At 40.5% G+C, this 60,948-nt stretch overlaps 1 protein-coding gene, 1 long non-coding RNA gene and 3 pseudogenes across 4 annotated transcripts; 2 read left to right on the top strand and 3 right to left on the bottom strand.

The window, feature by feature from the left end:
- Positions 1-994: 994 nt before the first annotated feature.
- LOC120608870 (metallothionein-2-like) lies at positions 995-5,828 on the bottom strand (annotated as a pseudogene).
- A 52-nt stretch (positions 5,829-5,880) lies between these two features.
- On the top strand, positions 5,881-40,144 carry SEC23IP (SEC23 interacting protein). Of its 3 annotated transcripts, none has more exons than XM_039870850.1 (19): positions 5,881-6,130; positions 10,414-10,946; positions 11,746-11,965; positions 12,802-12,995; positions 15,365-15,454; positions 17,024-17,144; positions 18,269-18,358; positions 19,198-19,339; positions 21,188-21,396; positions 21,766-21,884; positions 22,172-22,324; positions 23,644-23,739; positions 27,909-28,106; positions 29,662-29,817; positions 30,207-30,309; positions 31,221-31,406; positions 32,078-32,237; positions 32,747-32,846; positions 39,013-40,144. In XM_039870850.1, the coding sequence occupies exons 1-18, from the start codon at positions 5,968-5,970 to the stop codon at positions 32,826-32,828; spliced, it is 3,015 nt and encodes a 1,004-aa protein (XP_039726784.1). In that variant the 5' UTR covers positions 5,881-5,967; the 3' UTR covers positions 32,829-32,846; positions 39,013-40,144. The 3 variants fall into 3 exon arrangements, with proteins under 3 accessions (XP_039726784.1, XP_039726782.1, XP_039726783.1); XM_039870848.1 differs by having other exon boundaries at positions 5,882-6,130; positions 32,075-32,237; XM_039870849.1 differs by having other exon boundaries at positions 5,882-6,130; positions 32,075-32,237; positions 38,995-40,144.
- Positions 25,034-25,149, bottom strand: LOC120608920 (uncharacterized; annotated as a pseudogene).
- Positions 40,145-51,922: 11,778 nt separating the features above from the next.
- LOC120608903 (uncharacterized) lies at positions 51,923-52,041 on the bottom strand (annotated as a pseudogene).
- Positions 52,042-56,374: 4,333 nt separating this feature from the next.
- LOC120608871 (uncharacterized) lies at positions 56,375-60,369 on the top strand. Its single transcript, XR_005654558.1, has 2 exons — positions 56,375-58,851; positions 59,248-60,369. It is a non-coding gene; the product is annotated as an uncharacterized LOC120608871 (long non-coding RNA).
- Positions 60,370-60,948: the final 579 nt, after the last annotated feature.

Below are 60,948 nucleotides of genomic sequence, written 5' to 3'. Positions count from 1 at the left end.
CTTTGAGTTTCTCCTGTAGAATATATGGTGATTAATAAACGAGTAATTGCTGAAGTTTTACTTAAAGAGACTCTGTGGTCCTTATGAAATGTAATTATTTTATAATGTGAACAATTTCGCCCTCTAATTTTTCTGGGGCAAGACATTTTGATACTACTAATAAATAGTTATGAAAATTTAAAAGGCCAGGGGAGGGTCCATGAAGGTAGATCTCCATGGCAAGATTTTTTTTCCTATCCACCAGTAATCACAATTCTGCCTTCATTGCAAGTCCATATTTTTAAGGAGGGCATTAAGTAACTCTGTCTACAAGTTAGTTACTACTGAGGGCATTGGAAATACTGGGGTGAAAAAAAGAGACCATCGTTGCCCTCATGGAATGTACAGTCCAGTGAGACTTATTACTAAGTAATTATTCATTTACAACCATGATATGTACAAGGCAAGAAAAAGTGAAGTTCTGTAAGAGGAATGAACAGCACCATCTACTACTGCGAGGGGAGGTTGGGGGGTAAGGGGGAAGGGTGCTTCAGAGCTTTTCTGAAAATGTGACATTTACATTAGGACTTAAAAGATAAATGAGAATTAGCTAGGTGAAAAGTGAGGGAAAAGTGTTCTAAGCCTTAAGATGAGGAAAACAAACTTGCATAGACTGTGCACTGGAACTGAAGAAATGGATTCCAAACAACTGGGGAATTGGGGACTAAACCAAAGGCTAGGGACTTTGTGTTGTGGACGGAATGGTCTGCCAGCTCAAGCTGACCTGCTAAGCCCTCTACTGAAAAGCAGGTTAGATTGGGAGCTGGATGGAAAGAAAGTAAAGCTCAGAACTTTGAGGAACTTACCCCTGTGCTCAAAGATGGTGAGAAAGACATTGAACTCAAGGGGTTTGGGGGTACTATGGCTGTGTTTCTTGTCCCTGAATGCCTTCAGAAGTTTGTTTCGGATCCCACTGCTGCCACCAAATATGTTAAAGAACAAAAATTCAACCGAGTATATTTGAAGATCTAATTAACTTTATTGAATGATTCACAAATTGGGCAACATCCTATTTAGTAAACAGAGAGGTGCTCTGAGGAGCTGTACAAAATGGAAGGCTTTTATAGACAGGAAGGTGGGACAAGGACGTTATTAGCAAAAAAAAAAACCAAAACAAAACCCCCTGAAAAACTGTTTCAGGCAAGGTCACCTACCTTTGGGGAAAGGAAGGTAGGGGTCTTATCAGGCAGATTACCTCACTAGTGTTGATCAGGAAATTCCAGGCTGTTTGGGTTAAAGTCCATTCCTGGGAGGGGCTGAAACTGCAATTAAGCCTTGGTTTCCTGTTCTGAGGGGGAGTGACCCCTAACCTGGGCCTGCTTCTTTTTCTTTAACCATATCTTTCCTATATTTCACATAGGAAGACTCTTAGCATATTCCTTTATTTTGGTGGAGCATCTCTTCCATATGCTTCCTCAGAAAGGGTACTTGAGAGGTAAATATATTGGGAGCTGAGTTCCTTTACATTTGATCTGTTTATATCCTTCTGGAATCTTGATGGATCTTTGTCTCCATGCTTTGGAGTGTGTATGGTTTTAACTACTGTGCTGAGTACTCAACTCTTTCAATCTAGAAATATGTATCCTTCATTTCTGGGAATAAAACTTTTTTTTGGTTGATGATCTTCTCTCCTGCATTTTCTGTCTCTATTCTTAGCAGAACTCTTAATATTCAGATATGTGATTTCCTTGCCTAGCACTCTTAATTTTCTTAGGTTTCTCTCCTAGCTTCCATGTTTGTCTTTTTTACTTTGGGGGTACTTTTCCTCATATTTATCTGTCTTCCATTGACTTTTTATGTTTCTTGAATATTTTTCTTTTTAAATAGATTTCTTTGTTGCCAATCCTTTTATCACTCTGAAGATATTATTGGTAGAAATTTTAATGTTTTTTACCTTCCTGTGTAGGTTGTTTTTTCTAAGTTGCCACTTCCTGTTCCTTTTGTGTGTGTTTTGATCTTTCATGTTAAAGGATCTTCTCAACTATATGGTGGTTGTATTTAAAGTGTGGGGATTAAAAAGGTGATTGGGAGCTCAGAACATATAAATGAGCTTTGGTGTTTGTTTGTTTTGCTTTGTTTATATGAGTTTATTGTTGAAACAGAGTGAAATGCTTGGCCTCTCTGACTCCATCTTGTTCCAGCCTGCTTGTTCCCATGGCCTTCAGGCTAATAGCTTCTGCTTAATGTTGCATATAGACATGCTAATTATTAGAGGAATTCTGCTAATAGCCTGAGTTTTACAAAAACAGTCTCTTATCAGAATGTGCCTCTCCTGAGGTGATAAGGGCAGTATATAAAAAAATAATGATTGTTTATCAAAGATATGCAGGAATCTTGTGACTGGACTTACATCAACTAGTACATTCTTCTTCAGACCTCTGCTGGTGCTCGGATGTCTGCAGTGGTCAGTCACTTCTTGCCCTTCCCATCTCCCCTTCCCTTGACTGAAAAAAAAAGCCTGATCTCTGTACTTTAACATGGATGTGAGATACCACAAGGGCTCCCATCTTCTTGGTTGGTGCCTTCTCGATTAATAAATCTTCCTTTACTCAAAACTCTGACATTTTGAGTTTTGGTCTTTTGCAGCGTGGGGCACACGGACTTTGGACCAGTTACACTGCCATGCTAATATTTCATAGAAACGGGAATGTATCGAGAGAGTCGGGGTAGTAGGAAAAAAGAAAAAATATGATAAAGGTCTGTACACATTGCTCTGTTTCCGTCTGGAGCTGGCTTTCCTAACATCAGGCTCCGCAGCTGCACTTGTCCAATGCCCCTGTGCACATGCGGCCCTGGGCACACCCGGCACAACACACGGGGCACCAGGAGCAGCAGCTTTTCTTGCAGAAGGTGCATTTGTACTCTGCATTTGCAGGAGCCATTGCAGATGCAAGAGCCACCAGAGCGGCAGAAGCAGTTGGGGTTCATTTTGAGTTGAGGTGAGGCCCGTAGTCTAAAACAAGTGGTGAAGAAATACGTGGGCTAGTGGAAGGTGTATTCTGGGGCTTGTTGACTGTGAGCTTAATTACGGGGTGATCTGGCTGGTGTGTCTTATTGGGAAACCCTGATTCACTATCTCTAGATCTTTTGTTCTCACGACCCAAAAAAGGTTCTTCTACTCTCCTCCTAGACACTGAAGACCTGGCAGCTAGTGTTCTTGAAGCTGAGTAGAGAAATTGGGCTGGGGTGGTGGAATAAATTGTTTTATTATTCAGTATGTACATATTTGCTTAATCATCCTTTTGTTTTATTCTCTCCAGAAGGAAAAGTTTAGTTTTTATTTTCCTAAAGGGAGGACGTCAAAAGTCCAGTTACTCAAGTGGGGGAGGGGACCTAATAGCTTCTTAACTAGTTTTAACCAATCCTCCTAATTACAGGACCTCTTTCCCTTCACTGCCACTTCTTGAGGTGCCTGAGGTTCTTAGCAGGTCACATAACTTTTGGTGATTCTATGGTGCCAATAAAGTTGTCTTTGAGCTTTCCCCATTACTGATTTTCTAAATCATCTAGTACTTGTCCATTTTTTTTTTTCTTTGGTGCCTTCCCAAATGCTGTTGCTGTAGCATCCTCTCTCATTCTTCCCATCCGTATGGACTTAAGCTTAAAAAAAACAAACAAACCCATTTGTGTTTTCAACAGTTTCAGGAGGAAGAAAATGAAGATACATCTGTTCAGTCTGACATCTTTCCCCAGAAATTATTCCTATTTCTGTTCATTCCTACTGCAGTCACTTAATCTGAGCCACCATCCTTGCTCGGCTGGTCTACTTCAGCAGCCTGCCAACGGCTTGTCCTACTTCCAGGATTGCTCTTTCCTTATCTGTTTTATTACACTGCAGTCAGAGTGGACTTTCTACAGACCAAATGTTATTGTTTCTCCACCCTCCTTTACACCCTTCTTTGACTCCCTTTTGCTCTTGTAAGACTCTGCATCACCTGGCCTTCATCCAGTTTTCATCTCATCTTCCAACTTTCTCCCAGTTGCTCATTGGGCTCCATCCATGCTCTAACCTATGTTTCTCTTAACACCCAATGGTGGGATCTCAGGGGAGCCCTATGTACTCTATCTGGAACTTGTCTCTTACCAATTCCTCCAACTCCTCCTCCCCAAGCTTTTCCAGATAATTTCTACTAACTCTTTCAGGTATTAACTTTAATTTTTCTTCTTCAGGGAAGCCTTTCATGTTACTAGGTAGGTCTTTTGTTGATGGCTTGATTGTTCGAAATTTGCTATCACTCCTCACAGAAGGGTTATACTGCTCTCTCCTGACGGTATCACTACTCCACATAACACAACACACGTTGAGAAATGCTACACTGTAACAGCCATCACACTTTAGTTTATTATTATGTGTTTAGGTGTCTTTTTGACAGACATGACAATCTCCAAGAAGGAAGGGTCCTGTGTCTACCTTATATACCACAGTACCCCCATTGTTTAGTACACTACCTTGTCCGCTCGTATTCATGACAAAGACTCTCCCCTTGGCCAAAGCCTTCAGCATGGCTTCCAGCAGCTTAAGATCATGTGTCTAGGAGGACCTCTATCCCTGTGTGAGAAAGCTCAATACTGCCAGGAGAATTTACTGTTTGTTCTAGCCAAAACCTGGCGATAGGCATACAGTCTCCTGAACCCTTTCTTAAGGCAGTTCCTTTAGAAAGCTTGCAATTGTAAATCCTTTCTCCGCCCCTTTAAGATACACATCTTCTGTCATCCAGAAATATCTTCTCAGGAACCTGAGAGCTATCTCCTCCCAGCCTGGTGGGTACCTTGGTCTAACTTGTACCACTGCCTATCATAAAGATAAGAAAAGTTTGTTGCTCCTCCAGATAAGTGCCAATTAATAAACCCAGGTGGCCTAGTCACATGGACCAACACCCTTTGCCACCCTTCAGTGCCTTTGCCTTAGCACAGTCTTTAAAAATTCTAGAGCCTTTTGTTTTGGGAAAGTTTAGTTCACGATGTACCTTCTTTATTGCAAGAGTTAATACTGAATAAAATCTATTCTTACTGCTTTAATTAGTGTCTGGTGTTGTTTATCTGTCACTAAGCACACTAAATAGTTATTGAATTAATAGAAAGGTTCTACATAGATGTGAAAGCTTCTTCAGAGGCCTCTTCTATCTCCTCCCACTCTCCAAGAAGCTGCTTATCTTTTTTTTTTTTCATAATCTCTAACTATATGAAAAAGGACAATTAGACCCACATTATCCGCAGTGATTTTGGGACTAGTCAGATCATTGTAGACATATATAGAAAGCTATTTAAAAAGTCACACCCCTAAATTTCAATCATGTGGTCTCTCTTTTAAACTTTTTTTTTTAACCTTTATGGTTTAAAACCTTCAAAAGTTTTACCATTTCTATTTCTGGGCCCACGACAAGAGTTCCATTCTGTCCAGAAAGACATGTGGGCGGGTTAGATGTGGGTGCTAGAATGGGTGAGTTTGCCTAGGCCTTGGCTGCTGATGGCTCACATACCTCCGTCTGCGGACAGCACTCTGCTACCTGCTCCTGCAGGTTTCCGCTGTTCCTCCAAATCTTTCCCAGTTAAACGCTCCCGTCAGTACTTTTAGAAAGCCCAACGCGCCCCACAATCCGTGACTTCCAGCGTCAACTCGTTCCTTGTTTCCGAACCGGCAGGGCTTCCTTTCCCACGATCCTGACCCAGCCTCCAACTCCGCCTCCAGCTGCGCCCGGGCGGCGGCTGAGGGTGTCACGTGCCAGCACTCGGGCGTGAAGCCGGCGCCGCCATCTTAACTTTTGGCGGCGCCAGCCAGGGGCAGGGAGAGGGCCGCTGTCCAGCCGCCCGGAGTTCCGGCCCTTGTGCGCAAGTGCGGAAGTGTGCGGGTCCCGAGTGTGACTGGTTTCCGGCCGGTGGTGCCGCACCGGCTGCCCGGAGACGTGTAACGGACGGTGGGCCGCAGCCATGGCTGATAGAAAACCTAACGGTGGCGGCGGTGCCGCTTCCATGTCCTCGTCGGGCACCAATCTGCTCTTCTCATCCTCGGCCACGGAGTTCAGCTTCAACGTGCCCTTCATCCCCGTCACCCAAGCCGCCGCTGCCTCGGCCTCCTTGCTCCTGCCCGGAGGTAGTGAGGAGAGGGGGGGAGGGGGGAGTCCGCTCGGGCGAGTGTGTGCTGGGAGGCGGGCGAGGGCATGGGGTGACGAGGGGCGGACTGGAGGTTTTCCTCCTGCCTGCATCTGACCCTCTGGGTTACGGGCCAGGGTTATCAGTGGCCAAGTTTGACTGGCTTGGGTGCTTTGGGATCTTGAAGGCGAGGGGCCGGGTCATAAGGCTTGTTCTTCGCTGAAGGAGCCCTCTGTTTCGAGTGCCGGGCACTCCTGCGCTGGCATTCCACAAGTTTTTGTTGAACACCTACCGGTGAGCCAGGTACTTGCAGGGAATGCAAATAAATCAGATAGTGTTCCCTCTCCTAGGTTACAGTAGGATATAATGGGATGTCTCCCTAGGATTGGCATATAATTTTTGCAAAGTAGAGGTGCAGAATGCAATCCTCATCTTTCAAAAACGGTGCATCATTTCCTCTCTTAGGTCCCCACTCCTATGCGCACCTTAGCTCCTCGTTCACATCTTTATTATTGTAGGGAGATTGCTTTATAACGATTATGTGGCATAACCCAGAGGGAACATGGTGTTTAGGAGCACAGACTGTGTTCCAGCTCTGACCCTGCCAGCAACTTGCTGTGTGACTTCAAGCATGTTACTTTACCTCTCTGCTTCAATTTCTGTTGTATGCTGCCTCATTGGGTTGTAACGATATGTGAATTAATTTTTGTAAAGCATTGAATATGGGCCCTCGCACATAGTATTATGTAAATGTTTGCGAAATAAACATGCCTCTCTTTGGATTGTGGGCTTCTTGAGGTTTGCAGCAATGACTTATTTACCTTTTTATTTCTAGGATCTTTAGTGCCTAGCACATAGATCTTCATTAAATGCTGAACACTTTTCCATTGAATAATTTATCTTGCTTGGAGGTCTAAGGACAGTTTCATAGAGAAGCGAAGAAGGGCAAACTGGAGGCAGTTGTCCATGCAGATTCCCTTTTCTTTGTGTTTTGTTTCTTCTTGGTGCTTATCACCACCTGACACGTACACATATTCATTCATCTTATCCCACTAGAATGTAAGCTCCATGAGAGCAGGAACTTATACCTGGAACGGTGCTTGGGATGCTGTAGAACAAATTTTCAATGGCTATCTATTGAATGAATGAAAAGATGGGAGTCAGGAATATGTATGTCTCATTTTGACAGTGTGGCTGGAAGATTAGGCATTGCCATTTTTGGTGAAGAACTAGCATGGCTGGAGCAGAATGCTGTGGGAGGTTGCAGGAATAATATGGGGCTTTTATATCATCTTCTGCTTCACACATGTTTGGTTCATGCCCATCTTCTTTGCTATACAGTATTTGGTTTGTGTGTGTCAGTGCTAAACATTTCCATTGTCAAGTACAGGATAACTGTACCTATCTTGGAGACTCGTATTTCTTAGAGATAGCTTATTTTTTAATGAGAAAATTAATAGCTTTTAGAACTAAAATTTTATAACAATTATTTTTCCGTCTCTGAAAGAGATTTGATCATTAGAAACTCAGAGAATTTCCAAGGACAAAAGAGCCTGTCTCATTGGAAGCAACAGTCAACTCAGTGAAAGAGACACATAGGAAACAATTTCATTCATTCAAAAAACATGGGTTGAGCAGCTTCCGTTTGCCAGGCCCTGTTCCAGATGTCCGGGAGACACGAAGAGCAGATAGCGTTGCCCTCAATGACTGCTCAGTATACATAAACACACTACCTGACTGCAAATAGTTGTCATGCTGGTTTGTAATGGCTAGAGAGAGGGATTGATAGGCCGCTGTCAGAGCTGTGGGTTTCAGGCTGGCTGACCTGGGAGAGGAAATCCTTTAGGTCTTCAGGGCCTCACAGAGGAAGTGATTCTTCCTCTCAGTGTTGACAGATACACAGAAATTAGAGTCTGGAGAGATAGGCACATGTAAAGTCTGAAGTGTAAGAAACTTGCAGATTGGGTGGGATTTGGTGGTAGGTGCTCACATTCTCTTTCCTCTCCTTCTCCCTCCATCCCTCCTCCCTTTTCCCTCTCTTTCCTTGTCCCCTCTCCTCTCTCCCAGTAGATCAGTGTGACTACAGTGTGTGCAGGGGAGGGGCGTCATTTAACATATTGAGAAGTTTGAAGGCATCTTATGGGGAGTAGGGGGAGTCTTTGAAGGATTTTATACAAGGCAGCAAAATTAAAGGTGTGTTTCGGAAAGATTGGTGTTTTCTGAGATTGTGCTGGAGTAAAGCTGATGTAGCAAGAGCGGTCAGCCTGGAGTCAGGCAGGAGTGGATGGTGCTCTAGTCAGCCACATTGGGTATGAAGAGCAGGGAACAGATGTGAAAGATTTTTCAACTATAAAATCGTTGGGACTTAGTGACACACTGGAGGCCAGACAGTCTGCTCTGTCAGCGCAGAGGGGCCCCTTTATCTCATTCAGTTTTAGCCCCAAGACCTAGCTCTGTGCTTGGCATGTAATGGATACTGTGTATATATTTTTTGAATGAGGATTTGAGTGATTAAATGAAGGGTATGAGAAAGAGGAGGAGGTCTGATAGATGAGGATTCTGGTTTGAGTGAATGGGATGGATATCGCAAATATCTCTTGAGATATTGAGATGTGGTAAAAGGAGCACATGGAGGGGAGCAGTGAAGATGTTAAATTCCATTTTAGGCTTATTAAGTTTGGGGTATATGTGGCTGAGCCTGCCAAAAGTATTGAGGAAGCAGTTGGAAAATAGCTCCTGGAACTAAAGATAACACCCTTGGTTTGAGACAGAGTTGGGAGTGTCACAAGCATACAGGTAGGTGTTCATTAAAGTAGTGGGTCTTAATGTCAAATGTATCCACATTAATTAGAAAAGGCCCCTGAGGTGGGACCATCATCAGAGTGAGATCAGCATTTCATTTGTAATTGATGATAATCAGAAAAAGATCCCCAAGTTGTCTTAAAGGATAAAAGATAGTACAGAGGTTTTTCCATGCTTTCAGTTGTTGACAGATGAACTGAGAAACACAGGTGAGTCCAAATGAGGTTTACATGACTGGAAAGAGATGGTGGGAACTGGACATGTGTAAGAAAAGTGGAATAGTACAAGACCAAGGGCCTTGAGCAGGTGATATTTTTAGTTACAAAGAAACAACCTAGAGGAATATTTTTTTAATTTTTTTTTTCTTTTCAAAAAGAGGAGTATTTTGAATAGTAGATTATTTTAATTAAATCGATGAAACATAATGGCAGCAACCTAGAAGCTCACGCCAGAATCTCTGCAAGACCAGTGGCTCTTTCAGCAGGTCAGGGAGGAGCCCGGAGCTTGAAAGAAGGCCCTTTGGCAGGTCTCAAGGTTAGGGACCACAGTGTGCCTGTGTGCTGGGAGTGGGTCCACCCCTCTGATCTGATTAGGGAGAGGAAAATGAAAGTTACAATGAGCTGAGGGCTCATGAAAGTTTAGTAAGGAAGAGTGGGCTGGACTTTTGAGGCCAGGCAGAGGGAAAATGCTTTTATCGTAGGACTCCGTAGCGGAAGTGAAGATAGTTTGGTGCTGTTAACACCTGCAGTGAAGATCAAGTTGGACAAAGGGAAGTGAAGAGAGCTTCCCTTGGTTAGAAATGACTTTTTTAGTGATTTGGTATTCTATAATGATGAATTACTTGGTTGTGATACTCTGCGATTTTAGGGATGGCAATTCATGGTTGACCTACTTTGCCTTGTGAATACAAATACCACGTGTGCATTTGTACAGTGAGTGCTTTGTAGGTAAGAGCCCTGACACACCTCTTCTTGTCAACAGAGGTAATGTTTGTACTTTGGTTTCTTGTCGTTACTGTAGAAGTAAAATTACGTGTATTTGGGTAATGGAATAATATTTGATTTCTTACCAGGGAAAAAGAACATTCAAAAGAACATGTAAAAATAGCAGGTATAGATTTTTATTTTAAAAAACTTTACATAAAAGTATGTATAATTTATATATATTTACAAAATAGATTATATGTATTTATGTTTACTTAAAAAGGTTGGGAAGGTATGTACTAAAATATTAACAGTGATTGTCCCTGGGTGGTGGGCTTAGAAATGAATTATAACTTTTACTTCTTTTCTTGTTTCTTACTCATATTTTCTAGTTTTTCGTTTTAAAGAAAAGTTTTCAAAGAAAAAGTTGTTCGTTTTTTTCTGTAATGCAGAAATTTACATTTGAATGACAAAATAAGAGGTACAGGGGTTAGATCTGCTGTGTAGAATCATATCTGCAGAATGAGAGCATAAACCGTTGCTCTCCTGTCCCTTTCAGAGGATTCCACAGATGTTGGTGAGGAGGACAGCTTCCTTGGTCAGACTTCTGCTCACACATCCACCCCACAGACATTTAGCTATTTCTCTCAGGTATCAAGCAGTAGTGACCCTTTTGGAACTATTGGACAGTCACCGTTAACAACCGCAGCCATATCAGCTGGACAGTCAGCATTCTCTAAGCCCCCAGCTGCTCTCCCTTTTACCACTGGATCCCAAGACGTGTCGAATGCTTTTCCACCATCGGTTTCGAAGGCTCAGTACGGTGCTCCACCTTCTTCACAGATGGGAATAAATACTTACCTGCCTTCTCAGCCAAGTAGCCTCCCTCCTTCAAATTTTGGGAGCCCACCCCAAGGAATACCCCAACAAGGATATAATCCTTATCGCCATACTCCTGTAAGCAGCAGAGCTAATCCTTACATTACACCACCACAGCTGCAACAGTGCCAAACACCAGGCCATCCCACCCATCCTCCACCCTCTGGATCCCCTGTTCAGGTGTACCAGATGCCTCCAGGATCTTTGCCACCGGTATGGAAACGTTTTTATATCCTGATTATTCACTTCAATTTTTAATCTCTCATTTAGCCTGTGTTTTGAAAAGGACTATACTTTCTATAATCAGTATGACAGATTATTTTCAGAGGATATTCTGTTTAAGGTATATGCTTTGAAGTTAACATTCTTTTAAAGGTAGCTCACTGAATGGTTCACATTTTAGTTTGTTATTTATTTACTGAAGTAGGAATTGATTTTAATGAGTTAACCTATGCCAGTACTTCCAGATTTTAGTGTAAGATGCCAATAATAAATGTGATCTAAGGACATGTGAGAGTTGAAGCAATTATTATCTTTAAAGATTGCAGCTTCTCATTTTTTAATTACACTATTCAATCGAAACACTCACTTACGAGGACTAAAATTGATTACCCTAGTAGTTTCTTTTATTTACATTCATGGAGTTTGGATCCAGACAATTAAACTGTCTTAGGAGAGTAGTGGAATAACATTTGTCTTGGGTAAATTTTATGAAATTCCCTTATGCTTTTTCTCCAACTAATTATTCAACTGACTTTCACAGAGAAATCAACTAAATCAAAAAAAGAGAACCAATTAAAAGAAAGAATTAAGAACCCAACCCAAAGTGGCAGAGATAGCAGTATTAAAATCAAGAATGTAACCTAACTTTACTCTTGGGGATAAAGAATGGGCTTCATTTTATTTAATTTAAAACATAACAATACACAAACTCTTGGTAATGGGCCCAAAGCATAGATCAAACTTTTCCTTCGAACAAACATCATGGTCTTAATTTTTTTGTCCCTTCCAGGTTCCTCCTTCAGTGCAGTCAGGGTTGTCCCCTCCACAACAGCAGGCACTTGCTAGACCTGTGGGTTCCTCTGTGCAAGTGCCACCTCCTTTTATACTTCAAAACCAATATGAACCTGTTCAGCCCCACTGGTTTTACTGCAAGGAGGTAGAATACAAACAACTGTGGATGCCTTTCAGCATGTTTGACTCTCTGAATCTTGAAGAAGTCTATAATTCAGGTAAGCACTGAGCGTGTATCATATCTGACTGTAGGAAGAGAAGAAACAAAGAGTATTTATCTATGGCTTTTTGTGAACGTCAAATTCCTTAATCTTTGGAGACCCCACCAAACTCTGTACCTTAAGATGATGATACTGATATAAGTCTCGAGTTATTCGAGCAAGGTATTTGAAGAAATATTTTAGTAACATTCTTCCTTGTTTGAAGGCGTTTTAAATCAGAGAAATGGAGTAGTTCATATAATTCAGGTGTCAGTTTTCTTTCTTGTTTTCCTTTTTTTGGGGGTGTCAATTTTCTTATTTCCTTTACTCATTTGTAGTGACAGGGCACTTACAAAGTGTTTTTCTGTGGAACTTTTCTTTCTGAAGATGCTGTGAAAAAAGTGTTCCATGGTTAGGTGAATTTTGGAAGTGCCGTAACTCCATCTACTTTTGAGATAGTGCACAGGAGTGTGTTAAGGCTCTGAGGAGTCTTGCAGTATAGAAATATGTTTCTTTGTTTGTCCTGATCATATTTCATCATGGTACTTTAAAATTACCTATTAATATTCTTTAGAAATATACTTCATGGAGCATTGTTGATTTGATTTTTAAAAATCCACCAGTTATTTGAATTATTTTATGGTCATGTTTTAAAATTTCACCCTGGCTATTTCTTCTTAAGAAGGATCATAATTTAGATCAGCACAGATTAATCTTGAACTTCTATTTTTAGACAAAAGTGAGCTTAGTTCTTTGTCTTTAAGGGTCAGCTAGTCACTGTATTCACTGTATTCATTTGTTAATTTGAAATATACCTTGTAACTGTTGGGTTAAAATGTGGACTTGTGCTCCAGTCCAGCCAGACCCCGAGAGTGTGGTTCTGGGGACGGACGGAGGGCGCTACGACGTTTACCTCTATGACCGAGTGAGGAAGGCTGTGTACTGGGAAGAGGAGCCAGCCGAAGTGAGACGCTGTACCTGGTTTTACAAAGGGGACACAGATAGCAGGTTTATTCCCTATACAGAGGAGTTCAGTGAGAAACTAGAGGTACGTGGGCTTTATTCCTTGATGCTTCTCTTTAAAAAATGTGGGCCCTGTATACATTGGAGCCCATTTAACACCATTCACAATGGCGCAGGCTTTATTTACAAGAGAGCCTATCTTGATTCTGTGCACAAAAGTTGCTTTTTCAGTGGTGTCATCAGTCACGAAGTGCTAACGGTGGCCTTAGTACCCAAAGATAGAATGTTTTTCAGGGGCACGTCACAAATCTATTAAGGCACTTTTATCAAACCTTCGAAAGAACTTAGACTGCTGGGATCTGTTGTTGACAATACATGCCGAGCATATAGATGCTTTTCAAATTAATATTCAGTAAAAGGCTTGAAATTATCCTCTGACTTACGAAAGTGAATATAGAGCAGAGAAAGAACAACCGTCCTGAGACTTATTCGCTGTCTTGAAACTGATGGTTAATGTTGTTTTAGATAATTGTGTTTATTTCTTACGATAATTCTACTTAACGTTAAAGTATTAAATATTGAAAGTATTTTAATTAATTTAACATTTACGTATTAAATATTTGAAATAAATGAATTCCACAGCTTACCTAGGAAATGAAATCTAGAACATTTTAGTTACTATTTTTTAATGTGGGAATTATCAAAACTGGTATAACCAACACTAACATTAAACTTTAAAACAACACTAATATTAACATGCAAAAGGGCCTTTAAATGTTAATTTTCCCTAGTTCATATTTGAATAGCTTCAAGCAAGGATCAGGCCTTATGTTCTGTTTAGAGCTGACAGTCAAGTAACAGTTTCCCAGACCTCATTGACAGCGTTAAGTGAGGACTTACTGCACAAATCAATAACGTTTCTATACAATAGGAATAACCAGTTAGAAACCATAATAAAAAAGAAGATACTATTTATAACACTATCAAAACTAAAGTTAAGTAGGAAAAAAGTCCAACAAAAGATATGTATGGGCTTTATGGAGAAAAACTATGAAGTTGTAGTGAAGTACGTAAAAGATGACCTCAAAGAAATGGAGCTAAGTATTATATTCGTAGATGCAACAGTCTTGATATAAGATGTCAGTCCTTCCCAAATTATTTTGTAAATTTTATGTAATCCCAATCAAAATCACATCGGGGTTTTTTTTTTGTTTTTTTTTTTTAAGTAAAATTTGTAAACTGCTCCTAAATTTTATGTGGAAGGTCAAAGTGTCAAGAGTAACCAAGACCATTTTGAAGAATATGATATGTCTACCAGACAAGATTTATTACAGAGCTATATAGATTGAAAGGGAATATGAAGAAGTGAAAATAATTCTTGAGATAGTGAAACTTATCTTTAAACATTTCATTTTTGTGATCTTTCTTTTAAAAATTATAAATAAATATATTTAAAAATTAAAGTGAGGAAGAGTGTCAGATGGATGGGCGCTGATTTAGAGCAATTGTTACTATTGTCCGGGAGACAAAAACTCTTCTATTTTGACATGATTGCCAGATAATAACTGTTACTAATTAAAAAAAAAGATTTTGGACCTTGGGTGTACCAGAGGTTTCCCTTACCTTGTCTTGAATCTTTCTTCAAGAGATCCTCAGACTCTTGCCTTATAGAAAGCAGGGTAGTATATCTGGAGGAAGAGCAAGGGAATGGTTGAACAGTCAGGTCCTTGGTGTCAGAAAGCTGTGGTGGGAGTGAACCACAGTTTAGTCTTTGCTACTTACCCATGTGTAATCTCATGCAACTGTGAATTGTGTCCTCCCCTCTTCCCCCAAATAAAAAGATATGTTGTAGTCCCAACATCCAGTAGTCAGAATGTGACTTTGTTTGGAAATAGGGTCGATGCAGATATGATTATTTAAGGCAAGATCATAGTGGAATAGGGCGAGCGCCTGATCCAGTGCAACTTGTGTCCTTATAAGTCAGTCATAGAGAGAATGGCAGGTGAATTGGAGTGATGCAGTTGTAAGCCAGTCAGCCCTGAAGATTGCCGGCACACCTCCAGGAGCTAGGAAGAGGTGAGGAAGGAGATTCCAAGAGGTTTCAGAAGGAACATGGCCCTGCTGCCACCCCGATTTCAGACTCTGAGCCTCTAGACCTGTGAGACAATAAATTTCTGTCGGTTTAAGCCACTCAGTTTGTGGCACTTTGTTATGGTAGCTCTAGGAAACACTGTCTAAATCTTGATTTTTGCCTCTGTGTAATGGGGATGATATTTTTTTAGGAATGATCGAGAGTAATTAGTTAAATGAGATAATATATGTAAAGTGATAAGTATAGTAGAGCTCTATTACTGTTATTTTTATTACCATGATAGTTATAATTTTTTTCCACAATTTTCCTTAATATGATATAGATCTGTCATAATGGATTATATACTGTTTCCATTATTGTAGGCTGAATATAAAAAAGCTGTAACCACGAATCAGTGGCACCGCAGATTGGAGTTTCCAAGTGGAGAGACAATTGTCATACACAATCCCAAGGTAATCATTTAAGATAGGAAAGTGTTGAGGGTCATTTAAATAATTATTTTGCCAAATATATTTGATGAATGTTTATTAATTTCTGCAGTTAGGTTATACATGTATATAACAAGTGCATTGCTTTTAAGTTCACATTGATCATAGAAACAAAAATGAAATTTAAATTTAAAATTGTCTCATGAAGTTCCTGTGTATGGCAACATGTTAGCTGAAGCTTGGTATGTACCATAGAAGCTGCTTGATAAACTTTTTTTTTTTGCAATTGATCAGGGGTCATCTGACTTTCTCTGTAAAAGGCTAAAGAATAAGTATTTATTTAAGTCTTTATACGCCATGTGGTCTTTGTCGCAGCTATTAACTCTATCCTCTATCCTGAAAGCAGCTACAGACATTGTATAAACCAATGGGTTTGGCTATTTTTAATAAAACTTTATTTGTCAAATCAAGCGACGATCCAGTTTTGGCCTATGGGCTGGGCCGTAGTTTGCCCACCCCCTGCCCTTGATGAGGGTTTGTTTCAATCTTCGAGAAGTAAAATATGTTCTTCCTCTTTGTATTGTCTTCAGAAGCTTTTCTTTGTCTTTTTTTTTTTTTTAAGATATTGATTAGTGGTGTTCACATTCTTTCATTTACCATCCTTAATCTCTCTGAGCTCCAAGTTCCTCACCTGGAAGATTTACCTTCCAGGGCCATATTTTGGATGGAGTGAGGTAATTTGTGCAAAAGCATTTAGCATAGTGCTTGGTACACAGTAGTTTCTCAGAACATAGGCTATTTATTTATTATAGAAAAGTATAAAAACGAAAATAACCTATATTCTAACTTACCTCTATAGCTTTTGTTGATACTGAAGTAAAAAAATAAAACATTTATATGTCAAGAAAATGTAAACAGTATAAAAAGGTATCAAAGGAAAAATAAAGGCTTCTTACCTCTGCATTTCCCCAGTGTCTCCTGTTGATGGTAACTCTTATCCTTCTGATTTTTTAACCTTTTGTGTACAAATATTTTGCATACCATTCATTTTTTTTGAAAGAAAAATTTTCATAGGACATCAGGTTTGATTTAATTATTTAATACAGTTGATTTAACAATATACGTCTTCCTAAAAAGTGGTGGGAAAATTAGTTTTTGGCACTGAAAATGAATTTGTGAATAGACTCCTCTATTGTAGGTAACTTTACTTGATTTCTTATGTGTAAACTTAAGTGTTTATGTTACATTTCTTTTTTTTTTTTAGGTTAAGTGATTTTTAATTTTATTATTTTAAGAATACAGTACATTGGTTATATGTTACGTTTCTAAATCAAGGTATACAACTTCTGATTTAGTCGTTTTATTTTTCAACTTAAGTATTGGAAATACTGGTTTTGATTTGCTTAGTTTCAATGGTTAATGAACACTAGCAGGACTGTTACAGAATTGGTTTTGGGGGAAACAGTACTCGTACTGGATTTGTAAATTATCCGTACTCTGAAGTCGTTTATTATGTACTGAAATACATTGTTTCACCTGCAGTTGAATGAACTTGCTAGTGAGCTTTCATTATCCCTCTGTTGCGTCTTGAAGGTTATTGTTCAGTTCCAGCCTTCATCAGTGCCGGATGAATGGGGGACCACACAAGATGGACAGACAAGGCCCAGGGTTGTGAAGCGTGGAATCGATGATAACCTTGATGAGATTCCTGATGGTGTGTATTATTTGTTAGGACCAAGATAATTTCTAGACTTCTCTATTTTAGCATCATTCTTTAGACTGATGAGAAAAAGAAAGTTATATGGATGACCTGCCATAACATTCAGAAATCAGCCAGACTGGCACATATCTTTTTAAAAATTTATTTTTTGTCTGTTTATTTTTTACTTTAGAATTCTGTGAAGGTATACACACCATGTAATATAGATTCTAAAATACGTAGTCTAAAGAAACACGGTGCTGGTCAAAATTAGGCTTTTGGGCTTGTTTTGTCATATCTCAACTAGTATGTATTACTTTAGTACAGGAGTGGCAAACTTTTTCTGAAAAGGCCAATTAATAAATATTTTAGGCTTTGCAGGCCATGTGGGCCTTATTGCATCTACACAGCTCTGCCACTGTAGTGTGAGAGCATCTGCAGACAGTAGATAAACAAATGGGCATAGCTGTGTTTCAATAAAACTGTTTATAAAAACAGGCAGTGTGCAGGGATTGGTGCATGAGCTGTGGTTTGCTAACCCTTGCTCCAGTGTTTGTGCTTTGGTTTCTCCTATTACACCATTTAAAATAGGATTTTACTTGGACAATTACATACTTCATATTTGTTTTATTGTCTTACAAAATTACAAAATGAATGTACTCATGAATCCGAATGAAATAATCAGAGTAAAATAGTAGATTTAACTTGGAGATGTTCCTATATGTGGTATGTATGAATCCAACAAATCAAGGAGAAGAATTTGGAGGAAAGGTTTTAAAGTTTTATATTGACAAATTACTTCTCCACGTGGGGTTTAGTGCCCTGGCGAGTTCTGAAGATATCACAAGGTTTTGGAGCCTCAGTAGATACAAAACTGCTGGACATCAGATATTCATAGCCTCTGAGATCAGAGACGGCCTGCTTCCCCCAGTCCTTGGTCTGGCTCACGTTCTATTCCAGGACGGACTTTGAGTTCTCTTCTAATTTGGTAGAAGGTAACGAGGCTCATTAGGTTAGAAAGGTCACGAATTTCTTTGGCAAGTTCGCGATGACAAAAAGGATATCTAGAATGCTGCCGTTTAATTAAGAAAACCCGAACAACTTTCCAGCTTGTAGTTATTCGTGTATTTCTTTCATAGGGGAGATGCCTCAAGTTGACCATTTGGTGTTCATGGTACATGGCATTGGACCTGTGTGTGACTTGCGCTTTAGAAGCATTATTGAATGTGGTAAGTGTTAGTCATTTTATTTTATGGAGTGATTGGAGAGCTTTTGGAAGGACTTTTTAAATGTTCATTTTTTTTTAGATAGCTTTTAGGTGTATACTACTGGCTGAGGGACTATAAGGGGAAATTTAAATGATCACTGGGTATTATTAATTTGTACTTGATTTGTTCTTATGACATGTATAACTCATGAAATTCTAGACTGCAAAGAATTAGATGGGATCTTGGAAATAATTTAGTCTTTCTGGCAGCCTCTGCCTGAGCACTTCCAGCAACTAGGAACACCTACATATATTGAACTGATTTATAGTGAACTGGTTGTGAGAAGTTGTTTAATGGAAGTATGAATCTGCCTGGTTTACATAAATTTTTGAAGTTTATGTCTGTATAATAGTTCATATTTACTGACTACTCGGTATGTGCCAAGTATCTTGCATGTATTGTATTATTTAACCCTTAAAACCTTGAAGTGTAGGTGCCATTATTGTCATCCCTACTATTGGGCGAGAAACTGAGGTCCAGATACTAAGTTAAGCTGCCCCGTATCACTGAGGTCCGTGGGTTTTGGAGCAGGTAGCTTGATTCCAGAGTCTGCGCCCACAATGCGTGCTGCCTGTATGTGGTAGTTCAACGTTTTTCAGTCATTTATATGTTTCTCTAAAATAATGAAAAATTTAAAGAATTTTCTAAACATTAAGTTTATTATTTTGGGGCTAAATCCTTATTTTTTTTCTTGAAAAGTTTGTGTTGTAAAAATCCTGGCATAGTTGAGGTAATTGCTAACTACCTATCAAACTAGGACAATTTAATTAATTTGTTGTTTTTCCTGATTTTTTTTTAAGTGGATGATTTTAGGGTGGTTTCTCTCAAATTGCTCCAGACCCATTTCAAGAAATCTTTAGACGATCAGAAAATAAGCAGAGTGGAGTTCCTTCCGGTTCACTGGCATAGTTCCCTGGGTGGGGATGCCACTGGTGTCGACAGGTTTGTGGATTTTGATAATCTGTTTTTCAGATTAGTCCAACTTAGATTTAAAATTTAAACTATAAAGTAGTTTATTATGACTCAACAAATGTATTTAAATTTTTAAAAATATTTCAGTTACAGTTGACATATAATATTAGTTTCAGGTTTACAGCATAGTGATTAGACATTTATATTCTTACGAAGTGCTCTCACCATGATAAATCTAGTACCCACCTGGCATCATATGTGGTTATTACAATATTATTGGCTATATTCCCTGTGCTGTTCTTTACATCCCCATGGCTGTTTCTATAACTGGCAATTCATGCATCTTAATCCCTTCCCCTTTTTTCACCCATCCCTCCAATCCCCCTTTCATCTGGCAACCATCAAAATATTCTTAGTATCTATGAGTTTGTTTTTATTTTGTTTATTTTTTAGATTCCACATATAAGCGAAATCTTATAGTATTTGTCTTTTTTTGTCTGATTTATTTCACTTAGCGTAATACTCTCTAGGTCAACTCATGTTGTCACAAATAGCAAGATTTCATTTTTTTATGGCTGAGTAATATTCCACTTAGATATGTACCACGTCTTCTTTATCCATTCATCTTTGATGGAAACTTTCGTTACTTTTATATCTTGGCTGTTGGACAAATGTATTTTTTAATTTTAATTTTATACCTGTTCTGTCACATTAAATACTGGCTGTTAAGTTTTTATGCTGCTTTTCTGCGTGCGTGTGTGTGAGCACATGCACACATGTATGTATATATGTATTCCTGTTGTAAATGTTTAAGAGAATCTAGGAAATTTATGCTGGTTTTAAAATACTAATATACAGAGGTTTAGATAGAGGGCTGCCCGGTACATTGCGGGATGTTTAGCAGCATCCCTGTCCTCTACCCGCTAGATAACAGTAGCACATTCCTCCCCCTAAAGTGACAAGCAAAAATGTCTAGTCATCGTCAGATGTCCCCTGGGTGTAAAACCTCCCCTGGTTTAGATGATTGTTTCTCAGTGGAGACTCTTTTGGCAAGACAATTCTTTGTCATGTCAGCTTTGTAGGATGGTTAGTATCTGTAGTCTAAATACCACTAAATGCCCACAGCACTCACCAGGCAATGTGACAACTAAAAATGTCCCAACTCAATTTTGAATGCTCCCAACTGAGAACCACAGATTTTGGTAATTTTTTTTTTGAAGTTTAGGTAATATTGATGCTGGGACACAGGGCTAATAACATCCGAATTTTAGTGAACGCCAAGTTTCAAGGCACATGGTTTAATAAAACTTCTCCTACAAACAGCATTCCCTCCATGCCGCGCCCTGTTACGAGGGTATTTTCTTTCCCTGTCCATGAATGTCCACGAACTCCGCTGTGGCCATCCTCATCAGGAAGAATTTTTATCCCATTAAGCCCCTTTCTTACTTCTCGCTACATGTCTGTTGTCCTTTCTACCCACGAGTTTGGTCTGGTATCTTGATTTCCAATAAATTGGAAGAATAGACTTTCTTCTTTAAAAATTAAAATATTTTCATAGGCCTTAATTTGTAATTCTTCAGAGAATCCAAAAGTCGTATTAGAGATACAGGCACAGTCAGCAGCTGTTTTGCTTTATTTTGATTTATTTGTAACTGTCTACAAAATCAAATCATAATTAGTCTGTGGGAGATTTTTTTTTTTAATTTTTATGAGTTTATTTGAACCAAACTGATGACATGCCAGGAAGCAAGATCTCATATTCTCTGTGTGATGGTTTTTTACTCAATGTATTTTCAGAATTCAAAGTCTAAACTTTAAAAAAATACATAGATTTAAGGTGGCTACCAACTGAACATACTGTTTTTTTCTTTTGAACAGGAATATTAAGAAAATCACTTTACCAAGTATTGGTCGTTTTCGTCACTTTACCAATGAAACCTTGCTAGATATTTTATTTTACAATAGCCCCACCTACTGTCAGACCATTGTGGAAAAAGTGGGAATGGAGATAAACCGTCTGCACGCACTCTTTATGAGTCGGAACCCAGACTTCAAAGGAGGGGTCTCTGTTGCTGGTCACAGTTTAGGTAAAACTGTTAAACAGCCACATTTTAAACACAATTTTTGTTGCGTCATCACTGCTTTCTTTGTGGGTGACATTGTTAGTGCAAGATTGAGAATTACACACTTTAAGTTTTATAAAAGGCAGAAACAAATGCTTTGAGTTTATATTTTACCTTTGCTATATCCACCTTTCATATTACCTAGGAATGCTTTATATTTTAATTTTTTCTGCTATTTGGTAAAACCAGGATCTTGATGATCAGATCTTGATTAATATCTAAGTTTTGTATAACGTCTGCCCAGGGAGTTTGAAAAAAAAAAAAGTAGAACGTATTTAGTGTTATAAAAAACACATAGTACATTAAAAAGCAAAATGCTAACTTCTCTTTTAGGTTCTTTAATATTGTTTGACATCCTGTCTAATCAGCAAGATTTGACTTTATCCAAGTCTTCTGAGGCTTTTGCTGTTGCTAATGGAGCTGTGAAACAACCACATTTTCAGGAAAAGCAGGTATGGCCCAATTAACATTTAGATTTAGAGTTGGAGCTGAACAGTTTTCCAAAATCTCAACTGTTTCTGTATATCAGAATACACCAAGGTTTTCAAGTGTAACAATCATATAGCTCGTTGTTATGGGAGCATGAATGATTTGTTTCTATGCTTTTTCAGAATATGTAAAGCTTTGAGTGGCAAACTACTAAAAAGTGAACAGAATTGTTTAAGATTTTTTTGTGATCAGGAGAGTTTTTATGGGCGTTTTTCTGAGTTTTGTAATGTTCTCCAACTTCTTTTTAAAGATGTCTGAAGAGCCAAAGCTGATATTGGATGAGTCTTGTGACCTTGATGTTGAAAATGAAGAAGTCCTAACTTTGCAAGAAACTCTGGAAGCACTTAGCCTCTCTGAATATGTTAGCACTTTTGAAAAGGAAAAGATCGACATGGAATCTCTGGTACTGATGATAGTTCGATTTATTTTTGTTTAAAATTGTTTTTTCTGTGTATAAATCAAAAATTAAGAATGATTTTAACACTCTTACATCATAATACATTCTAGATAAAGCAGAGACTTAAATGTTTAAAAAATTGAATAACACAGGATAATTAAAAAAAAAAAAATCTGGGAAGGTTTTTTTAAGTGTGACACAAAACCCAGAAGCCCTAAAAGAAAAAAATTGTGTAGCAAGAGACTCCATAAATAACATATAAAAGCCAATAATAGATTAAGAAGAATATTTGGAATACATATTACAGACAAGGGCTTATTTCCTTACTATTCAGAGCTTCTACAAGTTAACTATCCAAGTTAACACAGTGGGAAAATAGGAAAAGAGTAAGAACAAATGATGTACAAAAAAGAAAATAACAAATGGCTTCTTATATCAAAACTCCTAAGGGAAATGCAAATTAAAAGTGCAGTGAAATTATTTTTAACCTATCAGTTTGGCAAGAACAAAGAGTTTGATAATATACTGTGTGTCCAGGATGAGAGGCAACAGGCACTGTTACACATGGTTGTTAAGAGTGTAAATTGGTACTACCTCTCTGGACGGCAGTTTGGCAGTATCTTTTATAATAAAAAATATATACCCTTTGTTCCACTATATTCACTGCCAGGAGTATTTTCTGTAGAGATACACTCACACAAGAATATGTACAAGGATACTCACTGCCGCACTGTTTGTAACAGCAAAAACCTTAGAAACACCTTTCATGTCCACTAGTAGGGCACCAGTGAAGCCATTTATGGTGCATCTACATAATGGTGTACCCTGCAGCTGTTGAGTGAAGCAGTGTCAGAGACACTGGTGTGTAATGATCTCTTAGATAACATTATGTGAAAAGACCAAAGTTCACTCCTGTTTTCATAGGAGGACGGACACACACACACACACGGATGCTGTGTATACAGAAGATATCTCTCTCTGGAAGGAGAGCAAATTGCCAGGAGTTGCTGCTGAGAGAGCCGGGTGGTTGGGACAGGAGTGGAGGGGAGAGCCTTCATTATGGCAGATTTTGAATTTTGTACAATGTACATATATTTTCTGTTAAAAAGTTAATGAAATGGTTTGATGTGGAGGCCTAAGATTTTACAGCCTAAATTACTCTATGATTTAAAAACAAATAACAATAACTTCTAAAATAATTGACTAGATCTTAGATTGCTTTAGATGATATGGTTTTTTTATAATTTCCTTTTTTCTGTTTTAGTTCATCTGTCACTCAGCTGATTAATTGATTAATTAATGTGCTTGTTTGTTTTTTTTTAAAGCTTATGTGTACTGTTGACGACTTGAAGGAAATGGGAATACCCCTGGGACCCAGAAAGAAGATAGCTAACTTCGTAAAACATAAAGCAGTCAAACTGGTAACGATCATCTCTGCCTCAAAAGAAAACCAAACTCATCTGTGACTAGCCTGTTTACATTTTGGAAATTTTTAATGCCATCATGGTTAGGGCAGCTAGTGTGCTCCCTGCCCCAGGACACAGCAGTGGAGTTGATGGAAGCCCAGTCTTGGGAGTCAGCCAGAACTGGAATTAAATTTTAGTTAGGGCAACTGACCATCCGGTTTCTCAGGACTGAGAAAATTCTCAAGATGAAGAACTTTCAGTTTTAAAATGGGAATTTTCCATTGCAAAATCTAGGTAAATCCTGGACAAATAGATGAGTCAGTCACCCTAATTTCCAGTTCATACCCTTGTTAACTACATATTCATGAACAATTTGCTTAACTTTTCTGATGCTTGGTTTGCTTCATTTCTAAAATGGGAGTGATAATAGCTTTCTTATAGGATTGGAGTGAAGATGAAGTAATTCATTTGAAAATTAGCACCTAATAAATGTTAGCTCATTTTCTCTCTTCCCAGTCCTTCTCACCTTCTAAAGAACACGCACAAATCTCATTAACTAATAACCAAAAAACAAAAATTCTTTACAAAACAAAGTAACAACAGCAATAACTAAAAAGCATTTAAAAAGAAATAAAACATTTGGGAAAAACTCCCTTTTATTTAATTTTCATTTATTAAGTTAATTTTACAAAGATTTTAAAAAATAATTAGAAAAATTAGGTAGCACTTAGGGTGGCTCTTTTTTTTGTCATTAACGTGGTCTTCGTTGACCCATCTCTGACCTTCTGCGATTCTGGTTTGCGTTACTTCTTTGGAACTTAACCAGCCGATTTCTTTATACATAGTTTGACTATAGTCGTAGATCTGAGTGTTGTGATTAGCTTAAGCAATGGAGTTATTCGACATTTTATAAATGTATCTTTTCGGTGAGGCACTGTGCTCAATTCTTAGGATTTGGAGATGAACTGAGGGTTTTGTGTCTAGTTAGAGGGAGAGATTTGACCACAGGTGGTGACACATGAGTCTTATAACAGAGTGCTGTCCACTCTGTCAGCGCCAGATGAGGGTGGCAGTCTGGCCTGGGGAGAAGGGGTTGGGGCTGGTAAGAGAAGACGTCCCGCGGAGACAGGGTCAGGGGAAGTGGCCTTCCTGCGTGGGCGCATGTTTTGCAGCTGGACCAGCAGGTGAGCTGAGAGTATGGCAGGGCAGAGGTCCTGAAGGCCCACGTTGCAGCTGTGGAAGTTTGCATTTTCTCTTGTAAGGGAGTGACTCTCAGACATCTCATGGCCATGAAAGTNTTTTTTTTTAATGCCTACTGCACCTAGTCTTAGGTGGTCTCCCATCCAAGTACTAACCGGGCCCGACCCTGCTCAGCTTCCGAGATCAGATGGGATCGGGCATGTTTAGGGTGGCATGGCCATAGATAAATGAACTTTTGAACATACTGGCTCTTTCCTGGTTTTTCCATTAACATTTACTTTCTTTTGCTATTGGCTAGGGCCTACTGGCTCAGTGGAGTACCAAAAGGAAAAGAAATAATTGGAGCAAATCTTATCTGTTATCAACTTGATTTTTTTAAATTAAAACCATTTACTTAGTGTGTGGATGGGCCGCAGTTTCGTTGTGGCGGTAGTGACTGCCTGGTTCGGTTTATAAAGGGACATTGTTGGCGAGCCACCGCTGTGGGGCGGCAGGGCCGCAGGGGCAGGTCTGTGATGGAGTCTGCGTTCTCGGGAGCTCACTGGGTGACGGTGTGGAGGTGGAAGGGCCTGAAGTAGGCGGCAGTGACTCCGCAAGAGAAGATGGGGAATAAGAGGAAATTGGAAAGAAGGGTGAAACTCAAAGGCATTTTAGACGCGGAGCAGTGTTTTTGAGAGTCGATTGGTGTGATGAAGGGATGATGGAGGTTAAGAGTTGTGAAAGAGGTTACTAGTTTTGGCGGTTAAGTTTCATCTCATTTTTCCTGTGTATAGAATCATATAATTGCAGTTTACAAGAGCGCTTCATCTCCCTTGAGCCTCACGGCAACTCCGTGAGGTGTTACACGCTCATGAGCATGGTGGTCAAACTGAAACCAGGACACAAGTGTGCGTACTCCACGTGCAAGCACGTTTGTCTCCATGTGCACACCAGTGAAGCACAGGCCTGTACAAACCAAAAAAGAGAAACGAGAAGCTGTGTTTTCAGGCCCTGCAGCATGTCCTTGATTTTATTCTGCAATAAAAGGAAAAAAAAATCTAGAAAAGTATTGTTCTTGAAAATTTTCTGGAAGAAGCCTGGTTTATATACTGTTGTTGCTTGGATTATAAATTATGGCATTATAAGAATATTTTGAAAGGAGTGAAAATCTATAAAGTGATCTTATTTTTGAAATTCAAAAATAATTGCCTCTGAGTGGACCATGACATTTTCTCAGCTGTGTTGCCATTGATCGCTCTACATTTTTCATAGATAACAAGGTACTGCCAGATCAATAATAGGATAATATGGTGTGTCCTATTGATTTAATGTAACTGACATAATGGGACCAAAATTAGCCAATTATTTTGTAATGATGAGATCAAGTATTTGTTGTCTGAGAGCTGCCCCCTCCCCCTTTTCTAAACCATCTTGGTGATTTTCATTTGAAAAGGAATAGTTTTTAGTGTTGGGAATATTGATAGTCAAGTATGTGTATGTTGGTTCACTTTGTTTTAAAATTACCGCACGTGTCTAGGGGAGACAAAACAGTTTGCAATAGAACACTTTATGTTCTATATAGATAGCTCTCAGCAGTTTCATATGTTAAGTTCTCTGAATATAACGGGACGTACTTCTGAGTGAGAAAGCACATTTACACTGAAGAGTTCCGAACATGTTCTTCATTTTTGGGTTTAGGTTTAATCTTGTGCTGCCCCCAAAGAGCGGAGGTAACCAAACCCTCCAGAATGTCAAGGGTGGAGTCAGTTCCACGCTGGCTGGCAGAGAGTTTCCTTTTTTTTCTATACTGCCTGTTAAATGAACTGATTGGACTTGCTTCCTGATTTCCTAGTATTTGGAATTCATTAATAGATAAGACCGATTTGGCCAGCTGCTTTGTCTAGGCACTGTCGATAGCTGTTTAAACTGGACTTACGCAGTCATTCAAGCCTGGGGAACGAGGGTCACTTGGAACACTTGCTTGTGGGAAGTGGACAGCTCCACCCATGACAGCTGTTCACATCCCCTGACCTTTGGCTGCTGTATCAGGGTGTGGTCACAAACTAATGTGAGTGGGTTTCATGTTTTTACAGAGATGTCCTGTTCTGTGGATGCTCCCAAAGCTTTTCCTGACTTATTTATGAAATGCATAGATCTTAAGTGTTTGGAGCAGTTTTGACAACTTTTTGTAATTGTCAAAACTTACTTTTGTTTAGATGTATTCACCACCAAAACAGGAAATAAAAGCCACTCAGGTGGTTCCCTCGCCTCTTTCCAGTCTGCTCCTCCCGCTGTACAACCTCTTTTCTGATTTCTATCACTGTTGAAATTTTGCCTGTTGTAGAAGTTCACATAAATGGAATGAACACTGTGTACTCTTTCGTATCTGGCTGCTTTTACTCAAAGTAACGTTTTTGAGATTCACCAAATTGTATCATTTGCAGTTCATTCCTTTTTATTTCTGAGTAGTTATTCCATTGTATGAATCTGCCATAATGTGCATATCCATCCTTCCCAAAATGCTTTTGAGGAAAACTTGTCAGTGGCTCCATGCAATCATAATGGGTATAAACATGTGTGTATTTTAAAATTATATAGTACTTCTAAACGGTCTGTCTAAAGTTGAGATCTTAAAGGATGAAATTGGCATCTTTTACTTTTTAATATTAAAATTTTAAATTATGTAGAAAAATAGTACAGATGGCATAATGATAGCCAATATTTAGATTTAATTGTAGCCCGACTGTTCTACTGTATTTGTTCATTGCCTCTTAACCTTTTTATCTTAAGAATTCTAAAGTAAATTATAGATATCATGACATTTCTTCCCTAAATATTTAGTACGTGTTTCTAAAAAGGACATTTCTCTGATAACTATGGTGTCATTATTGTGCCTAAGAAATTATTAAACATTTCTCAATATTGAGATAGCATGTTTCGTAGTGGTAGCTGATAACTGAACTTTTTTTCCTCAGGTTATCTTATGAAATTTTGGTATTTCATAGGAACAGAAAAAAGCAGCATCAGAAAAGAAGGCAGTGATGGCGGCTTCGACAAAAGGACCAGAGGAGAGCGCGCAGAAAGCTAAGGAAGTGGCTTCTCTCCCCTTGGAGTCTAACGAGACCAAGAGGAGGCCCCCGGTGGGGGCTCGCGTTTCTTCGGTGCGTGTCGACTATGAGTCCTTCGCAGTCGGCACCGGACAGGTACGTTTGCCTGGTGACCAGGGCTGCGTGTTTTATGCTGGAGTAACATATCTTTATTATTTGGGTTGGCTTTAAATTCTTTAAATATTTATTCAGCATTTATTGGGGGTGGTGGTAGATAACACTGGTTTGATAAAAAAAAAATGTATGCTTCTTTTATAATTAAAATAAAGGATTGAACATGTACTGGACATATCATCTGATTTTCAAAATTGTCTTGATTTCAGTTTTCCACCACTCAATTTTATAGCATTCGGCTCTCATTACCACTGGCAACAGAAGTGGTGATAGAGAAAATTGTGTTCAGAATATACTTAAGTTTCTATGAGAGAAACTTGCTGCCTTCGGCCAACTTATATGTTTCTAGTACTCACAGTTCTTCCCTTGGGGAAAAATTTCTATAAAAATCCACCAAAGTAGTTGATAATGCTATATTTAATAATGTAGCTTAATAATTGTTTCTCAACTGCTTAGAAGTATTAAAAATCTTTTTAGACGTCATTTTCAGTACATTTACAGTTGTGTGTATAAGGCTCCATTGTCACAAGTGAGTTCATGACTGATTTAAATAAGGCAGGTAATGGAACTAGATGTTTGCTGTAGCTTGCTCAAGCTTTTAGGCCCAGTTCATTCATAAAGATTGCATCTTTTAAATGTCTCTTTTTTGAAAACATGATCAAACTTGAACAGACACTAGCAAATAAAGGGCAGATATTTCCTTACCTAACTGTGAAGGATCAGAGTGTAGGAAATTTGTGGAAATGAGGCTCCGTGCCAACAGGATGCTTTACCTACGTGCCTCTCTCTGTGAGTTGGCCTTCTCCATGAAACTGGAGTCATGGGGTGTTGGTGGCTGTGGGTTCCTCTTACAGCTTTATAACCACAGAGGAAAAGGAATCTATCCCCCTAATAGGTCCACTTAGGAAAATTTCAAGAAGAGATTTTACTTGACTTGGTTTAAGTCAGAAGTTCATTTGGGACCAATCCTTGTTGCCTGGGGAATGAGATGCAGGTTGACTGATCCAGCCCAGATCACATGCCCCCTCCACGGTGGGTGGGGCTAGAGGGCAGGTGGGATCTGTTACCCAAACGGTTTTCGGGCAGTTCAAACAATAGAAGCAGTGTGCATCTTTCATTGCCAGAAGCCAAGAAATACTGATTAAGCAGAAAAAGAACTAACCACCATTAGCTGCTTAGAGTGGAGCCAGGATTCAAACCCAGGCAATTTGATTCTAGAGTCACAGTTTTAACCACTGTTACAACCAATAAGTGCAATATTTACCATATGCCATATAGATTATGGTATATAGTAAGTAGAAGTATAACCAGAAGATATAATAATCTATAAAGATTTTAAAGAGAAATTTTTTAGCCCTTTTACGCTAGCAATAGCTGTCTGTGACAGTGGTTGTAAGTACCATAAGCCACACTTTGAGGTACATTGTCTGTGTGGGATGCTTTTAATTAGTGCAATTCCAGGAACTTTTGAAGCTTTTGAATTTTGTATTATGTGACATTGGAACAATCATTTTTAATTTATTTTTATTTTTTGTAGGTTTCCGTTGTTTACAGCTCATTAGATTTTGAACCAGAGATTTTCTTTGCATTGGGATCTCCAATTGGTATGTTTCTCACTATTCGAGGAGTGGATCGGATAGATGAGAATTACAAGCTTCCTACCTGTAAGGGATTCTTCAATATTTATCATCCAGTGAGTGAACTGAATTAACTTCCTATTTTGAAGAAGATGAAAAACTTATACTCTTTATCCTAATAATAAATTCTCAGATTCTTATTTCTTAGGAATTAATATTGATCTGGATTTCGTACAGCTCAGCTCTCTTTCCTGATAGATACAATCTGATACTTTCCAATAAACTTTTCTACCAGAAAGCCTTGGTTGAAGGAAATGATCCTGTTGCTTTGCTTGCAAAGTAATTTTACCCAGACTTGAAAGTCTTCTTATAATTTCCAGTATTTGAATAGGTGTGGAAAAAGTCAAAATATCTGGTTTTCCAGTTATTTGTTTTCTCACCCAACTAAGGTGTATAACTCAAAATAAAACATCTTTTTATAAATTTCCAATTCTTCTGTTCACAGCTTGATCCAGTGGCATATAGATTGGAACCTATGATTGTTCCAGATTTGGATCTAAAAGCAGTTCTCATTCCACATCACAAAGGCAGAAAAAGACTTCATTTAGGTAAAAAGAAAATATTATAAAAACTTGTTTCCTTCCTCCCTTTTTGTATTTTTTATATTTTTGCTGTCATTTGTAATGAATTACAGAAATTTTAACAGTAAATCCTTTTTTACAGAATTAATGTTATTTAAGTGCCTACTATGTTCAGAACTTGTGTACTAAATATTTGGAGGAACTGTAAAGAAAGTTGAGAATGAGTTCCTTCTCCTTGATAACATTCTAATTTTTGAGCTAATTAGGAGTGGGGAGAAGATGGTAGTAAAGTGACATGAAGCGTAGATTTTGATAGAGTTTGGTTATGATTTTTGGAATTGGGAAGCAGAATAACATTTGAACCAGTGACCAAACCATCAAGAAATAAATTTGGTGCTATCTGCCTCAAGCAAGCTCTATTTCCTTGCTAAATAGACAAGCTTTTCCTATTTAAAAAAAAAAAAAAACTATTAAACACATGGATCAATGATAATTCCAAGTGGGGTTGAGGTTGCTCTTATGTCTGTTAATGACGTATATTACTTATCCAAAGGTTTTTAAAAGGAGGAAAAATGAGCATGCCCTCATATTTATGTTTTTTTTCGTTTTAACTTTGTGGGGCCACTCTTTTACAATAAGAAAAAGCACATGAAGGTGCTTCCATTTTTATGATATTTGAACTCCTATTTTTTTTGGCGAGAGGAAATTTATAGATTTTGGCTAGATCAAGTTTAGTTATTACAAAAAAAACAGGAACAAGACTCCTCAGAACATTTTAACGTATCGAAGGTTTTGGGTTGAGATACTCCATATATATAACAGCTAAGAGAAGACTGAGAGGTCTTGCCCTGCCTGAGAATGGCGTTAACTTTCAGTTTTTGTGGTGCAGAAGCTCACCCAGTGACTAATAACATGATGTGCTGTCTCAATCTCTTTAGAGTTGAAAGAAAGTCTCTCGCGCATGGGATCTGATTTGAAGCAGGGTTTTATTAGCTCTCTGAAAAGTGCTTGGCAGACATTAAATGAGTTTGCCCGTGCTCATACCTCTTCAACTCAATTGCAAGAAGAATTGGAGAAGGTAGCCAATCAAATCAAAGAAGAAGAAGAAAAGCAAGTAGTTGAAGGTAAATTTGACATTTGAGGCGTTTTCTAGTACAAATGTTACGTGAACATTAGCACTTGTGAATTATTTAATGATGCTTTCCATTCTAGTCTTTTTTGTTAAAATGTGGAGGCTCTTCCTATAAAGGAAAATCTTTTATGATAAACAATATGTCAATATGCATGTTATCTTTTTTCACTAGATTTTTGTCTGGTAGTTGCTGAAGGTTTTACTCTGCAAGGTTGAAATGTTATCGAGATTTTCTTGTCGTCAGAATGGAATATCAGAGTTGAGAATCAAGTTTGTATTCAGGCATTTGAAAGACTCACTCTGAGAAATTGCTTCCTGCTGTTGTTAACTGTGTTGTTATAGACTTTAATGCAATGTCAGGTCATTGTGCCATGATGTTTTTTGACTTTTTCAGATTCTAATTCTATTTCCTTTCTTTCTACAATGCTCTCTCACTCCTTTTCTTCAAAACTTCTATCAGCTCGTTGGCTCTTTCTCCTCTCTCTGGGGTGACCAGCCCCTCTTCCCCTGGCTCTTTGAAGGAATGGGAAGTGAGCCTGGTAGCTCCCCAGGTTGCTACGTGTGTCCAGCGATATTCTCATTGAGCCCAGAATGTCAGCTAAAGTCAGAAGGATAATGATTAAGTGATTGACTTTGATATTGAAATGGTTTAAATTCTAGCAGAAAAGATTGTTGAAAGTCCAGATTTTTCCAAGGATGAGGACTACTTAGGAAAGGTTGGAATGCTAAACGGAGGTCGTCGAATTGACTACGTTCTTCAAGAAAAGCCGATAGAGAGTTTTAATGAATACCTTTTCGCTCTTCAGAGTCATTTATGCTATTGGTGAGTATCTTCATCTTTGACAACATTCTGTGGCCTTCAGGTGTTAGCACAGGCTGCAGTTTTAGTTTTAGTGAGACTCTTTTTGCTGATTTATCATTCGTTACAGAATATTAATTTGAATGCCTGTAAATTAAAAATCAGTATCCCCCCCACCCCCCCCGTTAGTTACCCACAAGATGGCAGTATGTCATCTGCCTTTGACCAAAGGTGTTTGGTAGTTACACACTGTTTCTGTAGCGATGCCTTTCCCAAAATGGGAGTGCTGGGGACTTAGAAAAGCCATCTTCTCATGTATCCGCTCTTGCCAGGGAGGACTGCAGCAAGGCTGTTTTGGGGCTAAGCGGTATCTATCCAGTTTTTAAGGACAGCTTCGAGATGACACTACTTTAGTTTCATTTGCCCTTTTTAAATAGAGTTGAATAGAGCAAAAGCTGCATTTTCTACCTTTATGCATAGAGATTAATTTCTACTAATTGTCTCTTAAGTAAATGTGCTTTTTTTTTGGATAGGGAATCTGAAGATACTGCCTTGTTATTACTTAAAGAGATTTATCGAACAATGAACGTTAGTCCAGAACAGCCCCAGCATTGATTGGACTTCAGTTTCTCTGTGAGTTTATCTTTATCGTGTGTACGAATTCTGAATGTTTTATTTTAAAGTCTTTTTTATAAAATCGATGTTAACTATAATTTTCACTTTTTTCTTCTTCCTCTACCCAGAGGAAATACCCTTTTTTTCTTTATTAAAAGTTCAGAATAGAGACAGCTAAGGTGGGGAATCTTCTAATTCTGCATAGAATTTGAATTCTTTTAGTTTTAGTTTCTTTTTAAAAGAGATTCCCCGGAACATCAGCTGGGAATTTCTTTGGTTGTGGTTAACAGAACCCAAGGCACAATACGTTAAACAAACAGGTTAATTTTTCTTAGGTAACAGGACGGGTTCATTTTCCGAATGATGCCACCAGATCCCCAGGTTGTTTTCATCCTCTCACCTGTGTGTTGGCTCTTGCTGCCGCATAATTATAGGGTGGCTCCCGTAATTCCAGACGTTCACGGCATGAATAAGGGCAAAAGACAGTACTGGTTATATCTGCCCCTTTTAATTAGGAGAGCAGAATCATGTCCAAAAATGTACTCATACCTCTTGACTAAGCCTGTGTCGCATGTCTCCCCCCAACCCCAAACTACATGAAAGATTGCAGAAGTGATGCTGTAAGCATTTCCAGGCTTTATAGAGGGAAAGAATAGAGAAGGGCATTAACATATGATGGACGAGCCAGCCTGCAAGTCGGCCACACTCTATTCCTGACTGTCCTGTGACACCTGACACCTACCTGTTTTTCCTTACTAGAGTATGCATCACTTTAAAAAATCGGTAATGTGTTTTTTAAAAAGTTAGAAATGTTAAAGCCTTTGAAAGAGTAAAACACAAAGTGGTGAGCTCTAAATTGCTGAAATCAAAAGTAGTTCCTGGTACTTTCTCATTTTTCTAATAATAAATGGTAAGTTCAGTCTCTGCTTTATTTTCGAGAAGTAACCACTTTTAGTAGGATTTTCTTAGACAAATATGCCTGTGCATATCCAATCAAATATGTGTATACTTTAAAACAAAGGCACCTCATTGAATATATTGTTCTGTAATTTGATGTTTTCTGTCAGCCATATTGCTAGCACAGTTTTCCATATTTGCTTGTGTGAATCTTTTTCATTCTCTAATAGTTACAAAGTAATCCATCATGTGGCTGTATCCCACCTTAATTAGCCAGTTTCCCGTTCATAGCCATTTAGATCACTTCTTAATATATATTAAAAGGAATATGTAATAGAGTGGGTAAGAGGTCTAAAAAGCCATTTTATAATCAGACTCTTGAAACAGTTTTATCAGTTCTTACCATTTCTGACATTCCAGTGTTAAAATGAACTGATTATAATGTCAAAAGCTATCACAGTCTAAATTTTCAGTTATAAAATAGTCATTCAATTGGTCGACAAATATTTATTGAGTACCTACTGAGTGCCAGACACCAGTTTTCATGCTGGGGATACGTGGTGAACAAGTGTGCATTTTTTACCTTCAAGGACATCACAGCAGGTCCTCGAGTGATGTTGCTTTGTTCATCACCATTTCATTATAACGTCGATGAGATGCTGTAGTAACTTAACTCCTTTTTTATGTTAGTTAGCCTATGGGAAAACTGGTTTTGTTATACTTCGTTTTGTCTCAGTTCTAAGAACCTATCCAAGAATGTTAAGCGAGAACTTACTGTATCTCCCACTGGGAGGAGGTTGACAGTAAGTCTGTATTCTGACCCGTAAGTAAATTTCAGTTATCAATACGTTCTGTGGAGAAGATAAGAATTTGTGGAGAGTGACCAGGACTGGGGTGGCTTCTGGGAAGGCTGTGCTGAGTTGATGACATTTGGGTTGAAATTCGATGAGAAGGAGGTGGACATCTGAAGGTAAGGGGAAGAACAGTCAGGCAGAAAGAAGAGCAGCTGCATAGGTCGTGAAATGGGAAAGGGTATGCCATGTAGAGGGACAGAAGGCAGCCCCATATAGCAGAGGGTCGTACACGAAGGGAAGAATGGAGGGAGATGAGTGAGTCACCGTGGGGTGTGAGGGGAAGAAGGGGTAAGGGCGACTCTTGGGATTTTGATGTGAGCAGCTGGGTAGATGGCGGCCCCTTTTCCTGGGAAGGCTTGTGAAGGGAGCAGGGGTTTGGGGGATGGAGGGAATGGGGATTCAGTAGTTCTGCTTTATCAAGTCAGTCATCGATGATGTTGGTCTGAAGTTCAGAAGAAAGCTCAGCTAAAGACAGCTTTAGAGTCATCCGTATATACCTGCCATTTGAAGCCACAGCCTGGGCGAGATCGCCTGGAAGGTGGAAAGAGGAGGGGTCTGTGGAGAGGGGGCTGGAGAGGAAAAAGAAAATCCAGGGGCTTGTGATCTCAGGTAGGCCGAGAGAAGACTGCTTCAAGGAGAGAGCCGTCATGTTAGGTGCTGCTGACGATAAATGCTGGTTGTTGCTGAGACGTCAAGTAAAAAAAGGAGGACCAAGAATTGGCCATTAGCTCGAAGAGGACGTAGCACATCATTGGTGACCTTGAGCAGAGCTGTGTTTATGTCATGGCAGAGGGAATGTGGGCTGGGGAGAGGTCAGGGGTCAGGGAGGAAAGAGCTTTTCTGTGAAGGGGACCGGGAATAAGACGGGGACGTTTTATTATAATAAGATGTGTTTGTTTGCTAATCGCAGCGATCCAGTATTGAATGAGAAATTGATAATGGGAGAGCAAAAGGAGGGGGTACTTGTCGAAGGAAAAACTTGGAAAGGCAGTGGGGGATGGGGCCAGGGCCAAGTGAAGCATTGTGCCTTAGAAAAGGAGCGGGGATGCATCTTCCATGGTACCAGAGGAAGGCAGAGTGGGCGCAGGTACAGACGGGTGGGTGGAGTTGGTGGTGGGAAGAGGAGCTTTTCTGGTTACATCGGCTTCCTCTCGAAAGGGTGTGAGTAAGGTCCCCGAGTGAGCCCAGGGCTGTGGGAGCCGTGAGGGGAGAAGAGCACGATACTCGTCCCAGAGGGTGGGGAAGGGAATTTGCCAGCCGGGTGGGGCGGGGCTCTGTGGCAGGCTCGGACGCCTGTTTGATATTCTGGCCAGAAATTTGGAGTGAGCACCGTGAGCACAGCAGCCTGACTTCTTCTCTCTGGCCGTGTGCCGCTGCTTGGGTGAGGGTCAGATGTTTGGATTTATTAGGACTAGGGTTTTGCCAGGTAAGTAGGACAGGAAGAGAAAGACAAGGGAGCTGAGGAAGGTGATGGAGAGAGGAAGAAGCGAGAGGTCAGTGACAGGAGGAGGTCAGAGGAGGACCCTGACAAGTGCCCGGGGGATGGGTGGGGGTTCCACGCGGGGACCGCGAGGGCTCAGAGGTGCAATGCCGCGTCAGGGGACCCAGTCTGGGTGCTGTTACGCTCGGCTGGGCAAATGCTCTGTGTGCTTAAAAAGCCATCTAAAAATTATAAAGTAATAGTGCCTTGTACAGTACAGAAACCCTAGACAATACAGAAAAGAGCAAGAAGCAGCAGAAATCCCCTGTAATCTTGTCAGTTAAAAGTGCTAGAAGTTAACCCTGAACTTTTCTAGTATTTCATTTTATTTGTTATTTTGTAGCCTGTTTTTTTCCACTTAACAATGTATTGTGCGATTTTCCCACATCAGCCTGCAACATGTGTGGCTGTGAATTTATAATTTCTATCAGTTTATCTGAATGGGTTCCATATATGCGTGTGTATATATAGTTGGTCCGCCTTTTAAACACGACAGGAGTGGATTTCTCTCCTGCGCCTCATCCTCAGTTTCCCTGCCCAGAAGCCACCAGCGTTTCAAGTTCCGTGTATCTGCTACACACACACATAGGTGATTTTTTCCTTCTTAAAAGACAAATAATAGCGGAAGAGACAAACTGTTATTACCTTTGCATCTTTGGGTTTTCCACGCCCATCCACCCATCCGTCACCCACCCGTCACCCATCCGTTTAGTATTTGCGGAACGCATGTTAAGTGCCAGTTGCTGTTCTAGGCACTGAGGTTCACAGATCTTTCCTCTGGGGAGGGCAGACCGTGAGTAAACAGAATGTCAGATGGTGAAGACAGAGCAGTAGGTAAGGGGGAGGGGGAGCGCATTTGGAATGGGAGTGAGTTGCTATTGTATGTAAGATGGCAAAGGACACCCTCACTGATAAAGTGTCACTTGAGCAAGTGCCAGAGGGATATCTGGGGGAAGAAGATCATTTCAGGCAGAGAGGAGATTGTATGAGAACCTAGGATCTGCCTCGTTCTTTTTAGTGATAATATAGTGTTCCATTGACTGTTAAACCATGAGTTTTTAAACGAGCTGCTTGCTGTTAGATATTTAGGTTATTCTAATCCTTTACTATAAACAGTGCTTCAGTGATACATGATATTTAGTAGTTGCATTGTATTACATTTTATAGTTCTGTTTATTAAAATACTTAATTTATTTACCATTGTTGAGTGTATAGGTGATTTTCCAACGTTTAACTATTATAAATAATTCTGACATGTAGTTGTACATACTTTTTGTACATTTCTGACTGTTTGCTTGAGTTACATTCCTAAAAGCAGCATGTTAGATCTAAGAATATCGCACATTTTAAAGTGCTTTACTTCTGTACTTAATTGCTAAATTACATTTCAGGAAGGTTGGCTTAATTTGCATATCTACCACCAATATATGTGCTGATTTTTCTGCACCCTTGGCAACACTCAGTATTATTGTTTTTAAAAATTTTACCAATTCGATGGCCAGAAATTATTATCTCATTGTTTTATTTTACATTTCTATTACTAGTGAAATTGAGCTTTTTTGGTGTATTTAACTGGCTGTTTATATTTCTTCTGCCAGTTGTCTGCCTATTGACTTTGCTCATCTTTCTGGAGGTGTAGGGTGGGATATTGGGGTATTTTTATTTCTTAAAGTTCTTAAATGGTTTAATTTTTCATTTGACTTTATATTTAGAAGAATACGGTTTAGAGAGGGATTTAACTTTTTTCTTAAATAGTTAATCTTTTTTGCCTGTGCAGTTATCGAATAAGGTAACCTCTCATTGGTTTGATGTTTTAATAATACGTCATTGTTTGGCATTTTTTGTCATATACCGACATTTGTTCTGTAGGTTTTCTGACATCTCTTCTATGACTTATTTACCTGTCTTCCGTATTTCATTGACTTCAAATTATATATTTTCCGTAATTTAGCATGTTTAAATTTGGAATGCGTCTTAAAATCAGCTGTTTGCCTGGGTGAAAGTTGAGCTCTTCCCGAGGTGGTTCGCATTTTCTTTGGCCAGTCACTGGGGGGCACTGCCAACCCGAGTTTGCTTAAACTAATTTCTCTGAGATTTTCTTGGGCTATGCTGGTACTGTGAATTCAAACCAGAAAAAATTGCAGGCAGGACCGGGTGGGTATACCAGTTCAAATACCGAGGAACTTTTTTTCCTTCTTCTCTTCCCACCATCAGGGAACAGGTGTGCAGACTTCTTCGCTGTCCCTTCTGTGGCCAGGGATCTCTTTTTACTCGTCATTGAGGCCGTAGCTTTTTGGTGTCCCCGCTTTTTGTGAGGGTCTCTTTCTCCTTGTAGACACCCTATCCTGGGCATCTTTTCTTAGCATGCTACATAAAATAATGGTGTGCCTTATATATCACCTAATATGAAAAACTAAGGACCTTTCAGTTCACAATTTGTTTATTGTTCCTTGTTTTATTTCTTATACTTGGTTGTAAAAGTTTATAATATTGTACTCATGCTATAAAATATTTTAAAATATTAAGAATTCTTCTATACATGGTTTATTTAAGCGTAGATCAATTTTGCTGAATAATATTTTTTATGTTTATCTCATTTAATCCTTTTTAGAATTGTTCTATAAAAAGCCTCAGATTAACCTGACCAATATTTTCTTTTACGCTCCATACTCGTTTTGTTATGAAGATTACCATGCTGGTTAATCTCACAGAATGCTCCCTGCTGCCCTTTCGTCTCTTCCCTTAGGATGACGGCCTGTCTGAGGACTTGTGCTCACAGGGTTTCTTTTTCGGAGGCACTTTACAGTGTGTGTTTAGTACAGTGTAGCGTTTGGCAGTGTGTTCTTTTGCTTCAGAAAGGAACAACGATGCATTATTATATTGTTACTGTAAGTTTGTGAAGTTCACCAAGGATTTTTTTTTTTTTCTTTTAAAGACTTTCTTGTCTTTCCAGAAAGTCGCAGTATAAATTACATTGTTGAGAAAATCCTCAGAGGACATGCCCAGTTTGCTCCTGTGACGGATGACGGCAAAGTGATGCATCGACAGTTGCTCAGATGTAATTCTCAGACGTAGGGATTCATTTCAGAGAAAACATACAGAACAAACAGTGAAAGCAATCAGTACCACATTTGGACAGTACAGATGAGAAAATGTAATTATCAAAAAAGATGCAGCTAAAAATTCCTCAGATCAGTTTAGTTTTACAGATGTCAAAGTGTGATATCAACGAAGAAATCTTTGTAGCATGCAGACGGTTGTTTCTTTTTCTTGAAAACCTATTGTCAGTGGGCTGTTACACTTGTATTTTTTAAAATGTAGTATGTTCTTTTATTCAAGTATGGACTTCTCGAGAAACTATAGGAACACGACTTTTTAAAAAATGTATGTTCTGCTTTAAATATGAATTGTAGTTCTGAGCTGTTTTAACGCGGGGTCATTTTTATTTACGAGAAAGGAACTGAGATCGCTTAAGTTCCAAGTTGCATCTGAGGTTTTCGTGAAGCCTTTCAATTGGTTGCCGAGCACATATTTGAGGAAGAAGCGCATTGCTCCCGATTGCACAGAAGCCCTCTGGGGCGCCCTGGGACAGCCCGGGGTGCCCTCCCGGCGTGTCCACCCCGCCAGGACAGGGGCACAGGAGAGGTTTTCCTTTCCGGCGTCTGAGGGAGCTGTGCAGTCGACTCGTTGCCGAAGTTCCAATTAATGTGAGAACCAAACTTGAGTTTTTTTAGTTCTTGGTTTTTTTTTTTTTTTTGCTTTGTAACAATTTCACTTATACCAAAGTATTTAAAAGTATGAAATGTATTGCTTCTCAATCATAAATGTACTTCATGAAATGACTGTTCTGTAATATTTTACTTCATTTTACTGTGACTTCAAATTATCCTAAATATTTTCCTAATACTACATGGGAATGCTGATTTTTCTCCTTTTGTTATGCAGTAGAAACATTTTACACTGTTTACATAGTTCTCATGGAACATAGAATTTTTTAAAGCAACATACAATACACATTTTTTTGTGTATGTATTCTAATTAGTGTGAATAAAGCAGTAACATCAGTGCACTTTTTAAGCAGCAAACTTCTGTATTTCTCTTGTCTTCCTTAAAAGTGTTCCTATGAGTTTGGAGTATTTTCCTTTACACTGAGTGCCTGCTGTATATAGTTAATACATAGCATTCACTCCTAATAGAATCAGGACAGTAGAGTTTTAGAGCTGCAGTTGACACCAGACAACATATGTTCCACCAGCTCATCCCGTAGCCGAGGACAGGACCCTGCATGCCTCTCTTGGGCTGTTTCATGGCAGCCCTGGGCTGGAAGGCAGTTTCGCTGACTCCCTTCTGCCTTCATTTTTCTATGCTAGTACTACAACCTTTCATTTAATTTCCACCTAAATTCCCCAAACTCATGAAATTTAGAAACAAATGAAGGTTATTTATGTATATTTTAATAAAATTCAGTTTGATTTTTCAATTTACAATCGGTTTTGTGTGCATTATTCAGCCTGTGTCTCCTGAGTATTGGGTGGAGGACAAGGAACACTTGAACCAGGGTCCGTGGAAGAAACTTGTCCCAGCTGAATTCCAGGAATCCTGTGGTTTTAACGCTGGAGGAAACATGAAACAAATTTGTGGTGGCTGTCTGGATTTCGTATTTATGTTACTCTTCAATTTCAAAACAAAAAAAAAACCAACCCAACCGGGCAGTTAAGTCCCCTGAGGGCAGAGTCTCTCTTATTAGTGTATTGTCCTCTCTTGTGACCACCATGCCTAGCAGAATCCTCTCACATAGTATAAGGCACATTCCAAATATTCATTGAATGAAAGAATTTTAAAAATCAAAAACATAATTTAACACTTGGAAGAGACCTTGGAAGACCATGTAGATCAGTGGTTTGCAAACTTTTCAAGAGCAGCAGAACCTTTTTCAAGTGGAAACTTGCACCAAATGTCAGTATATAAGCTCACCGGGGGTACAGCAGCTGCACAAAGGGTGACCCCATTTCTCCCCAGGGACGGCTCATTGCCTCCCGGAAGCCTCCCGGCCCAGCCCCTAACCTGGGTTAGTGCCCTCGCTCTCCCCAGGTGGCTAGTTATTCTGAAAGGGTTTCATGTGCCGCGTCTGGGACAAAAATTAAAAGCTGTCAGTGTCTGGGATTGAAGGTCAGAGTCATGGTGAAGCCACCACTGCTGCCACCACTGCCCTGGCCCGGCGTGTTGGCCCGTGTGCAGCAAGGGGAGACTCTGTCTCAAGTCTGGCTGACCTGCGTGTGTCTCAACTCTCAAAACCAGAGTGCGGTGATAATGAACAGAGGCCACACAGATCATGTCGACTTTTGAGGTGAGTATGCCATCGGAAAGGCGCGATCGACCCAGATCCTTGAAGATGAGGAAGTTCGTGCGTAGATCCCACCGTCCTGGCGGGGATGCTGGCTCACAGCACATGGTCTGACGATAAACAGCTGCAGACCAGCGCTGTCCCAGAAACCGGGGCGACTGGCTGGCTGTTACCCTTGTTAGGTTTTTAGCACCTGAGGCATCAGCCACCTCGGTGCTGTACCTTAGTTGTTTACCGAGCGACGTGCTGGTGGCGACTTGGTCTCCCATGGAGATTTTGCCATCTGGGAAGAGTGTGAATTGAACTGCAGACACTAAATGTTTTGGTTTTCTTTTAAATTACCGTTCTCAGTGTAACAGTAAGTTGGCATCCTGGCTAAGCATGATTCGGTTCCCCAGGACTGGATCCTCTAAGGGGAGTTAGCAGAATTCGGTTCCTTTGGGCCGTGGTGCTGACACCATAGTCCTGCTGTTGTCCATCCCCCTGCAAAGCACTGGGTGGACTGTCAGCTGACTTGTCTCCTCGATGTTTCTATACTGTCGACAGATTATGGTTGTCCTGATATTTCACCTCTAAATCGAGCTTACTGAGAACTTGATCACATGACAAAGAGCTCTGGTGCCCACCTGCCCTTATTCCTCTCCAAGCTCTCCCTCTTAGCTGTGTTTCCTTGAGCACAATTTTTCCACCCATAACCTCTCTGCAAAGTGTTTTTTATTTTGGTCAGTTTCCTCTGTCATGAAATTCCTTGACCTCATAGAATTGTTTTGAGGCTTAAATGAAAATACGAGTAAAGTGCATATAACAGTGCTGGGCTCATAGTAAGTACTCAGAATGTTAGCTGATTATCGTTATTGTTACTGGTTTTTCACCATGAGCACTCAGGTCCAGGGAGACGCGGGCCTTCGTTGCCAGGTCACGGCCACTTCCTGTCCTCCCCGTCTTGTACGTGGGCCATGTGTCTTACAGCTGAGAACTGCCAGAGAGAGGCTGGGCATCTGGTCAGAGGCCTGGGTGTTTGCAGGGGTGTGGGCATGGAAGCCGGGTGTCGGGGGGAGGTGCAGGCCTCTGGGCATGAGGAGCAGGAACCAGCTGGGGTGGGGCCGGGGGCCGGGACGGCACTGCTTATTCGCCTGTCTTGTGCAGTCCATGGGACTCAGAAAACACCTTCAAATAACTTCTACGCGCCCTGATTCTCTAAGCTCATCTGGGGACAAGTGTCAATAAAATATGTTTTTCCTTCCTAAATTCTGCCCTCTATTCTCTCTGATTTTTATTTTTCTGTTTTAAAACATCAGCTCTACGGCAGATTTTCCCAAATGTATTGGCCCCACAGAACACTTTATAAATGACTCAACGTTGACGTTAGTGGGAAGCTCGTGAGATGACGCAGCCGCTTCATGTCATGCTTCTGCCCTCGGCGTCTGGCCAGTGAAGGGGTCTGGGCAGCATACATACCACAGTTAATTCACAATATGCGCTCAGTGTGTGAAATTGTATGACGACATATGACATAGACCGGGACTATCAAGTGTTGCAGGAAGCGACACCCGACAGAAGAAACTGTACGCTCAGACAGCTTTGGTAGAGGAAGGAGAATTTATTGGCCGGTGGAGCTTGTGGGGTTAACAACACCATGCACGAGCTCACTCCGGTTAGATTTATTAGAGTTTATATACTCCGCGTCCACGCAAGGGGCGTGTGATTCCTTTGTCTGAGGCTTCACGTGTGCCTCTGTACTCAGGATGGGGAGGGGGTGCTTCAGGAGGGGGGCTGCAAGCGGGGAGGAATTTCCAGACTGCTGGTCTTAGAGGTCGTTTGTTTTATAGAACCTGCGACCTTGGTGTTATCAACACTCTTATAGGATTCTCGAACAGAGAGACGGGCCGCCTAGGCTATAAGCACGAAGTAGCACTTACTGAAGCGGGCACCTGCTCAGCGGATTCCTACCCAAAGGCTGAGCCCCGATTGTAACATAACAAGCAGTTTTATACAGTCTTGTTATTCCTACCCAGTTACAGAGATAAGGAAGGACGTTCGCTGGTTGGCAAGCCATGAATCAACAGGTGTGAGCTGGAGAGTCCTTGGGGTGGGGGAGGGCAGTCAGGAGTGGACTTTAACTGGCTGAGTCAGTCATTCTGCAGGCCCTTGCCTTTACATTTTTCCAGATGCCTCCTCTCCTCTCTCACCAGGACCCGTCCATGAGATCGTAGGCCAGTGTGGTGTATGTTAGGGGGTGAGCTGCATTTCAGGTTCATGGACAGGTGGAACGGGATGCGTGGGATGACCCACCATGTTTTTCTTTCATTTCTCATATTAAAAAGTGATTTTTAAAAGACTTTATTATGGAAATGTTCACATATTCGAAAGTATGGAGGATGGTATCATAACCCCCCACGTACCCTTTCCCGTCTTCCGTGGTGGTGTCAGGGATGGCGTCTGCAGAGGTAACCTGAAAGACAGGTAAGTAGCGGTAGCCAGGTGAGAAGGAGGAAGCGCTTTCAAGACGTGGGAAGACGTGAGATGGGAAAGAGCATCGCACATTTGGGCACCTGGAGGAAATGAAGTTGTTATGCACGAAACGCAAAAACTATGAATGTGTTGCATGTATTTTTTATTAAAATTGTTTTAAAGACAACATTTCTTGTGGCGCCTTTTCTTTTTGCAGCCACCTAATGGCATCCACTCTTGTTGAAAGGAGCCCAGTTTGGAACCTTGGAAAGTGCTCGCTACCAGCTCAAGGTGCATGACTTCCCTGTGCCTCCCCACACCTGCGCCCAGGTGCTTCTCTGAGGCACATTCACTTCTCTTTTGAGGGTGTGTTTCTCAGAGGTTGCACAGCTGTTTGAAGAATACTTCTGGCTCCTGGAGAGACTTCAGGTGAACGAGGCTGTTGCAGTTCTCAGGACGCTACTCCTAGAATGAAGCTGGGGAGGGGAACGCGTGGTTTTGGGTGTCGACTGTGCGGCTCTGAGCCAACTCTAGCTCTTTGTCGTAAACTTTACAGGAGCCCAGGGAGGGAGCTGTTTATCCTTCCCATTTTGCAGATGAGAGAGCTGAGGTTTGCGGGAGCTACCGTCTTGCCAGAGCCACGCAGTTAATGGCAAGGCAGAATAGAGTGCTTTTAAACTTCAAAAATTAAAGGAAAGCCTCTGCCGTCGAAGACGTCCTTTCACATACTTGAGATTCGACTGCCTGCCTCCTCGTGGAAATTCCTAGGCAGTCACAGAGTCCTTTTCTTTCATTTTCTTTTTTCTCTTTGTAGCAAAAACATTTTGAAAGGATGTCTTTGAAAGAAAAGGGTATGTTTTAGGAGATGTGGATTATAATTTGCCTCGTTGTTGTCGCCTGCACCGCTCTTCCTTGTTTTTGATGTGCGGGTAAAAATCTCGTGTTAATGAAGATTCTCAAATGTCGGTCTAAACAGGACGTTTAGGTAACTACCCTTTGAACTGAAAACGGGAATGAACGCAAGATGGCCTTTTGTCCATTCTTGAGTGAAGAAAGTGTCTTAGTCTGCGTGCTCACTTTGAGTTTCTCAGTGGTGACGGCCAGGTTTTATTGTCCCCGGTGGGTTGGGTCATCATCCTCACTTCCATCACCCTGGTTTTCCGGAAGCCTGGGTAGCTGAGCCACTGCTGACTGCTGTCGTCTTGAAACCTCTCCCTCCCAGCTTGTCCTCAGAAGCAGCCCCTGGCTCCCCCCATCTCTCCCTGCCTCCCCCTACCTCCCCTCACCTCCCCCCTACTTCCCCCCTACTTCAAGGGACTTTCCTTTGTTCAGAATTTCCTGTCCTTCATACAGCCTCCCCCACCCAGCCTCTCTCTCTCTGGCCTTGCCCTCCTCCCGCTCTGTGTGACTCTAGCTAGTTGATCATTCTCCCAGTTCACCTTGCCTCTGGCCTTTCCCTGCCACTGTATGAAAGCAGAGCCCCAAGCTCTTTTCTAGAAGCCTCCACGCACGGAAACCCCGAGTGGGTGCTGCTTCCCCGAACGAGTGTTGCTCGGTTGACATTTAATTAACATTAATTTTACCCTGATTTGGTCGCAGGTGTCTTATCCAAAAAGCACAGTTCAACAGGGGAAAATGACCAACGGGATCCCATTGTTTCCCCTCAGAGGACATTAAAGGGAGGCAAACCCAGGGGCCACGGAGATGCTAATAAGAACCCCTTTCCTCTTCTCTGGCACCTGCAGCCTCTCCAAACAAAATGGGGATACTGGAATGATAGTCACAGTGACATCTTGGGCCACATGAACGCGCATAAGCTAGGGGCTCAGGTAAGGGCATGTACACGTCTTCACCTTCTGCTTTCCAGTGACAGGTGTGCCGTTACCTGTGTGAGCGGGTTTCAGCGGCAGCTGGCGAGGGAAGGAGGATGCCTGTGTCTAAAACCTAGAGTTACCGGGTGAGGTGGCCTTTTTGGGCTGGGAAGTTCACGTTTTCTTTAAGGACCTGTGTTTAATACTCTGTTTACCTTTGAATAAAAAGAAAACTCTATTACAAAGCTTTGCCTTGGAAAGATAAAAAAATTCCCCCCCTACCCCACAAGTAATACCCCACAATAGCTTTTACTAGATCAGCTTTTCTGGATCCCATCCAGAAATCCTTACTTTGCAAGTTCTGAAGTATCCCTTTTCTGTCATTCTCATCAGAACTTTCTATAGTTCATTTTGGTCATGTGTGTAAGGCGAGATCATGTTATTTCTTTCAGCATTTGGGTAGTGAGCTCTTCAGTCTTACATTTGAGATGTAACAGGTGTAATGCAAAGTTGCTTTTTTTTGTTTTCTTGAGATTATGTCTCATTTCTTTTAGCTCAAATACCTTTCACCTAACTTCTTTCAAAAATTCATTTTCTGATGCCATTTTTCATTTTCCAGTAACTTTCAGAATCACGTTTTAGATGTTCCTACGTTATTTTTCCCTTTCCCAAATCAGTTTTGTCAGCATCCGAGTCTCGTCCGGCTGTGGTCTCTGGGTGACTGTATGATTATCTACCTCCATCATCATTTTTATTTCTGGGCCCTGTAGAGTTTTGTTCTCTATAAAGTGACAATATTTTGTTACCCGAAAAGGATAGTTCTCTAATGAGTTTCGAATTAGTGATTTTGAGTCTCAATAAGGTTCCTCCGGAAGAAACATGTAAAGATTAAGGTTCCTGACTTTTTGGGTGTCTTTGGTTGAACACGTGCTGCTTACATGCAGGGTTAGAGCCAGTGCTGGCTGGAGTTTAGAGCCGTATCTGTCACTTTTGTCGCTGGTGCCAACAGAAGAACATGAACAGTCAACTCCTTGGCATATCTCGAAGTTCTGGAAAGCTTTCTCGAACTGCAAGAGTGAGCATGTGTGGTAAACTGGAACTAAATTCCCATTTGCCAGGCCCCAAAGGGAAATGGATCTTTTTACTTTCCAGATTTTGTTTAGTGTTGCTTAGTACAAATCCCAACCAGTTTAAAAGTGCCCGCTTTTTACTTTTGTGTCTAGGACTGTCTCCTGGAGCCACATGAGCCACAGGAACTCTAAGAGCATCTTGAGTAGTTACTGATTATTCCTTTCATGGAGCCATGCTTTCCTCCTGGAGGAAGGCCTTCCGTAAACTTCATTGCATTGATCTTTGCGCTAATTAAGGGAGGAGCTGTGGAAGAAATTCCTTCACAGATTTTCTTACAGTGAACTTTTAGCAGCTAAAAAAATATAAGGACATGAACAGATCATTTACTTAAAAAAAAGCTAGTACACTTGAAATGATATGTTCATCCTCATTACTCATCTCAAAAATACAAATTAACATTTAAAAAAGAAAGGCCTTTTAAAAAACTCATAATGGCAAATTGAAAAAGATAAGTGCATGACTTCATATGTGCTAATGGGAGTATTGATTGGTACTTTTCCAGAAAACGATTTGGTGTAATATGTATCAAGAGCCTTCACGTAGCCTGTACCTTTTAGTGCAATAATTTTCAGAAATAGAGTCTTAAAAAAACTGACTTATATACATGGGATGATTCCTCATGGGAGGGCAAAAACCTGGGAACCGGTGATCAGTGCAGTGAAACGGTTGGGGATGAAGTTAGAGAAGAGGGAGAAATTTTACACCGTTCTAGTCTTGGCCACAAAAAGTCTTATTAGACAACTAAAGCCTGTAGACAGTTTGTGCAAACCTGTTATTTCTACAACTGTGAAAATAACTCAGATGTATTCCTGACCGTGGCAGGCTGGCAGGCCTATCTATGAGGTCAGCATGACAGGCGGTGTCCACGCTCACGGTGCCACCTGAAGTAGCGTGGTCACTTGTGTAGGAACAGACCCATCTGGGAGAACAACGGATATGCATAGCTTGAGCCGGAGCAGAAGTCAGGGGCCCAGGAGTCCTATCCAGTCCCGGGCATCTGAGGGTTAAAGAGGGAGGGGCTTGGTCACGGCTGCCAACTGGCAATGACGAAACCAGCCTTGGAGTCCAGGGTCTCCTGAGTCTAAGTCCATTTGTGCCCACCTTGTAAACAGTATGAATTAGGTTTTAAATTCATCACTGAACATGTAGGATTTCTCTGAGTTCAAATGGAACAGGAAGTTGCTAAGGAAATAAGACTCTCTTGACCTGATTTCGTTTGAGTCTTCGTATGTCAGAAAATTTGGATCATCTTGTTTAGGCTGTGCGTGCGATTTGTCTTGCATTCATTTGTTTTCATTCAGAGGCCTATGTCTTCCTTACGTACTTGGTCTGATTCATGTAGCCATTGTTAGCAATATTTTAAATCCTTTTGCAATATCTGTGGCATTTCATTTATTTACTCTAATTTAAAAATGAAATTTGCCTTTGAACATAAAACTTTAATTTTGGAAAATACAATTATTGGCTGTAGGTATTATTTCCTCACAGACTTGTTCAGTCTCTAATTTACCTCAAAGGCTCTTCAACCCAAACTGAGCATATGAGAGGGGAAGAGACAGAGTAGAGCCGCCATCCAGTGTTTCCTCTTGCCAAGCAATCTCGTCTTCCAGAATATTCTTGTTCCCTCGTTGGTTTTTTTCCCCCACCCAATTTTCAGTACCTAACTCATCACATTTTTCAATTAAAATGCCACGAGGGGGATTTCCACTTTCAGTCATGGTGGGCTCACTTATCGTACACCAGCCCTCCCACTGAAGACAATTAGAAAATATAATATACGGAAAACAACGTTTGAAGGGAGCAGAGACCTGCTAGAGAAGCGAAGACTTGAGGGACCGAGATCCCAGACAGAAAAGAAGCGCAGCAAAGTGAGTCTGACGTTTGGTGCCACTTGTCCCCTTGGGGGAATTGCCAAAGCAGAAAGCGGTACGCGAGATCCTGCTACGGTGACAGCAGAGCTCCTGGCATTCTTATGGGCCCAAGACTATAATTTAGAGCACACCAAGAAGGAGGGATTCTGATACGTACCCCAGGATTTCAGCTGTGGCTCCTGACCATGTATTCCTTCCTTCAGACGGGGATGAACCAGAAGTAGAGCCGCCCACGTAGCCTGAGCCCAGATTTAAATCACCTTCACCCCTGATTGTATCAAGGTGATTTTCCCGTATCTGAACTGCCTGCAAGAAGCAAAATAAATTCTCTTGGGAGGATGATAACATCACACAGAGCTTCAAATTTTCTGTGTCATTTTTCATACACAATGCCCAGTCTACATGACTGAAAACCAAAAGAAAAAACACAGTCAAGACAGAGACCTCCAGTGGGTCCGGACATTGGCGTTAGTAGACACGGACTTTAAAATAACGGTGATTCATACCGTCGAAAAATTAGATGACAATTTGGAGACTTCTAGTGGAAACCTGGAGAGAGAAAACAACTGAATGGACATTCGAAACGGAAAAATAGTAACGAGGTAAGAATTCAAGAGCGTGTTTCACAACAGACAAGACAGAGTTGAGAGGAACAGCGAATCGAAAGGTATGTCAGAAAGAAAAAGAGCGACACACGGAGGGAAAGAAAACTGGAGGGAGTGTGAGACACACGTGGACAATGAGGGATGTATGACGAAAGATCTAGCGCGTGTGACTGGAGTCCTCAAAGGCACGGAAGACAGAGAATAGGACGGAGCAATATTAGAAGAGAGAATTAGCGAGGAGATAAATATATATGTATGTATATAGCATTGTGTGTTCACCGCCCATAGTTAGATGTCTTTCTGTCACCACATAATTGACCCCTTTTACCCCATCTACCGCCCCCTCCCATCCCCCATTCTTCGAACTTTTTGTGCCTAGCTGGCCTTGTGGGAACATAACATGAAAGGAGAGTTGGTGATGGCAGAGGAGAGAGCTTGAACATTAATCTCTAAGTGTACAAAAGAATTGGCGAATCTCACCCATCGAGGAAGAAGTGAATGTTAACGTTTAGAAACATCCCGGAGAGCCAGAGAAATCAGACCCTGATAGGATGAAATAAATCACCTGGATTAAGGTTAAAGGGTTTTTCTCCTTGTAGTAAAGGTTGCTTCTCTTACTACTCTGACTCGATTTAAATTTGCTCCTTGTTTATTCCTTTTAAAACTATCGATGCATTAAATGCATCATTTTCTCTATCGGAAAATTCTTTAATAACAATTTCCATTAATTGAAACTGGAATTCCCGATTTAACTGCCTGTTAACCAATGACTACTAACTTGTTGGTTAACATAGTTTTAAAATATATGCATATGAATTCATATATAATTATTGACATATACATCCACTGGGTATTTTATTCCAGTTACTTTTACTCACAATGTATTCCTCCTCCTGAAGTACTAACATATTTATACAATTTAAATTGTACCTTCAACTACATGGCAGAAAATTGGAAAATAAATTTCACTTAATGTCAGAGACAAAACCCAGCTACCATTAGCATCAGCCCTGTGTGATACTTTGGCTCTCCTTGGGTTAATACAATGAGCATTCAGAAGAAATAAAAGAGATGACTGAATCTGCCTTCCGTAGAGCACAGACGGTGTGTCAGACACTGGAAGAAACCATTGCCATGCATGATCTCACCTAGTCATCCCAGCAGTCTGGGGAAGCCTTGACGTTGGGTCAAGGCCATCATTTACTCTTTTTTCACTGGGCAGAAATAAGATTTTAATACAGATATAAACTTGGGTACTAGCATCGGTGGCAACCTTCCCTTATAAGGTGGACTTCTGCCATCAGGTAGACGACCCAGAGTATACTATGTGTTGGAGTAAAAGTTATTGTGAGAAATGTATAGATTTACTCGTCTTTCCAAGCCAGATGTAGAAAATGGCCACTGTAGTTTCAAAGACCTGGTTCGAATCCCAGCTGTACCACTCGATAGCTATGTGACCTTGGGAAAGTTACTTAACATCTCTGAGAGTTGGCATCCTCATTTATAAAGCGAGGATAATAATGACCTCAGTGGGTGGTTGGAAGGTTAGATGAGATAATCTGCACGAGATGCTCGTTAGCGAATTGCCTGGGACACACTCGGTAATGTTAGACGTCATTATTGCTGTTATTGTGTGGATGGCCCATCTGGGCAGAACAGGTCTCCCTAATGGGGCTTCTGTGAGGCCCAGGTGAAACAAGGTATTCAGGAGCGCTTTGCCAATGTCATCCTTGTAGAGAAACTCAGCTGCATGGGAGGGATTTGCTGTACGTAAAATGAATCTACGTAAAAGATGTGTGTGCCTCATAGACTAGAAATCTGGACTCGGGGTCTAGGAAGAAGAGCACGGAAGAGCAGTCGGGTGTTCGTGCTGGGAGTTCTGGGCCATGCAACGCGGGGGGTCTTGTAACAAGGTGCCAAGAGGAAGAGGAGGGGGACTCTTGCATGCCGTGTGCTCATCCAGGGAGGCAAGGGATGCTTTGCTCTTTTCCCTGGAGTACCTTCAGGAAACGACCTGGATCTGATCTCACTTAAGTGGAGTCTGGCCTGTCACAGGGTCGGTTCAAAGCTTCCAGACTCAATGCGAGGGGAAGCACAGCTTGTGCCCGGGGCTGAAGGTGGACAGTCTGAGTGGAGGGTCTGTCCGAGAGGCCTGGATAGGGAAACTGAGTCCAAACCAAAGGGTCAGACTTGGGGACAGTGACATGCAACAAACCTCTGGGGAGACTGGATAGAGATTGGGTAGAGAGCAGTGACTGCGCTGAGCTGTGGTCGAGGGGGCACCATTCACATAGAACACGATGTGCCCTCCCACCAACCCTGTTCTCCATGGGCCACCCCCACGTGTCACTCTCATGTGCCACCCTCCTCTGCCACACCCCACATGCCACACCCCATGTGCCACACTGTGGCCCTGGCTCAGAGAGTTGGTAAATCAGGAAGCTTTGAAAGGAACACATCTCACACCGGAGTGTGTGTACGGTGTGCCTGGGGGGTCGGTGAGTGCTCCACAGGAATTTTTGATCTTGTGTTTTCATTTCGGTGATGATTTTTTTTTTTTTAGGCAAGGCAACCCTAGTTGACCTCACGGATTGCAAGGACCTTGTCAGCTTACAATCCCTTATTATTATTATTATTTTTTATTTTTTTACACCTACAGCACCTGGTCTTCCTAGGTGGTCTCCCATCCAAGTACTAACCAGGCCCGACCCTGCTTAGCTTCCGAGATCGGGCGGGATGGGGCTTGTTCAGGGTGGTGTGGCCGTAGACTGTTGGAGATCTTTCAAAGCAAACAAGCAGGACATACCGGGTAGGTTCTAGGGTGCTGGAAAATAGAGGAATCCTCCGGATTCAGAATGATTTGCTTTCAAATCCCAACTCTGGACGATTTTCTTAACCTCACTTTTATCGTAACAACTTTTTATTGTTTTTGTAAAAATAATGATAAAAATCCAAATTATTTGAAGGTAACGCTAGGCGTCTTAGTCCGTTTGGGCTGCCCTGACAAACCAGCACAGACTGGGTGGCTTATAAACAGCAGAGGCAGGAAAGTCCATGATCGAGGTACAGGCAAATTTGGTGTCTGCTGAGGGTCCCCTCCTGGTTCATAGATGGCCATCTTCTCACCCTGTCTTCACATGGTGGCAGGGGCGAGGGAGCTCTTGGAGGTCTCTTTCATAAGGGCACCAATCCCATCTTTAGGGTTCCACCCCTATGACCCAGTCACCTACCAAAGGGTCCACTTCCTAATACCATCACATTAGGGTTGTGAATTAACATGAATTTGAGGGAGGTATGGGACATACATGTTCACTCGTTGCAACAGGTAAAAAGTGATTTTTCCTCACTCGATCCCCTTGTCCCAATCCATCTCTTATTTATATTTCTTCACTAGATTTTCATGGTGTCTCTCCCGTGTTTTGTAATTTTGGTGGTTGCTGTGAATGGAATGATTTTTTAAAAGCGATGACAAATGCGATATTGTTAGTCCACGGAAAAGCATTGGATTTCATCGATCGCATGTCCATCTGCCTCAGCCTTTGCTTTTATTAGCGCTAATGGTTTTCAGCTGTTTTTCTTGCATTTGCTGAATATCGGTTTTCTCATCTGCAAAATGCAGATAATGTTGACCTTGCCAAGGCTTAATGAGGATGAAATGAGATGAAGTAGGATGCCTAGCTTAGCGCCCAGCTCAGTGGAGCTTGGTTAACTAACACTAGTGCGTTCTCGCTGCCATCATCCCTATGCCCGCCCCCGCCCCCCCCGTTGATTGATTAGAAAAGGCTCTGCTCACAGGGGCTTATACAGAAAGATTGACATCAATCAAGGGGCTGCCAATAGCTTTTTTTTTTTTAACTCTTTAAAAATTTTAAGATTGTGGTAAAATACACATAACATCGGACATACCATCTTAACTATTTTCAAGAGTACAGTTCAGTCTCATTCAGAACATTCACACTGTTGTGCAGCCCTCACCACCATCCATCTCCTGAAACTCTCTTTATACTGCAAAAGTGGAACTCAGTCCCCGTCAAAAAATAGCTCCCATTCCCCGGGAAGCCACCGTTCCACTCTGTGTGTGTGTGAATTTAACTACCCTAGGTGCCTCATGTACGTGGAATCATGTACTATTTGTCCTCTTGTGACTGCCTTGTTTCGTTTAAATAATGTCCTTAAGGTTCATCCATATCGTAGTATTTGCCATAATTTCCTTCCTTTTTAAGGCCGAATAACATTCTGTATTTTGCTCATCCACTCACCGGGCCAGTGGACACGGGTCGCTTGCCCCGCTTGGCTGTTGCGAATAGTGCTGCTTTGAACATGGTGCACCTGTATCACTTTGAGTCCTTGCTTTCAATTCTATTAGGTCTCTATGCCAGTGGGTGTTGAAAGCTATAGAGCATTGAGGAACAATGTCTGTGTGCCTTCCATGGTGTCAGTAGCCCTTGGAAGAGCCACCTAACTATCACACTCCAGGCTTCTTAGCCTCCTTTGACAAGGGTCTGCATCCGATAGTGTCACTGCACACTGAGCTTGCAAAATCACCACCTGCCTGCCTTCTCAGGGCTCAGGGCTGCAGGGGGTGCTGGACAAAAGCAAGATTTGCTGCTGTTGTTGCTACTTTCGAGACTTCCACAAATGTACATTTTTCTATTTTATTGTGTAATTCCAACCACTAAAATGACCTAACGATGTGCAAACTGCAATAAAGCATCAAAATTTGGCTTCCAGGAAAATAAAAATGCAGCAGGAAAAAACAGCAGCAGGAGAAAGAAATTACTGGGAAATACCCACAGAACGAAATGCCTGGGCTATTTTTTTACATTTCCCTCATTGTTTAAACTCTCTGTAATATTCAGTGGAGCATTGTTTGTAATGGCGGATGACTGCATGCAACCTCGATGTCTCACCCTGGGCGATGCTTAGATAAATCACCGTCTTTCACACTGTGGCATACTGTGTAGCTATAAAAAATAATGATCAGCCTCTCTGCAGAGAAAGAGCGACCAGACGTTTTAAGTGACATAACAAAGGCAAAATGCTGAGTGGTTTGTATACTATGCTATCTGTTGCAAAAAAAAAAAAAAACGGAACAAATAAGAATGTGTGTGTCACGTGCACATATAATACATTCTTTTGCTTGCTTGTATATATACAATGAAACTCTGCAAAGCCATAAGAAACCAATATCAGTGGTTATATATAGGGGTGGGAAGTAGACTTTCACAGTATGACTTTACATATATATTTTTATTTTTGAGCCATGTGAATGTATCGCCTATCGAAAATAAAGAGAAAGGGCTTAAACTTTCCCACCAGCCTGATCAGAGGAGAGATTCAATATCTAAGTTAAGTTGATTTATAGGCAATAAAGTTACACAATTTGTCGCAAGAAAAACAAATCTGTTACAGGCTGTTTAGAATTTATTTGTGGTTAAGGAAGCCAACAGCTTCTGATCCCAGCCCTGGAGATGCCTGAGAGGAGATGGAGAAGGGTGATGGCGCTCAAGGCCTCACTCTGCAACTGATCTTGAACTCTTTGGAGAAAGGGAAGCATCGGGTCCAGGGCATGGGGACCGTAGTTGGGCAGGGTAGGAAGCCACAGCCAGGGTGGGCTAGGCCTGAGTTTTACTCAGGGCTTTTTCTCTCCGGTGCATTGCCCTGGGTGAGCCAGGTGGTAGCTGGGAGGTGCTCTCCAATGTAGTAGCCGACCTGAACTTGTATGGCTAGACTGAAACTTGGGGCGTTCAAAACCTGACAATCTACAGCTGCTCATAAACAGGCAGACAAAGGAACACACTGATTGATTGAGTGTCCACCTCCATGAGACCAGAGTTTCTATCACTGCCACCCCAGGGGGTGCCCAGGCAAGAAAATGGCTTGGGCCTGGAGGGACTTCCTGTCTGCATACCCCCAACGTACCTGGAGGAGCACAAGGTAGGGCCTTTTCTCTACTAGAGAGCCATTGCTGGCCAAGGAATAGTTTTCAGGGAGCAAAGATGAACTCAGAACAATTAAGAGACATCTGAGGAGCCAGAGCCCTATGAAATAAGGGTGACTGCCAATTCTCAGAGACTCGGATGGACTGAAAGAGAGAACCCTAAGACCCAACAACACTTTGAGAAAGGAGAAAGAGAGCAACCCACGAGGACCTTCACCCTGGCTGTCAACCTTTATATGAGGTTATGTGAGGAAATGATCTTTGAACTCCGACCGCGAAGGGACATCCAAGAGAATTAACTAACCTTGATATCTTTCTCCTTTGGCCTTATTACAATGTGAAATAACAAATCTCTATTATTTAAGTCATTTTAGTTGCTTATTCTATTATTTGCATCCGAAAGCATCTGGATTCAATATAACTTATGATATTAATAGATGTAAGAAGAAAAATCATGACCATTTTAATATATTTTTTAAAAAGCACTTGAAAATGTGTAGTCACACACACACACACACACACAAAACCCACAGTTAACATCGCATGGACTAGAACTAAATACAGATCTTTGCCAACAGAGTAAGGTGAGGAGAAGAAGTAAGAGGCCTTGAAAACTATAACAGCATCTGCTAGGCACTCGCCTGTAGCTTTCCTTTTCTTCTTGTTCTATAACAGACTCTTTGAATTTTAGCCAAGGCCACGGCCGCCTAGAATAAAGTCTACATTTTCCAGCTTCTCTTGCAGCTAGGTTCTGGCCAGTAGGTTGGAAATAGGAATTGTGTAGGCAACTTCTGAGATGTTTCGTTTGTCCAGCCGCAGGGGAATGTGAACACGATGCCAGGAGCACCACAGTGGAACATGAGGACGAGTGACATTCTAAGGCTAGTGACACACTGGGGGCCTAGATGACTGCGGAGCCATCCTACAGACCAAAGCTTTCTACGTCCTCACTTTTATATGAGAGGGAAATTTCTGTCTTCTTTAAGCCACTGTTATTTTGTGTATCTGTTAGACGCAGCAGAACCTAAATCATAACATTAGTTATGATTTAAGTTTAGTTACGATTTATATATTAATAGTTAGTTATGATTTTATATATATATGATTTTATATGTATAGTTTAGTTATGATTTTATATTAATAAAATTGAAAAGACGAAAGTGTCTTTATTTTTAAATGGTATGAGAATTTATATAGTAAATCCAAGAGAGTAAATAAAACATTAGAACTTATAAGAGAATTAAAAGTTCTTCAGGTTTGGGGTGCAAAATCAATATTAATAGCACCTCTACTCTAGAAATAACTCATAAAATGTAAAAAAAAAACCATTAAACTAGAAAAAACTCAAAATCCCACAAACCTATATATTTTCTAGGTATTAACATAATAAAAAGTCTCAAGACTTTTATGAAGAAAAAATTGAAATGCTATTAAAGCATATAAAATAAGATGTAAATAAATGAAGAGCTATAGATGGAATGACAATATTATAAATCTGTTGATTTTCACATAATCTATAAATTCAATGCAACTCCAATTAAGATTCTAAGGATATTTTTAGGGGACTTAAACTGACTCTACAGATCGGATAGACGAATAAACTTTCAGTCTCATGAGAGACCCTGAGGCATATTCCCTCGGCTAAGCCATTCTCAGATTCTTGCTCCTCAGAACGTGCATGAGGTAATAAATGTTGTTTTCAGCTGCTTTGTTTTGGTTGACTTGTTACGCAGCAACAGATAACTAATATAAGAGAGACATCACAAACGGAGACTTTTATAGGTTTTAACTATCAACGTACTTAGGTACCATCATGAGTTGTTGAGGATTTAAGTAAAGATATGAGCTATTTTTTAAAATAAGCTTTTTATTTTTGAATAACTTTAGATTTACAGAAAAGGTACAAAAAGATGGTAGACAGGGTTTCTATATAACTCTTAACCAGCTTCCACCGTTGCTAACATCTTACATCACCTCGGTACATGTGTCTAAACTAAGAAGCTGGCATTGGTACGTTGCCATTCACCAGACTGCAGACTTTATTTAGATTTACCAGTTTTTCTATTAATATCCTCTTTCTGTTCCAGGATCCAATCCAGGGCATCGCATTGCATTTAGTTATCATATCTCCTCAGCCTACTGATGTGACGGTTTCTCAGTTTTTTCTCGTTTTTCATCACCCTGAGAGAGATCTGAGCTATATTGAAATTACTTTTGTTTGTTGGATTGTGTTTCTTTGACTGTGACACCATTAGGGAATTGAACTACAGGAATGCAGTCTTTATAAGGGTTACAATAATTATCTCATTTGATAATTAGCTTTACATTTATTTGTGCCATTTTTTGGTTGTCTGCCTTCTCCACTAGCCTGTGAAATCCATGAAAGTAGGAACTGTGCTTTTGCAGACCTAGCATGATGTCTGACACATAGTAGTTTCTCCATAAATATACACTGAATGAATATATTCATTCCTACACATAAGCGCACATAGTTAATGATCCAAAAGTACTTTTAATGAATAAATGAGTCACAGTATTCCTCTGGGGACTTATTATTGTGTCTTAATTACAGTAAGTCTTAAACAAATAGTGACTATTTGCCAGACACACTGCCAAATACTTTACCTATACTAGCTGAATAAATATGCATATAATTCAGTTACATAAAATGAGAATTGCGAGATTCCAAGAGACAATGCTCTGCCTCCTGTAGATGAAGAACTCTTATTTGGTGCCCAGGACTTCTTCCTTTTAGTCAAGCTTAATGCAGTCAGAGGGAAGAAAGCTGCCGGAGGGGGCATGGCGGCTGCTCTCCTAGAAGGAGCATACTGGGTATGTCCAGTGTGTCTGGGTGCCAAGTAAGGAAAGAGAAATTAAGTCAGCTTCTCAGGAGCAGTCTCTGCAGAGGAAAGCATCACAAGTTAACAGCACGGGGGAAGAAAATACGAATTCTTGGGACTCACCTCTGCCTCTCTGAAACCTAAAGCCTAAATTCAGAAAACTATCCTAACTAAATACAATTTCATTTTAATTCAACACAGAACTTTCATACGTCTCTTAACATTTGGATTTAAAATTTTCATTCTTTAATGATATCATTTACGTTACTACAAATATCGGTATTTCATATTTATCTTATTTTTATCACTATAAATCTTAGTGAAAATGCTAAGCCCCAAAACATTTGTTGGGCTTTTTATGGTGATGGCATGATGGCACCATCTGGGAAGTTCCATCTTAATGGGATTTGGGAAATGAGAAAAGCTGAGTTGGTGACATCTATGGCTGAAAATAATAATGCATTCCAGTGGCAGCTCAACTGGCATTATTATTAAAGGCTTATGTGGTGCTTTATATATAATTTAGAAATAATAATAAATTGGACTTGGACTTTTGGCTCCTCTCCCAGATTAAACCCCTTGAATGTTTATTTTATAGAAGACACAGAAAGAATTCAATTTTAGACCTGTATATTTATCTAAATGCGGTAAGTGACAATTTTGTTTTGTTTTGTTTTGTATAGGGGAAAAGTAAAAATGTGTTTTGGAGTAAAATACAGAAAAAGCCATTAAAGTAAAAATTCAGGATTGGGACTCTGTAATATATTTTGCTGGTGGCAGTATAATCCAATAAATCAGGTTTGTTTGTTTACTTTATAATTGATTTTCCATATTTTTTACCAAACCACAAAAAATTCAGCTTTGAATATGTCTTTTTTTTTAATCTATGACCTTCTATGGGAAAAATTATTTGTGTCCATATTTTAAATTATTTGCACTCATGAAATTTTCATAGCCTTGCCTCCAGATTGCCATTCCATAAAAGAGCTCATTCATTTATTCATCCATTGTTGGTAAATGCCTTGCACTGGATTCCCAAAGATTAGCTCAGCGTCTGACATATAGTGGCATTTTATGCATATTTATTAAATGAGGAAATGTTGTCTGCATGCACATAACATCATTTTGAATGTGTTTCCTAAGGCCTGGTCATTGGAATGGCTAATTTTCTTTCATATGTTCTTTCCTTCCTAGTAAGAAATCTTAATTTGGTTCTACCTTTAGAAGGCAGGGACTTGCCCTCACCTGACCACCTTTCCCCATTCTTGCTGTTTGGAATGTAGACAAGGTGTTGAGCCATTGTAGACAGATAAAGTCAACTCTCTGAAGATGGGAGAGTCACAGATGGAAGATGCCTGGATCCCTGCATAACACAATGGAGCAGAGCTGCCCTCCAGCCCCACACTCAGCACCTGTACCATTATGTGAGGGAGAAACAAATTCCCATCTTATTGAAGCCATTGTTATTCGGAGATATCTCTTACACCGCAGCCAAATCCATGTTTTAACCATACAGTTCTCAAGACACTCAACTCCAGCAGGGTGAGAAGAACAGTTCTCAAATAACCATAATGTATGTCAGGAGAGGAGAAATACCTTGAGAGAGTTCAACAAATGCTCTGGGAGTTTGGAGGAGAGAGCCTTCACATCCATTAGGAGAGTGAATTAGGTGCGCTTTAGATACTAGGACCTCCGAATTCTAAGAGCAGCACTTATCTAGAGTGTGATGGGCATGAATATTATTATTCATGGTACTGTAACTTCCTGGCTTACCTTGTTTGTGTGTCTGGCACAGAATCGCCACCGTCAGACCTGGGAATAAGCACTCATATTCCAGAGGGACTCAGCCCCTGCCAGAACAAAGAGGCTGACTGAGCTTTCTCTAAGTAAATGAATTATAGCCCTTGCAAACTATCAAGGTGGTCAAGAGCTTTGGAGCCAGACCCACGTGGGGTTTGAATGCTGCCTCTATCACTTACCACTGTGAGACTGAGAGAAAGGTTGTATTAGCTGAGATGTGGCTCTTTGGGTGAAAATCTCTCATCTGCCACTTAGAAACTGTGTAATCAAGACTATTTATTTAACCTCTCTGTGACCTGATTTCCTCATGTCCAAAATGGGGATAATACAGGTATCCACTTCTTAGGCTTGTTGGGGAGATTAAGTGAAAACCGATAATATTAAATCATTAACACATGTTTAATGCTTAGTATGTCCCAGGCACACAATTACATTTATATATCTATGTAATGTATATAAAGAGAATAGTGTCTGTTATATAGTAAACACTTAATAAAAATGACCTATTATTGTTGTTTTTAATGACCTAACTTCATGTAACTTAATAGCCTCAATTTACTCATGCGTAAAACAGAGGTAATAATTCCTATCTCCTTGTCCTCATTTACAAATGAGGATCCCTTATGTCATAAGAATATATGTTTATAAAGTACTTTGCAAGATGCTTGGTAAATAATAGGCTCAATAAATTATTAAGCACCTTTTAAAGTAAGTTTCTAAAAAATATTTCTCCACGCGTTTCCTATGTAAAAAGTGACATGGGAAATGTAAAGTTATGTACAGTTTTCTTAAATGCAGGCTTGAGAAGGGAGGAAGCCAAGGACGTAAGTGAAATGGTAAACCTTTGGCATTTACAGGCCGACGTGTGTTAGCTGACTCTGTAAGCGTGCCGTGATGGAGATCCGGGGAATCCCAGCTGGTGCCAGGAACCGGAAACCAGGAGTAGCCGCCACTTACCGAGGCCTGAGAGATGACTGGCAACCCTTCCGACAGTCAGAGAAGGTAACGTATCTCCTCACGGTCACCCATCTGGCCCAGGGCAGATCCAGAACTGACCGTCCACGCCCCTTGGGAATCCCATTTTACCTTAAGTGC

This window comes from Pteropus medius, unplaced genomic scaffold (genome assembly GCF_902729225.1).
Source record: "Pteropus medius unplaced genomic scaffold, Ma_sr-lr_union100, whole genome shotgun sequence".
Lineage (NCBI taxonomy): Eukaryota > Metazoa > Chordata > Mammalia > Chiroptera > Pteropodidae > Pteropus > Pteropus medius.
Note: the sequence above shows the minus strand (reverse complement) of the source record. Positions and strands in the feature narration are given on the sequence as shown.

Excerpts from the sequence above, each read along its gene's own strand:
- SEC23IP (XM_039870848.1), top strand. The coding sequence starts at position 5,968 with ATGGCTGATAGAAAACCTAACGGTGGCGGCGGTGCCGCTTCCATGTCC. Across the intron at positions 29,818-30,206 it reads TCTTCAATATTTATCATCCA|CTTGATCCAGTGGCATATAG; the intron begins GTGAGTGAACTG and ends TTCTGTTCACAG. Across the intron at positions 30,310-31,220 it reads CAGAAAAAGACTTCATTTAG|AGTTGAAAGAAAGTCTCTCG; the intron begins GTAAAAAGAAAA and ends CAATCTCTTTAG.